The sequence below is a fragment of the Lissotriton helveticus genome, chromosome 8 (assembly GCF_964261635.1).
Source record: "Lissotriton helveticus chromosome 8, aLisHel1.1, whole genome shotgun sequence".
In the NCBI taxonomy this organism is placed as follows: Eukaryota; Metazoa; Chordata; class Amphibia; order Caudata; family Salamandridae; genus Lissotriton; species Lissotriton helveticus.
Genome location: NC_136069.1, coordinates 760,355,811 through 760,427,899, shown reverse-complemented (window position 1 = coordinate 760,427,899; position 72,089 = coordinate 760,355,811).

The window sequence follows — 72,089 nt, the reverse complement described above, 5'->3', positions numbered from 1 at the left end:
GCACTTCCTCAAACACCTGAAGTTGGCAGCTGGTTCCTGGCCCCCCTCGTTTTGGATTTACGATATACCGATCTCTTGCGCACCATTGGGCCACTCGATCAGCATAATCGTTTCCCAGTGATACCTTGTCCATGCTCTTCTTATGAGCAGCACATTTTACCACTGCCAGTTCCTTTGGTAACTGGATTGCCTCTAAAAGGTCTTGAATAACTTTTCCATTTCGAATAGGGGTACCCGATGAAGTCAGGAACTCCCTCTGTAGCCACAACTGGCCAAAGTCATGCACAACCCCATAACAGTACTGACTGTCAGTATACACTGTTATGCGTATGTTCTTCCCAATTTGGCAAGCTTTTATCATAGCAATCAATTCGGCTACTTGTGCAGACTTGATGTGATATAGATAACCTGCTTCCTCAATTTTCTCTAGGGACACTACTGCATAGGCAGCACTCAGGCCTCCTTGTTCATGCCTTAGACATGAACCATCTACAAATAATTCTTTGTCATGCTCAGGCAACGGCGTTTCTTTTATGTCTGGGCGTGGCTTGGTATTGAATTCAGTTAGATCAATACAATCGTGTTCATCATCCACCCCCCCTTCCATATCCTTTGGGTCGGGGAGTAAGGTGGCTGGGTTCAGAATACTGCACCTGACAATGTTTACATTTGCAGCACCCACAAGAATCCTCTCATATTTAGTCAGCCGACTAGGGGTGAGATACTGTGTTTTTGTTCTGGTCAACAAAATTACCACTCCATGCGGAACATACACAGTTACCGGATGTCCCATGACAATTGACTCACTCTGTTCTAAACTGGCACAGGTAGCAGCTACTGCTTTCAGACAACCTGGTAATCCAGCAGCCACTGGATCTAAGGTGGCAGAGAAATATGCCACAGGCCTTCTCGTCGTGCCATGGTCTTGAGTTAGGACTGACAATGCGCAATTATCGCGAGTGTCACAGAATAGGGCAAACTCTTTGGAATAGTCTGGCATCCCCAATGCAGGGGCTGTACACAGACAATTTCGCAGCTTGGTGAAGGCTGTTAAGCTTTCATCATCCCATTCTACAACATCGGGTGTCCCTCTCTTGGTCATTTTTATCAAGGGCCTGGCTAGGACTGCAAATCCCAGAATCCACTGCCTGCAGTATCCTATCACACCCAGGAACATTCTGATCTCTTTTTGAGTACGGGGTAACTGCATCTTTTGAATTATCCTCACTCTTTCCGATGTCACTTTTCTGACACCTTTTTCTATCTGGTGCCCCAGATATTTCACCGATTTTGCACACAACTGTAACTTGTCAGGGGACACTTTATGTCCCTTTTCACACAGATGATTCAGTAGGGCAATGGTGTCAATCACACAATCCTTATGACTTTTAGACGCCACCAAGAGGTCGTCTATGTATTGCACTAAGACAGAGTTCCCAGGTAAGACCAAAGTTTCCAAAAATTTTTTCAAGATCTGATTAAAGATAGAGGGGCTCTCTGTATACCCTTGAGGGACCCGGTTCCAGCAATACACGTGACCTTCGAAGGCAAATGAGAAAATAAATTTGCTATCTGGATGCAAAGGAATGGAAAAGAATGCATGACACAAGTCTATCACTGTGAACCATTCAGCATCCCAGGGAATCTGATACAGAATCACTGCTGGGTTCGGGACAATAGGGCAACAGGGAACTACTATTTTGTTGACTTTTCGTAGATCCTGTACTACTCTGTACTTGCCACTAGGCTTTTTGATACCCATAATCGGAGAGTTACATGGGCTACTCATCACCTCCTGTATGATGTTTCCTTCTAACAATTTCTTTATTTCCACAGCAACACCAGCTTTCACTTCTGCATTCATCCTGTAGGGTTTAGTATTGGGGTATACTGCATTGTCCTTTATTGCTATCTGTATGGGGTCCACATTTTTCATCAACCCTACATCTTTCCCAGTAAAGTCCCACACCTCTGGCTTCACGGCTTCTTGTAGTTCTTGGGGTAAATCCTGCATGGTCATTCGTTTAATTTCCGAGTCAGGGCGGACTAACATTAATTTATAAATGCCGTCTTCATCTGGGGTCTGAATTTCAACACCCTTTGGTGTGCAAAAGATGGTACAGTTCATTTTGCACAGCAAGTCACGTCCCAGTAAGTTTACTGGACTGGTGTCGCAAACGACAAATCTATGCATTTCCTTAAAGTTTCCAATTGAGATCTCCATGGGCTTGGTAACAGGAGTACTAATCAATTGATTAGATACACCCACTACTTGGATGGCTTCTCCCGAGAGGGGTAGGTTTGGAACGTCCACTGTTCTCACAGTAGAACGGGTAGCGCCAGTGTCCAACAGAAAGGTGACATCGTTTCCGTCAACCTTTCCTTCAATGTATGGTCCGGACTGGTCTACCGGCAAGGAGGCGCCAAGTACGCACTCCTCGTCCTCCCCTCTCAGGCCCCGTCAGTACTGGTCATCACAAAGGAAGGTATCATTTAGAAGATACTGCGAAGTTGCTGCATTTCTGTTCTCATTGCTTTCCCAGACTTCTATCTCATCTCCCTCTGCCTGTTTTCCCCTGTATACTTGCTTTGGTGCTCGGGGCACCTGAACTGTTTTTACCTGTGGTTGAGTCTTTCTTGGTCTCTCTTTCTGCGTCTGTGGAGTTAAATCAGGAGTTTTGGGGTTATCTTCGGGCAAGTAAGGACACTCGTTACGCCAGTGTCCAATTTCGCCGCACTGATGGCAGGGAAATTTCTTCATAGCCTCCTCCCTGCTCATTTTGGGCCGGGGCTTGCCTCCTCCCCCTCCCCCAGGGCCTTCATTCTTAGCATTTTTGACCATGTTACTCAACTGCTTTTCCTGCTGCTCTGCGAGCTTCACCTGAGCCCACATCACCTTTTCCTTGAGAGCCTTTTTCTTTTCTGCCATCTCGTCCTCGCAGTACTTTGCGTACCGCAGGACCTCATCTACCTTTTTGGAGTGCCAACATATTTTGATATCTTTTATCCACTGACAAATTTCAGGTCTTAAACCATTTACAAACCTGTAAATGAAGTGCGTCATGTCCTTCATCTCGATGTTATCTATACCGCTGTATGTTTTAAACACCTGTAACAGCCTTTCATAATAGGAGTGCACTGTCTCCTCTCTTTCCTGCGTTGTTCTGTCTATCCTGGTCCAATCAGTTTCCTTTGCTGGCACTTTTAGTTTCAGATGCTGAATTACTTGCTCATATTTTCTCATCACTTCTTTCGATGGTTCCCCGGTTTTTTCATCTCTCGGGTATTCCTCACTAGGCCAGGCTATGACTATTTTACACTCGGTCCATAGATCGACCGGGACCACAATGTCGAAAAACCCATCCAGGTCTTTCCACAGGCATTTCTGCACCTTTACAAACCTTTCTACTTGCCGGTACCATTCAACTGGCTTCTCCCGCAGTTTCGGGAAATCGTTAGTAAAGGACACAATATCCTGTCTGGACCACGGAACGTGCACATACCTCCCACCGGGTACTTCGCGCATGGGGCATAAAGTTTCAGGCTTGTCTACTTCTCTCAGAGGGAACTCAGGGGTAGCTTGTCTGGAGCGGGCCTCCTCTTTCTTATGTGCCCACCTCGTTTTCCATTTTTCCACGTCTCCCCATTTTTGCAAAACTGCAAGCAACTCTTTAATCTGCGACTTTCTTCCTGATACATTCAAATTCTCTAAGTCTTTGTCTGAGAACTCAGCTCGGTATGGTTTCTGCAAGGGCTTTGATCTGGATATATCTATTCCCATACTAGCTGCGGTGTCTGTCAGTTTTTCGTGGAGCACCCTAGTACTCCTAGTAAGTCTTTTACACATAAACAGCAACTCTTCTTCAGAATAGGTGTTCAGTCTGTCTAGCCCCACATTTCCTGCCATCAATTCCTCTATTTCTACTCTCAGTTTGTAGAGGTCTAAAGGTTTCGTTTGCGGAGCCTGTTTTTCTAATTCCCGACTCCAATTTTCAATTTCTTCCGGCGTTACCAAAGAGACACTCCTAGTCCCTGTTGCTGATTCTAATTTAATTTCTTTCGCATCAAAAGGATTATGCCTCTTCTGCACTCCCTTCCCTGCTTGTTTGTTTGGTAGATCCAAGAACACCACTTCGGACTCGCACTCACTGGACTGATCGTCTATCAGTAGGGGCTCTTGCCTCGGCGGGGCCATTATCGGGTTCATAACTGGAGGGTTCAGACCTCCTTGATTATTCCCGTACAACGGAACCACTGGTCCGATTGTTACCGGAATAGTCAAGGCTTCAGGACTGGTATTTAACTGGGAAATTTTCTGAATTATTTCTGACCTCTGTTTAGCTATGGCCTCTTGCTCCCTTTCATCTAACACTCTTCCTAATGTTCGGTCAGGTATCATCTGTGGGGTCAGTTGAGGCGTAAAACTCGGGGCAGTAGGATGCGTTTCACTTGGACCCCCACCATAATTTGGTTTCGGGAACAAAGTTCCTGTGCCAAATGACCTACGCTCTTCCCCATATGGAGGCTGCAAAAAGGGTACTCCTGAACCTACTGGTTTTTCTTCGTTTTCATAAAGAGGTCTGGGGTAAAAGAGCTTTTCACGGGAATATTTTTCCTCCTGGTTCACGGGCATACTGGGATATATATTTCGTACCTCTGGGGGCTCGGGCTTCTCAAAATAGGGCAATACCTGGCTCCCTCCCCCCCTACATAGGGATCTGTCCTCCTCCTTAATAGATGGACGCCGGTGGTTCTCTCCTGCACTGGAAGTTCGGGCTCCCTCATTATAAGGGGGCGGACTTCTCGTAAAAATGTCATCTAAAAATTCATCGTCTGACTCCCCAGGAGCTCCCCAATGCTTACTCTTTTCTGTCCTTTTCTCTCCCCCAGAAGGGTTACCTGCTGGCATCATGGGAAACAGACCTTCAACAATCATGCTCTGCCTCCACTGTTTCATCCTCTTATCCCTGGTCTCTTGTTTCAGCCTGGGGTACCATTTAGTCAGACCTTTGTCCATTCGCGGTTTCTCTCTTTCAAAAGCCTCAATCTCTCATTCCTCTAATGCCTCATACTGCGTTAGTCTCGGTCTGGGATGTAATTCATTCATGCGGGTTCTCAAATTGAATAAAATTCTACCATTAAAAGTACCGTCTAACGGAAAAGCCAATACTCCGTCATCTTTTGTGTACTTCACCCAATTCTCCAACCACACACAGGTGTTGTACCCTCGGTCAAACATCATGAATGAGGCAGGAGTATTCGGTGGCGGGACAACAACGCCTTCCCTAGATTTAATCGGTTTGTCCGTTTTGAAATAATTCTTTACCCTACTTACAAGGGACATCTTCCTCTTTCCTCCGTACATAATATCGTATCTATTGGCTTTCCACTGATCCCTTTCAAACCCTTGGTTTCTCGGATCGGGTCTAGTCTCTGGACAATACGAGTGCCACATACGATTTCTACGCTTAACTTTGTTTACAAAGCTACTTCCAATCAGAACGCGCCTTGCAATTGCGTGCAACCAATGAGGTGCGCGCGTTCAAATAATTTCGACCAATGGGTGCGCGGCCCCTTCGTGAGACAGTTCTCACTCCTCGGCGCTTCTCCCCTCCTTTACAATTCCAGCCTCGCTACCCGCCCGCTGTTTCTACCAATCCCAGCGCGGCACGGAGTGACGTCAGAGAAGCTTCGCGACTGACTCCCTCCCTTCACAAGGTAACGGAAACTTTCTTTCCTTTTAAAGTGCTCAGTGCTTGGTTATTTTACAACAAATACACATTCGCCACAGTGCTCAAGTGTCTAGACAGGATAGCTTTGTTTTACTGCAAGTAAACTACTTCCATTTACTTTTCACGCGCTGCGGGCAGATCTCTTCCGCCTACCCTTCACTCTAGCATCGGTGAACCTGTTATTCCCCTAAACTCATCCACTTCTTTCCGGGATATATTCCGAGTTTAAGGTTTCCCAGCGGACCCCTCTGCTTTCACCCTAGCTCCGAGGAACCTGCTACTTTTCCGATGTGACCCTTACTAGGTTACGCCACTATGGGAATTTTGCCAATGAACCTCGTTACTGACATTTATTCACTCATGTATTCAGAAAAACCCTAGTTAGTGCTTCCCGGTTATCCTAACCTGCACCTAACTTTCCTTAAGCCTGTGACCTCAGGACAATGGATTCTATTCACCACTTGCCCTTTCAATTCCCCGGGGAGTTCGGACAACAAGAAACTAAACGGTTGACAAACGCATGGATTAATACATATAACAATATAAGAACAAGAATAATAATGAAAAAACAGTTCATTGATTTCAGCAGCGTATTCACAAGAGAGTGATCAGTCCCCTCGGAACAGCCGCTCTTATAGCAGCATTAATGTACTAGCAGCTTCCGACTCAACTAGTCTAACTAGTTCTACCTAACCTTTAGCTAGTCCCTAACCATCCTCTGATCTACCAGACTTCTCAAATCCTCTTCTATTTCATTAAACAATTCTGACATGCAGTCTCCCAAGATGGCCACCAGAGACAAAAGAGCCAAAATGTATCCCAAATATCACCCAGATGTAGCCCAAGTATAGCCCAATGACAGAATGTCCCAGAGTGTTCTAAAGAACAGCTAGAGCGCTAACAGTCTTACTTATGACAAAAGTATGGCACACCAGAAGCCATCTTGATTGGAATGAAGTGGTAAGTCTGAAAACATTTAATTTAAAAAGTAACAAAATGAGGGGGTTCATTTTGCCATAGAAAGTATGATTAGTGCTTCAGAAAGAAAAATAAGGGCACATTTTGAGTGACTTCTCAAATCCTCTTCTATTTCATAAAAAAAATTCTGACATGCAGACTGAAACATGCACTTTGAATACCAGCAACAGACTTCCCTGGTGAGCAGTAGTTTTACTACAGTGATCTAATGAGCAACTAGAGTGCTAACATTCAGAATTTATGGCAAATGTGTGACACATCTGAATGCCTTCTTGATGGAACCAAAGTAAAAGAGCATTGAAAATGCAAAAGATCTCGCCCTCGTTTAAGTTAAAGCCATTCTGTTTGTAATGAGGTGGCTTTTTAGCTTTGCTTTTATTAGTGTTTTTCAAATGTTCATGTAAATAACATGCATATGTATGCATTTATATTTGTATTTATATAGATATGCAGATTATATTACCTACTGGCAGTCGCCAGTAGGTATATATAGTTAGGATTTTTTCTCTATGGGATTTTTGAAAATTCTATGTCTAATAACTTTGGCGTTTGTGGACGGAATTGGCTGAAATTTTCAGGAAAATGGCACATTTTGTTTCTGAGCAGCCCTTGAAAATTTGGGGGGGGGTTCACAAGGGGGGGCCGAGAAAAAAGGGGGGTCCCAAAACGTGTTTTTAACATTGAGTTTTCCATAGGGCGGTTGGCCTCACTTTTAGCCCGAACGGCTGAATGGATTTGCACGAAACTTGGCAAAATTGTAGGGACTGGTAGCCCGATGTGCCTTTTGTAGGTCTCAATATATGTGCTCCAGTGGATTTTGAGAAATTAACGTTTAAAAAAAGATATATATCTGTAACAGCGGACCGGGCAGCGCTCCAGTACGCGTACTTTTCGCGCAACGGAGCTTTGTGAAGCGAAGCTGATTGGTTCTCCGGCGTCTGTAAACATTCCAAACAGTCCGTAGCGGCCGCCATCTTGTCTCTCGGTAGGATCGAGAGACAAGAGGAGGCCAAAGCAAAGGGGCAAATGACCATAAGGGGGAATAGTAGATCCTCGCTGACCCCCTACGTTTGATGTGGAGGTTTTAAAAGGGCCCCGCGGGGCAAAAAAAATAAATAATAATAATAATCGAACGGCTGAATGGATTTGCACGAAACTTGGCAAAATATTAGGGACTGGTAGCCCGATGTGCCTTTGCTAGGTCTCAATATATGTGCTCCAGTGGATTTTGAGAAATTAACGTTCAAAAAAAGATATATATCTGTAACAGCGCTCCGCTTTGCGTACTTTTCGCGTTACGGAGCTTTGCGAAGCTGATTGGTTCTCCGGCGTCTGTCAACATTCCAAACAGTCCGTAGCGGCCGCCATCTTGTCTCTCGGTAGGATTGAGAGACAAGAGGAGGCCAAAGCGAAGGGGGAAATGACCATAAGGGGGCATAGTAGATCCTTCCTGACCTCTTAGGTTTGATGTACCATTTTGCCAAGTTTGGTGTAATTCCGTTCAGCCATTCAGGCTGTAGACGTATGTAAATGTCCTATGGAAAATTGCATGGGGAAAACACATTTGATAGTGTTGAAATTTAGAACCAATTAAAATGTTAGTTTGGTTTTGTATTTGTGTGTGATGAAAGTTAATTGGTTATGTATATATGTCAAATGAGAGGAAACCACAGCCATTTTGTGATACTACTGTCTGAGGTACATTTGTGAGGAATTTTTGGTGGTGAATTTCTGGTGTTTGATTTACACAGTACTAACACTTCTCCTACTTTTAAAAAGGTGAGTTGTTAATTTGTAAGGGGAACTATGTTGTACACTTGAAGATAATTTGAAAAATGTTTTCTGTTATTTATTTGCAGTCCTTCTGTTATACTAAATACTTGATAAAGTTAGTTTTATATTATGTATTACTAAAAACGATAAATGAAAGTGATTAATTTTTTTCTGCAATTTACAGCAAGCAATTTCAAAATAAAATGGCTCACAATGAAGAGACCGTGGCAATTTCTTTTGAATTGTCCACTACATTGATTGAAATTGAGAGCACCAATAATTAAATATTGTCACAAGGAGGAAATGACTTGTATGATTCCATTAGATTGATTGAAATGGACAGCACCAATAATGAAATATTGTCACAAGGAGATGACTTGAATGATTCCACTACATTGATTGAAATTGAGAGCACCAATAATGAAATATTGTCACAAGGAGGAGATGACTTGTATGATTCCATTAGATTGATTGAAATGGACAGCACCAATAATGAAATATTGTCACAAGGAGGAGATGACTTGAATGATTCCACTACATTGATTGAAATTGAGAGCACCAATAATGAAATATTGTCACGAGGAGATGACTTGAATGATTCCACTACATTGATTGAAATTGACAGCACCAATAATGAAATATTGTCACAAGGAGGAGATGACTTGAATGATTTTTTTGATCAATCTCTTGATGGTGAATTTATCGAATGTTTGGAGACCATAGAGTTACAAGAATCATCATTGCAGACTTTTCATGAGGACATTGCTGATGAGGACATGTTACTAGTTCTTTCAAATTTAGAAAATTCTGAAGAATAAATTTATATTTAGAAATCAAAAATTGTTTGAGACATTATTCATTTTTATTTTTAATTTATGAGGTTGTAGCGAAGTGATTGTAGTATAAAATGAGACTTATAGTATAGAGTGCAACATTTTTATGTTACATGGTAAGTTTACTCATATTTACTTCCCTTCTGCCACTATATTATCTCCAATGTGTATTTGACATCTCTTCTTCATCTCCGGCCTCCTTTCTCTCACTGTGTGTCTCCGATGCATCTTATCGCTGCTATTTTGTGTAATTACAGAAGAGAGTAAAATAAAATAGTTCGGAACGTGAAAAGGGGGCAAAGTAGAGTACTCCTCACCCCCTAGGCCTTTTTAGGCGGTCCCAAAAGGATCAGTTTCTGCTTTCCTGAGAGATTATGGTATGAGTTCCATATACCACAATAACTTGCATTACAACATGCAAGATATCTATCTCCTATTACCAACTTTTGGAGATATTCGCGCTAAGCGCGAATATCTCCAAAAAGTAACACCTGCCCTGAGCAGTTCTTAGCCATGTTATCCAATGGGAGGTGGATAACATGGCTAAGAGCATTAGCTCGGTAATGCATGAATATCGCTGAGTTTTTAGCGATAATCATGCATTGCGGCCGTTTATTATCGCATTTGCGATAAACCTTGATAATAGCAAGGTTTATCTTCGATAATTTCTGACGATGCTTAGCGGTAAAAAATTCGTTGGTAAGCATCGTTAGCGATAAATATCGCTTAACTTTGGTAATATGCCCCAACGTCTGTTAACGTTCGATTCGAAGGAAATGAGGAAGTGTTGAAAAACATTGTTTGCGCCATCTTGCCTTTTTTGAAATGCCACACTTTTGTGGTGCACGGCAGCCATTTTAGATGCCTTGACCAGACCCACTCTCTGCACGCTGTCGATTCGTAGCATGGCTCCTCACCCTCGCAAGCATCTTCCCCAGGCACTGGTCACCCCTGCTCTCTGTCTTATGCATGGGCAATAAACCTCCCCCCATCTGCGCTGCTCTTCCCTGAGAATCACACTCTGTGCCCGCCCGACACCTCCCTTTCGCCCTATTCACTACCGCACCCTCTGACACTCCTCTTCCTCTGTGTCCGATTGTCCAGGCTATCACCTAGCCCTGCAGATGTAGTTTATGGCCCCAGCTGTAAAGAATCACCCCTCTTCAAAGGAGTTATAGTAGATCAAGGCCCACACCCGATGAGATCCGTCACACCACACGTGTTCCTACTATCTGAAAACCATCCTGTATTGTGATTGGGGAGGGGACCGAGCCTGAAGCGGAAGATTCCAGGAATGACTCTTGGTACATCAAAATCTTTACAATTATGTGTCACATTAAAAATATATAGCACTCCAACAAAGTAGTAGGAATATAAAACTTTAATAACATATAAATATATACAACAAAACAAAAACAGTAAAAAGATTTCAACAACGAAGAGACCGTGGCAATTTCTTTTGAATTATCCAATAGATTTATTGAAATTGACAGCACCAATAATGAAATATTCTTGTCAGTAGCGGTCTGTTGTGCGAATAGTTCCAAGGCAGCAGAACGCGCTGAAATCTAGATGGCACGAAAGTGATGTCTAGTAAGTTGCCGCCCAGCAAATAACGGCGTGGGGCGCCGCGGGGGTGAGTGAGTCCAGTAGGCACCACAGCTATTCTTACCGGCATCGCAGAATTACTGCTGGGGACAATGCCTGTGCTGTAGCAGGGTCACAGCAGAAACAAAAAGGATTTTGTTGAAGATGTTGTTGGTTTTAAATTTGAAAACAGTTCTGGTGTCAACTGCTATGCTAATGTAGTGGTTAATGTTTTGTTTTCTCTAGAAAATGTAAAAGAGGGGGAGGCAGTCCAAAGTTCCGTTAAAAGGGCAAAGGAAAGGATCGGTGGTTTGAACTATCAGTGAAAAAGGGGAGGGGGTGCAACAATTTTTCCTACCGGGTCACACTGTGCTTTCACCGGAACTGAGGTCTGCAGGATTCTAGTAATTCAAAGTGAGGCTGGCGCCAGCATGGGAGCGCCGACGTCCCGCGGATACAGTTTTGTCACTCCACGGGCGATCATGGCAGTCATTCCCCATCGGGGGCCGGAGACTCCCGCGGCTCCTCTAGAATCTTCAAGGTCGTGGAGGACTACGGTGGTGGAGTCAACCAGTGACCGGGCCATTTCTTTATGCTGGGCCCGCTCTTGCCAGGTCGACCGCCATTTTGAGAGTTCGGTAGCTACTGGCGATCGCGGGGTCAAATGAGCGGACGGGCTCCACCCTGCCGGGCGAGACGTTGCAGCATGGCCACAGTGGAAGAACCCTTTTCCGGGCGCCTGGAGCGCTGAGGGTGCAGCTGGGAAGCCTCCACCTGGGGAGGCGGGAGAGGCCTGTTCGCACCGTCTCTCCCTCCCAGTGCACCCCACGGCGTCTCGCTTGAGATTTGTTATGGCCGGACCAGGCGATGAGGACGAGGGGGGGGGGGTCGGAGGCATGTGCAAGACATCCCCCCCCAGTGTTGTCGCAGCCATTATTCATGAAAGAAGAAGTGTCCCGTCCGTCTTCGGGCCGGGCTTCCGGTAGATGTCGGCCGGACGCCCCTGGCTCTGGCCCCATGAACGGGTTTCTTGGTTTATCGGCTGCAGCCGGATCCCGTCGTCCTCGGCCCCCCGACCGTTGGTGGCCGGACCGGAAGAGCATGTGGCGGGAGTACCTGCAACTCTCAAGGGCCACCGCGGCCGGACTGGGAGAGAGAGGGGAGGGTCGAGGAGACATTCCCCCCCCCTGCAACTGTTCAGCGTTGTAAAGGCAATCCCCTGGCCGGGTCCCGCTGGCCTCGGCCTCTCCTCCGGCTACACCCTACGTTAGGATCTCCTGGCCGAGGCGTGGCAGCAGGACCTGCCTTATATGGGCTGCTCCCGGCTGGGCGTAGCCGCAACCCTGCCCCACCTTGGAAGTTTCCAGAGTGGGGGCGGATGTTCTACTGACTTGCATTTTCCCTAGTCTATCGATTTTTTTGGCGTGGCAGGCGGTGGGACAGCGAGGGGTGATTTGGTTTCTCTTACTGTTTTTCTGGTCTCTCACCACTGGCATATTTTAACGTTTTCTTGTTTCTAGGACATTAATAGGTTTTATCATTACGTTATGTTATCGTTTCTTTGTTCGTTGTTTAATAAAAGTTCATGTTCATCAGTGGCCTACTGATTTTCGTTTTCCTATTCTTTTCTTTCCAGGTTGTTTCATGCTAAAGTTTCTGTTAACAGGATACAGTGATCACTTCGTTATTATTGCATATGTCCTTTTCACTAGGGGTGCTCTCTGGTCGGGCCAGATGACGTATCTCTAGTAAATGGTCCGGGTGAAACAGGTGCATCAATCAGTGGGGAGTAGATAGGCATGACAGATTACAACGGGGGAGAAAGGTCCGCATTACGTACCCTTTCACTACTTGCAAAGATTTTCCTACGTTTATTTGCAAACAGGGAATACCTCCAAAAAGAACTAATTCCCAAACAGTCAATGTTCGGACAATCAATCAATCAATGAGGAATGAAATAGGTACGACGTGTTAAAGGCTTGCGTTACCTACCCTTCACTATCTGCAAAGGGAGAGAGAATATTCCTATTCTTCCTCGTTTGCAGGCAGAGAAGATCCTTAAGAGAACCAACTTCGAACAATTCAATGCTCGATTGAAACAATCAACAAGGGGTACTGTGAACACAAATGAACGCCGCTTATGTACATACGCATTGCTATTTTCAACAGGATGTTCCTAATGTTTCTATTTTAGCGAGGTCAAAAAGAGATCCCATTAGTGGCCTACTGATTTTGCTCGATTCCTTTTGTTTTTTTACACGATTTTTCGCTATCTGCAAAGACTAAACAGAGTATTGCGACTCTGTGCTTGTTTGTAAATAGAGAATGAACCAAAGAGAACAATCAATCAAATGGAGAGAGAAGCAGGCACGACGGATTACAAAGGGGGCAAAGGGCTGCGTTAACTACCCTTCACTATCTGCAAAGAGAGAGTACTCCTAATAGAAATGAGGGGTGGGGGGCAGCATTCAAAGCAGATCAGTGTGCATAAACACGAAAATGTTTTTACTTACCACGTACTTGACATTCGACAGCTTATGATATTTGCTATTAAAAAACCATTGAAATTCACTGAAAAAACCATAGGTTATAGACCATATATAGTTAGGAATTAGCATTTACAAAACCTTGAAAATTCACTGAAAAAACCATAGGTTATAGACCATATATAGTTAGGAATTAGCATTTACAAAACCTTGAAAATTCACTGCAAAAACCATAGGTTAGAGACAATATATAGTTAGCTGGACATTTTATTGACATAAAACCAATGAAATTCCATATATAGTTAGTTGCACTAACTATATATCGCGCACCCGCAATCCACTGCTGATGATGTCACATATTACATCATTCATGACATGGTCAGTGACATCACTGATGACATCACTGATGACATCTCAAATGACATCACTGATGACATCACTGATGACATCTCATTTGACATCAATGACCACATCACTGATGATATCATTCATGTGACAATACAATGCATCTCCTCACATTTTAATATAACCTCTGTTTCACCCAGTGTTAAAAAGAGAGTATAATTTTTGAAACCATTGACACACCAATACTAGTTACTACATACGCACTCACTGATTGCTACGTCTACACACACCTTCACTCATTCACCCATACAATCATTCATACATACAATCACTCATCTTTACAACACTATCATATGCACTCATACACCTATACAGACACTCACAGTCTGCCACTCATCCATGGAGTTACTCACACACCTAGTCAGTCCTGTAAAGAATCAATGACACTTCCATTTTCTTGTCTATACAGTTAAACATAGAGCACCTTACATTTTCAAACATATACTAACACATACTTACCTTCTTATACAATCATTGATACAAGTACAGATTGATCTGCACAGAGTCACACACCTCCCAGCTAGCCACACACACACTCAGTCTCCCATACAAATACTTGGGCAATCAATCAATAACCCATATAGTTACTCATATAGCTACTGATCAACACATGCAGCAGTTTACAGAACAACAGACATAATGATGCACAAATTAAGACAGTTTAGTCACTAACCCATGCACTAAGTGAGACACATTTAATCACTCACTCATACAGTCAGTCATGCACCTACTAAATTCTTCGTCCAGACACTTACACATCCACTCATTCTTCAATATGTAAGACATATTTAAACTTTATAGAAACAAAAAATCACTGGATGTTGTTATCAGTGATGTCATCAGTGATGTCATTTGAGATGTCATCAGTGATGTCATCAGTGATGTCACTGACAATGTCATGAATGATGTAATATGTGACATCATCAGCAGTGGATTGCGGGTGCGCGATATATAGTTAGTGCAACTAACTATATATGGAATTTCATTGGTTTTATGTCAATAAAATGTCCAGCTAACTATATATGGTCTCTAACCTATGGTTTTTGCAGTGAATTTTCAAGGTTTTGTAAATGCTAATTCCTAACTATATATGGTCTATAACCTATGGTTTTTTCAGTGAATTTTCAAGGTTTTGTAAATGCTAATTCCTAACTATATATGGTCTATAACCTATGGTTTTTTCAGTGAATATGTTTATATATGTATGTATACATATATACACATACATATATATAAATGCATATATATGCATATATATATATATATATGTGTATATGTGTGCGTGTAGAGAGAGGTAGAGAGGTAGAGGTAGAGAGGTAGAGGTAGAGATGTAGAGGTAGAGAGGTAGAGACTAGTAGAGAGAGGTAGAGAGTAGAGAGTGAGTAATAGAGAGTAGAGAGTGAGTAGTAGAGAGTAGTAGAGAGCAGTAGAGAGAGTAGCAGAGAGTGAGTAGTAGAGAGTAGTAGAGCGAGTAGTAGAGAGTAGTACAGAGTGAGTAGTAGAGAGTGAGTAGTAGAGAGTAGTAGAGAGTAAGTAGTAGAGAGCAGTAGAGAGTGAATAGTAGAGAGTAGTAAAGAGTGAGTAGTAGAGAGTGGTAGAGAGTGAGTAGTAGAGAGTGAGTAGTAGAGAGTAGTAGAGAGTGAGTAGTAGAGAGTGAGTAGCATAGAGAGAGAACAGTAGAGAGTAGTAGAGAGTGAGTAGTAGAGTGTAGTGGAGAGAGAGTAGTAGAGAGTAGTAGATAGTGAGTAGTAGAAATTGAGTAGTAGTGAGTAGTAGAGAGTGAGTAGTAGAGTGAGTAGTAGAGAGTGAGTAGTAGAGAGAGAGTAGTAGAGAGTAGTAGATAGTGAGTAGTAGGGAGTGAGTAGTAGAGAGAGAGTAGTAGAGAGTAGTAGAGTAGTAGAGAATGAGTAGTAGCGAGTGAGTATTAGAGAGTAGTGGAGTCGTAGAGAGTGAGTAGTACAGAGTAGTGGAGAATATTCCAAAGTTTGGCACAGCACCACTTGCACAACAAGTCCAATCTAATCATATCACTTAGAGTCCTCATTGAAGCACTGAATCTTGGTGTATATTCAAATGCTTTTATTTTCCTTGAGTTTATGTACCACAGCCAGCCGACGTGTTTCGTTCTGTACAACAGAACTTTTTCAGGGCGTTCTTATTTCCTTCAAGTTATGTCGGTATCCTGTTGTCATATAACTAGATATTTCTTCCAAATGTTAGACGAGACGTAAGTACATTCTTATTCAAAGTGACTAGGTATAAATTTTACCCACACAATTCGGGCAGACTTGAGTAATTTATAGCATCCTCAAAGTCAGTCTTTCAAAAATTCCAAAGTATAGGACATGATAATCCAAATCCAAATGTTTCTCAAGAAAAGTCAACGTGTAGAACACAAAAAGGGGGCAGGTTAGATACACCCTGACACCCTAGGCTTGCCCAGGTGGTCCCACAAGGACAAAAAAGGGCCACATTTTTTTTTTTAAAACCTGGTCTGTTTTTTAAAAAATTACCCCACGGGGGGACCAAATCGCGGGGGCATAGTGATAGAGAAGTGTGGGGGGTCCACAATCCCCCCCACACTTCCCCAGGGACTGCCGCCCCCGGGGCAAAGCAACGCAGCCCCTTGGTGCATACTGGAGGCTCCTGGTGGGCTAGTTGGCCCCCAGGGACCCCCAGTATGCAAGGGGGGTTAGTTCCTACTCTGCAAACACGGCAGGGGTTGCGCTGCAGAGAGGTGTAAAAAGAGTGTGGCCTCATTACACCTCTCTGCAATGCAGCCCCCTGGCGCATACTGCAGGTTCCAGGTGTGCTAGTCGGCCCCCAGGGACCCCCAGTATGCAATGGGAATTAGTTCCCCCTCTGCAAACACGCCCGGGGGCTGCGTTGCAGAGGTGTAAAAAAGGGTGTGGCCTCATTACACCTCTCTGCAATGCAGCCCCCTGGCTTATACTGGAGGCTCCTGGTGGCCTAGTTGCCCCTCGGGGACCCCCAGTATGCAAGGGGAATTAGTTCCTTCTCTGCAAACGAGCCAGGGGTTGCGCTGCAGAGAGTTGTAAAAAGGGGGAGTGCCCTCTGAACACCTGCCTGCAAAAATATAGTAAATCAGTATAAAAATTGATGTCATTTGAGATGTCATCAGTGATGTCACTGACCCTGTCATGAATGATGTAATATGTGACATCATCAGCAGTGGATTGCGGGTGCGCGAAATATAGTTAGTACAACTAACTATATAGGAGCAATTTCAATGGTTTTGAATGAGTTAAATGTCCAGCTAACTATAACACCCCTAAAACTTATAGTTTTTTGAGTGAATTTCAAAGGTTTTTTAAAAGCTAATTCCGAACTATATAAGGCCTGAAACCTATGTTTTTTTCAGTGAATATATATATATATATATATATATATATATATATATATATATATATATATATATATATATATATATATTTATATATATATGTATAATTATATTTGTAATGGCCGGTCCCGGTCGTGGAAAGAGACCCACTGCTAATGCAGGTCCAGGCTGACACCAATCTGGTTAAACTATAGAACGAACGAGTTTGGACCCTGCAGGGGGGCCCCAGTGAAACTTCATCAGCAACTACTGCCCCTTATGTACTTCATCCCCACTTGGATTTGATATGGTTTTAATTTGAACAAAGAGACGCATCCACTTGGAATTTATTTGGCACTACGGATCCCATAAAGCCACAGTGAGGGACACGCCCAGTGGGGCGGGAACTGTTCAAATATGTGCATTAGAGAAGGCGTCCCTTTGCTACTACAAACCTATGCCATTGAAGAAGAGAGTTTTGTCTCTCGAAAAGCATCTGGCAACGCTATTTGTGTGAGGACATTTGTGACTGGGAGCCTGCTGGCAAGCTGCCGGTATTAAAATGAAGTTTTGGATCCATTTCATGTGGTCTTTTCCAAATGGTATATATATATATATTCACTGAAAAAACCATAGGTTATAGACCATATATAGTTAGGGATTAGCATTTAAAAAACCTTATTTTACTCACACAAAACCATTGAAATTCCATATATAGTTAGTTGTACTAACTATATATCACGCACCCGCAATCCACTGCTGATGATGTCACATATTACATCATTCATGACATGGTCAGTGACATCACTGATGACATCACTGATGACATCTCAAATGACATCACTGATGACATCACTGATGACATCATCCAGTGACTGTGTGTTTCTGTAAAGTTTAAATATGTTTTACATATTGAAGAATGAGTAGATGTAGAAGTGTCTGGATGAAGGATTTAGTAGGTGCGTGACTGACTGTATGAGTGAGTGATTAAATGTGTCTCACTGAGTGCATGGGTTAGTGACTAAACTGTCTTAATTTGTGCATCATTATGTCTGTTGTTCTGTAAACTGCTGCATGTGTTGATCAGTAGCTATATGAGTAACTATATAGGTTATTGATTGGTTGCCCAAGCATTTGTATGGGAGACTGAGTGTGTGTGTGAGTGGCTGGGAAGTGTATGACTCTGTGCATAGATGTATGGGTTCAAAAGTGCATGTTGGAAACAGCTGTATGGGCGGTTGACTGTGTGCATGACTGTATTGGTGAGTGAATAGATATCTCAGTGCTACATGTCAAATTAAGTACATATGTAAAATACAGTACATGTGAGAGTTGACATATATAAATAACTGTGCATAAGAGCCAGTGAATGTGTGAGTGGCTGTATGGATCATTGTGAACTTGTATCCAGGATTGTATAAGTGAGTAAATATGTTTTAGTATTTGTTTGAATAAGTAAGTAAGGTGTGTTTAACTGTATAGTTAAGGAAATGGAGGTGTGATTGATTGTTTGCATGACTGTCTAGGTGTGTGTGTAACTTCATGGATGAGTGACAATCTGTGAGTCTGTGTTTACACTGAGTGTATCTAAGGTTATATTAGAGTCTGAAGAGGTTCATCGTATTATCACAACAGTGATGTCATCAGTAATGTCATTTGAGATGTCATCAGTGATGTCATCAGTGATGTCATTTGAGATGTCATCAGTGATGTCATCAGTGATGTCATTTGAGATGTCATCAGTGATGTCATCAGTGATGTCACTGACCATGTCATGAATGATGTAATATGTGACATCATCAGCAGTGGATTGCGGGTGCGTGATATATAGTTAGTACAACTAACTATATATGGAATTTCAATGGTTTTGTGTGAGTAAAATAAGGTTTTTTAAATGCTAATCCCTAACTATATATGGTCTATAACCTATGGTTTTTTCAGTGAATTTTTAAGGTTTTGTAAATGCTAATTCCTAACTATATATGGTCTATAACCTATGGTTTTTTCAGTGAATTTCATTGGTTTTTTAATAGCTAATATCAAAACCTTTACAATGTATTATTCTTTAAAAAGAAAAATATTTTTTACATGTTTTTTATACAATTTTTTTTGTATTTTTTTTTGTTTCGCTCCCAGTACGCGTACCGGTTAGCTTCCCGTTAGCTCAATCCGGAGGCGCGACCCGGTACGCGAACTGGTAAACGTTCCTTTTGCGCACCTCTCGCGTTACAAAACAACATCGCGACGCTTCGCGTCAGCATGACGTTTCGCGTTCTCGCGTAATACGTCATATTACGTGCTACGTTCGCGTACCCGGAAGCGCAGCGGTACGCGAACCGGAAGCGATGCGCGGCGCCGACCGCGTAATGTAAACATAGCAGGTCATGTGACTCGGTAATAACACTTTTCATTGGTTCATTTCACTTTTGGTTTCCTAATGATGTAATACAAGGTCATGTGATCTAAAATGGACACTTTTCATTGGTTTAGAACTTTTGTTTTTCCCAAATGATGAAAACCCCTCCTTCTTTCATCACTCTGACTTTCATCTTGGTGAGAGAAAGACCCTTTATTGAGACTTTGTGATGGCTTCATTAGTAGCTTCAGCTGGTGCTAGCCCACCACCTCCACCAAATCCAAGAAAGAGAGGACCACCTGCAGAAGTAATTCTGCAAGAAGAGGAAGAACAGGAAGAGGAGGAAGAGGAGGAAGAGCATGAGTTTTTGCCAGAGGAGCCCAGGAGGTACAATCGACAGGAGAATTATATCTGGCAATTCTACAGAATTCCTGAGGGGCAAAAGAAAGTGAATGCTCGTTACGTGTTTTGCCGCATATGCGGTGATAGATTGTCAAGGGGCACTGATAAAAAATATAGTTATGGCAATCATACTATGCATCGGCATATGAGTAGGTGGCACCCAAATAATTATAGTGCTGCCCAGCTACGTGACCAACAACAAAATCCCCTACAAATGGCAAGAAGATCGGTGGTTCCAGAGGTGTCGGGACCAGAGGCGAGGGAGGTGATTGCAAACATCCAAATGTTGTTTGGGCACGTAAAACAAGTGTGCGTGGAATGTGGCGCTTTCATCTGCTACAGAGAAAGTAGCATCACTTTGATTTTGCGAGCAATTCAAAATCATATTAATGTTTGCACAAGACGCACCAAAAAATAAATTCTTTTTTTTTTTTTGCTCCTGTTGAGCCCTTTATAATGGATCGTTTTTGTTTCCCCCCCCCCCCAAAAAAACCAAACATTTTTTAAAAACGTTCAGAAAATACAAAAAAAGTAAAAAAATGTTCAAAAAATACTAAAAAAAATATAAAACAACAAAAACATAAAAAAAAAGTTCTTTTCAGAACTAACTCCCCATTATAAAAAAATTGGTAGAATATTTGGAACTCTGCCAACCTCTATTTCTCTTAGTTCGCTCCCGGAGCGCTACCCGGTACGCGTACCGGAAGCTAACCAAAAAAATATTTTTTAAAAAAGAACAGTAACTATAAGGGAAGGAAATACACAGTTATGTTAAAAGAAAGACAGCTCTAGGGAGTAAACTAAGGATACTGTTACCTACAATCCACTGTTGATGATGTCACATATTACATCATTCATGACATGGTCAGTAACATCAACAGCAGAGGATTGTAGGTAACAGTATCGTTAGTTTACTCCCTATAGCTGTCTTTCTTTTAACATAACTGTCTATTTCCTTCCCTTATAGTTACTGTTCTTTTTTAAAAAAAAATTTTTTGATCAGTCATAAACAGTGACATTAATAGAAACAGAGAGAGTGAACAAGAGTGAAGAAATATGGTCCTCCTCAGCCACCCTCAGAAAACCAAGGGGGTCAAGATACATCTACCGTGCCCCCTTCTACCCATTCTGAACATTATTTGCCCTCCATCTTGTATCTTGATTCGAACGAAACACAAAATGGTGGACTGCCATAACGCTGCTGGTTTGCGAACCGGGCAACTTCCCAGGAAGCGGTCCAAAAAAAAAAAAAGTTGGGAAAGTAATTCACAGACACTAAGAGTAATAGAGATGGAGTGAGTGAACAAGACTGAGGAACTATGAGAACAGAGGGACTGAGAAAAAGAGTGGAAGGAGTTGAGTAAATAGGTAATAGAGAAAGGAATGAGGAAAGTAGCAAAGGCAGGAAACTGAGGATTAAAGAAGTGAAGCAGTGGATCTAATAGTAGGTGAATGTGATAGAAATGTAACGAAAAGAGTACAACTATTTACCTTGTAATTGCCGTTAAATTAATCACATTTTATTTCTATACTTTCAATCTGTGAAAGAGAGAACCAACATTTGAAAAAAATTAAAATATGTATTTAAAAATTACAAAAGACAAGGGAAAATATTGAAAGACAAATAGTTTTTCAACAACTTTGACACTGACAGAAGCTTCTGCTTCTCCAGGTCCTCTACACAATCCTAAAGATATACATTTTAAACTAACAGTATCTTGATGCAGATGAAGTGAGGCCTATCTTAAAACATGGTGCATCTTTTGCATTTTTCTTGTTTCAGAAAAGTGTCGCTTCAGTATGCCAATAACATGTCTCCTATCCAGAGATTTGTTTGAGGTGAGGCCTACTCAGAGTTCAAGATGAGATTTACACTTGTTGAAGTGTACAGAGGAGATAATATCTGTGAAAGTCTACTAATGAAGTGAGTCATGTCCACTGCACTCTTCAACAAAGTAGAAACCTCCTATGTTTCCCTGGACAGACCTAAACTTGATCTGCACAATGTGATTCGTAATGATAGGAAACTCAGGTGATGTAATTGAAATATGTGCAATTTATTTTGCTCATTTCACAATCACATCACTTGTGTTTCCTTTGCTTAGGTATCTCATTGTGCAGATGTAGTCCAGCATATGAAAGAATACGTAGAAGTGCAGCACTGCATACAATAAATTTAACACTTACAGAAAACTCACCTTCTCCATGCCTCCTACACAGTTCTACATATACATCATAAATGCAAACAGTACAGAATTAATTATACATGTTAAATGGTTTATTTTTGCTGTTCTCAGAATGTATCAAAATTCACTAAAAACAGTGACTTGAAGGTATTCATCATGTAACAGCGGGGAAAAAAAAACACAATCAAAATGATTGTGTTTAAAAAACCCATACAACATCAGAAAATAAAATTCAGAACTCCTTAAAGTTAACTTACTTTCCATGACGTCCAAGGATGTCCTATGAACAGCTTACACTCTTTTGTGCTGTTATTACTTTCAGCCCGCCACTTTCTGAAAGAAAACCTCCATCGTTTTTAAAAACACGTTACATGCAATAAATGACTTCTTGCTCTCTACCACTATTTTCCACAAGGCCAAATCTAGTCAGAGATATTTATAACTCTTGGATTTCTTGTAAGCCAATCCCATCATTTGGCATTTCCGCAACTTTCAGAATTAAAATGTTGAAGATCATTTTCACAATCCTGGAATAGTAATATCTTCCCCTTCTTGCTCAGTCATGTTCTACATTTCCTATGACACTGATACTGCTTAATATGAAGCAGACTTACACTACCTCTATGAGTACTACAATTATTTAATTCTCTACATCACTTTTAATCACAAAGCAATGTAAAACAGTAGACAGCATTGCAGACTTACATTCCCTCTACTCCATGTTTTGATTGGCTGCTTCAATTAGCTTATGAAAAGAAACAGTTTTTCTGAACTCATTTAAAGTGCACATACATCTCCATGATGTCCAATCCTATGATTAGAAGTTATGTCTCTGAACTACACTTATCCTCAAGGCCAAATTGTGTAGGAGCCATTAGAACTTCTTGAAATTCCACAGATCATATCCCGAGATTATTTTCCTAAAATTTTGGTTTTAAAAACACCAGGTAAGAGTTTTTAAGGTCATACGGCAATTTTTTTTTGAAAATTAAAACAGAATCATTGCAGAATGACCAGCCATTTCTAGACTTTAAATAAGCTGTGTAATGTCCTGATGATATTGAAGGGCCGTCATGATATATAATTGCTGTAGTTACAAAAGTCCTTCCTGATATTGACAACTGCGAAGCTACAAAATTTTTTATTAAAGTTGTCAATTTTGTTCCATCAGGCCTACATCGTTGGAACATTAAAATGACGTACTGGCCATATGTTCGTATAAATAATGTGGACATCATTTCAGATTTACATTGGCTACACTCCATGTTGTGATTAGCAGCTTTTACTAGCTTATTAAAGGAGACTGATTTACTGTCTGGCAAAGTTAAATATATAAATCTTTCTGAGTCTACACTAGTAGTACTTGATACCATACAGTTCTCGCAGTCATGCTGCCATTGATAAGAAAGCCCAAACAGCTGATCTACATCTACACCTTCAGCATGTAATACATCAAGCATATACATTAAAAACTCCTGACAATCTTGCTGAATATTTTGAGAGAATTGTGTTTGCCCTGAACATCTGTCTAACAGATTTCGAATTTCAGACACACTTTCTATTTTTGTTCTATCTGTGCTACATTTCTCTAACACAGAATTCAACAAACTGCAAAATCTTTGATCAGAATTGACCACAATCTCTTCTTTTACATTTTTTAGAGAAAACAAAACATTAATTACTACATTAGCATAGCAGTTGACACCAGAACTGTTTTCAAACTGAAAACCAACAACATCTTCAACAGAATCCTCTTTGTTTCTGCTTGTAATTTTAGGTTCATTCACTTTTTGTCTTTTTGCTACAACCTCCCCAGTATTGTTCTCATTTCTTCGTTTCCGGCCTACCAGACGTTTCTCAAACAAAGGAAACTGAGGCAAATGTGGCGCATACTCTCTTCTTAACCTATTGTATTCCTTAACACAATCTAGATCTGCACAAATGTTTCTGACATCACACTCAATCAAGTACAATCCCGATAAAGTTCTAACTCGTGACAATGCCACATATGCCATACCCTCCTTGAACACAGAACTGCCAATATTCACCAATGCAGTGTCTACACTTAAACCTTGCGATTTATGAATTGTCACCGCATATGCCAAGCAAACAGGGAACTGCTTACGGCGAACATATAAGTCTTTTACAAGCAAAAATCTAGCAGAACAACGAGCAATTAGCTGTACTTCCTCAATGCCATCAAATTTAATTTTTAAAAATTCTATTCCATCTCTATTTCTGTATTTCACAAAATCAACAACATTACCCATTGATCCATTTACCAGACCTCTTTCAACATGTAAATTCCTTCTTAAAATTATACGGCAGTTCAAGCACACATTCAGAGTCTTTTCAAAACCTGCAGTTTTAGATATACTCTTCTCTAATGAATCCAATTTTGTTTTCAGATTCTCAGACAAAATAATTGTTGATCCCATATGCTCTACTCTATCAATAGCTTCCACTTTCACAATCTCTTGCTTTTCTAAATGCAACATTTTGTTGTTAAATTTGGCACATTCTGCAAGAGTTGGCATCAAACATATTCCAGATTTCTTATCAGTAATTTTCTGAAAAATATTCTCAGGCACAACATCTTGTTCTGGATATAAATTTGACAGTAATCGTGCATGTAAAGCTTCTTTCCCATGCTCGGTCACTTTTCCAATTCTAACATCTTGTAGAATAGTCTTGTAAACTTCATCCTTTGCCTGACGCATATTTTCATGCAGTTCAGCATAATTGAAGTTTAACCATATATTGACGTTGCCAATGCTGCCTAGGCACTTCCTGGTATCTTCATGCGTGAGCATTTTGAACACAGGTTGCCCTTTCACTGGTGTCAGCTGCAGAAGATCTCCGAAAACAATGATGTGTTTGCCACCAAATAACACATCATACTCTGTTTTGAGAACTTCTTGCATCCTCAAATGCACAAAGGCAAGCATGACATTGGAAACCATGCTTACTTCGTCAATGATAAGAAGTTTCATTTTCCTCAAGATTCTTGAAACTTCAAAACAAGCATCTCCAGATAGCTTGTGATATTCTAATTTGTTGTCATGCTCCACTGGCAGCATCAGTAAACGATGTAAAGTAATCCCTTTAATATTATGTGCTGCCAGTCCAGTTGGAGCAGTGACAACACAAGACAGCGATGACTCTGTCCTTTCCTGCAAATAGCATGAAATTGCTTTAATGAGGAAACTTTTTCCAGTTCCCGCTTCTCCACTCACGTACAGTCGGACAGGCTTCAACGACGTACATGAGCACTCTTTCTTATCATGACTTAATCCATGATCAATTTGCATGGTAACTTCGTCATATATTTTCCTCTGCTCAACGTTGAGTTGCCTTTCCAACTCTTCTAAGTTAACCGCATCCTCTTGAGCATGTGCCATGGCTCTTTCCACCTCATTCATAGCAGTGGCAGCTTCATTTTCAATAAGAGGTCCTCCTAGTGGATCCTGACTCAATGAAGCAGAACTCTGACTGTCCTGAGAACTGTCTCTGGCAATCTCGGCTGCAATCGTTGCTTCCTGCTCAATTTCCGCATTCAACATTTCTACATATTTGGGAAAAGCAGGACATTCTATGGTCTCCTTGGCGGCATTGAAAGAGTCTTCATAACAGAGGAAATCTCCAAGCAGTTCCTCTTCTGCACGCCAAGGCTTGAAAAGTTGCAAAAGTGCTAAATAGAAAAACTCCTTTTTTTCAGGAGATTCGCCACTCAATTTTCGATGGTTTATCAAGTGGCATTTTCTTTGCTTGACCAGACATCCCTCACTTCCTATTACAGCATACACTCCTTTCTCAGTATCTTCTTTGATGTTCCTCTTGAACATGTAATTTTGCAGAACCTCATACAGACAAACATTCTCTAGGTGACTGCTTCGATTTGGATAATATGTATCCAACATGTTTGTCTTCAAAATGTCGGTACTGTTTGGCTCCTTTTCCGCCAAATACTCAATTTCCCGCACAGGTTTCAGAACTCGATTACGCGTTGCAGCAAGACCAAGACTCGCCCAAACGATACTCCTGGACTTGGCATAGAGACTTGCTGAAGACAACCGGTCAGAACATTCGTACGCTCCGATTTCTCGATGCGACAACATCTTCAGACTGAAACTGTACAACTTCTTGCTGAGGCTCTTTTCATGGGAAATGTCCTCCCACATATCCTTCAATTCTGTCTTCTCTTTTTTGGTGATGTAAGACGTCACATACCGAGCCACAGCCATACAGTTATCAGCCACAAACTGTATATCCATGTTAGCATTCCACATGGACAAAATCACCGGGTTGTAGTCGTTGATGTACTTGGACTCTTCGTTCCTCTTCAAATTGTAAGTGTTTTTAGGTGATTTCTTCATCACATTGTGTCGCAGCGAAGACATCAAACTGTTTACTCTTCCTTTAGAAATCACCGGTCGTGGAAAGCCGAAACGACATTTGGTGTAGAACTTGTCTTTCTTTCGGAATTTACGACGGCAGTACTTTCCACATCGATGGCTTTGGAAACGCAGAACTTTTTCTCTTAGGCTTTTCTTCTCCTTTGCGTTTGGAACAGCACACGTAGAATACTGTTGGATGAAACTCATCACTGAGTCTTCTGGATCCGTTCCAAATTTAGGTGCATCCTTGATCCACAGCAACATATGTATATGAGGAGCACCTCTTGCTTGGTACTCCTTTCTCCAGAAGAAATCCAACACCTCTCCAAGAGGTGGATTCTTCTTATTCATGATGAAAGACATCATAGCTTCAAATCTATGATTGAAGTACCTACATACATTGACTGGATCCAAAGAGCACAGTTCTCCGGGTGTCTTGAATTCGATGTTTTCTACGTTAGCATTTGCCTCTCGTAGAAATTCAAGTAAGTCTTCCCAGCCATACTCGGCACAGCTCAGAGTGAGGAACCATGTGGGAGTACCTAAGTTCCTCAGCATACATTTTAAATCACCATGACGACGGTACCAGTACTCATTAGTACCACGCTGACACGCCATGAGATTAATCAGGTGAGAATCCAAAATACTATCTTGGACATTCACTTTATCCATAAAATCACTTGCCGAGATGTTTTGCATGTGTATACCACTTTTCAAGATGTGGTTCACTGCATATGACAGTCCAGACAGATCGCTTTCAAACAGGAGATGAAACAAATAAGGAATGCATTGTCGAAACCTAGCATCTCCTGCATACAATCGCAAAGTCCGGTATTCAGAAGCAGGAATTTGATGAGGTCGCTCATCATATCTTCCTCCCTGACCTGTTGGAAAAAGCTGTGGGAAACACCGAGCTTCCAAACTTTCCTCCCAAACACTAATGGGACTCCCTTTGGCTTGTTTCATTTGAAACAACTCAATAGCATTCCCCATGACTTCCTTTGAATGCAAAGGATGAACACTATAATGTTCATATATTTCCTCACTAGTAGAGGGTTCTACTTTCTCAATTTGACCAGCACACAAATCGCTATCCTCTTCCTCACTTACTTCCTCTTCTGCAACATATACATTCTTATAGTATTTATTATTTTTTTTCAAATACAATGTTGCCTTTTTAACTTTCCTAACATCTACTAAATCTTGCCATATTTTCTTATTCTTTGTCGGAACCCCATTAACTAAGATAACCAGAGGTTCCTCTTCCACTTTTTCTACTCCAATTGTGTTAATGTTTTTCTTGAAATCTAGAGGCAAATAAACAACTCTTCCCTTTAATCCTCTCTGTAAATCTGATGGAGGCAATTTCCCTGTCTTTGGCTCCATTCTTACAATAGCCTGAAAGGGATGGATACTTTGAATCAAAATAGATTCATAAGTATTTAAGTCCTTCAATTCAGAAGGAATCTCAACCAATTCCAGATTATTATGAACTGCTCTAGCAGGCATCTGGTTTTGTTTTAATTTGTTACAACAATAAGTACACACACGTTGATCCAATCCCAAATCAAAACAATTTTCTACCATCAAGTATGTTGCAAAATCCTTCCATTCACTATTATTTTCCCTTTCACTTTTTGCATATAAATCCACTAACTTAGTCTGATTCTTATAATAAGTGCGTCTACAACACACACAAGTGAAATTAGGCCTCTCACTTGATTTCATGTCAAACGTCGCAATTTCCCTCTGGAAATTATCTGTACTGGAAACCTGTACACTATCTTCCAAATGACCCTCTACTTCTTGCTCAATTTCAACATTCTCCTCTTTACTTCCAAAGTAACAAAACTCAATTTCTTCACATATATTCTTCACATCTATTTCAGAACCATGCAAAAGAGCAGCGCATAATTGTTTCAGCATAATTGCTGGACTCTTAGCATAATACAACAGTCTAACTAACTTCCTCACTTTGTTATGATGCACTGCTAGCATCCTGAAATGATGAAAAACACTCTGGCATACTCTCCTGGAAAGACAAGCCAGTGAATGACCATGCAAACCTGTCACTTCTCTCACTCTGCAAGGATCTAATTCTTGCAACAACCTTATTTTCTGCTTCAAACTTTTCTTGTTAAATGTCCGTACAAAATCACAAAGCAAATTGATGGAATCCTGTCGCACACTGCAAATACTACTACACTTCCAGGTGTACACAGGACCCTTAGCACGTCTTCCTAAAACCTCATTACCTAACAACTCTTCTGCCTCTGTTGTCACAAGTTTTTCTTTTTCAACTGGACAACCATCTTTCACTTCATAAGCACGACCACTGATGTCAACTGCATGCACCAAATCATTATCCTGGAAATAACTCTCTTCATTAAAAAATGCCTCACAGCTTGAACTATGTATCCATTCTCCAGAAAAAACTTCACAAAAATTACTACGATTAACTATTCTCTTCCATCTACTATTTCTTTTGAAATCAAAAATTGCCTTGTTTAGCTTCCTAATTCTATTGATTATCAAAATAAATAACTTACGTTTAATTTCAAAAGCCTGATCAATAACTTTCTCAACTTTTTTTTTCTCCTATAAAAAACTAATTTCTGTTGACCTTTCTTAATATTTTTTAACAAATTGCCAATTATCCTGTTACGGAACATTCGTTTACGAATCTCCGTAAACTGTTGTTTCCTTCTACTATCATGCACAGATTTATCTCTTGCTCTAGCAGTAACATTTTCATTTGTCCTTTTCTTTCCATTTGATTTACTTGTCATTTTATGGATTGAAACATTTTCTGTACTAATATTTTTTTTATTAGAAATATTTCTTATGAAATATTTAGAGCTCTTACCCGGTGCTTTCTTCATGGCTTGAGAAATCTTTTTGTTAGAGGACTGCTGCATTTTTTTTTTCTCCTGCTGTCTTTGACGTTTTGCAGCCTTCATCTCTCTTATTTTTGTAGGCATAGTTGAATCTGAGGAAAAATATAATAAAAATGTTATTAAACATTATTATCAAACAGTAAATCAGTAATAGTGATCAAAAACTTAACACACTACTTGACATTTTAAATAGAAGATTTTTTAGTCCTTGCAAATTTACAATACAGAAATAGCAGAAAAGAAATGAGATTTATATTTATGTTACCTATGCTATTTTATATGTGAATCTGATCTAATTTTATGAGCATATTTTAATATTTTATTGAAGACACTACACATAACCTGTTTTTGAAGGTGTCTTTATTTTTAAATTAAACGGTTTACCTTTTTACTTTTTATTGATTATAAAATTTAAAAATAAATGTTTATAATTCCAAAGGCTCAAGCAGGTCAGCTTCCCATCCTATATCATATAATTCGGACAAATCTGCATCCTCATCACGCTCTTCTTCATCCTCAGGATTTAAATCATCCAATGGATCAACATCCACTGATGTTTCAATTACAAGTTCAATGATGAGGTCAAAATCAACTGATTGCAGATTGTCGCTCATGTTGAGGTTGTCTTTATCTTTAAAGAAAGACAACAACAATGAGATGTTGCAGAGTAAGAGACAAATCTCACAGATTATAATAGTAAAATTATTTAACAGGAGTAACATTTTGCAGCTATTATTTAGCCATGTCCAGCGATGCTGAGCAGGTGAAGCCTATGTCTAATTTTTCACTGAACAGGACTCATCTGTTCTTAACCTTGGATAAGCCTCAACGACTCTGTGTCCCCTGCACATACTCAAATGTTAAAGTGCAGATTTATATTAAATGGCACATCCCCAGGCATGCACCAGTTAATGTGCACCACTGCTTTACCACCCATGGTGTGCCGCATTTACAATCAGATAGGAGAAAGCTGCTTCAAAACCCTGCGCCTGCTTGAAGCTGGCATAGGTCTTGACGCAGCATTGTATAGATGGGGCACCCCTGATCCTTGCTGGAGCTGCATCGCACTTACGATACAACTCCAGCAATGCGCCACCTTTACGGCACAGATGCGTCACGCATCTGTGCCTTTTTTGCCCCATGCTGCGCCGCATTGTAAATGCAGCACACCATGGGTGGCGGAACAGTGGCGCAGGATGACTGTCACATCCCTGGGGATGCGCCACTCATCATAAATCTATCCCTAAGCTTCTTATCTTGTTACAGATGAACTGCCATATGTATCATCAAAATATTTTACATATTATAAATAGCAAATTTTAAGGAATAAATAGCGATTCTTTACTATTCCTAATTTGCAATGAGCAAATTGCTAATTGCAAATTACCCATTCATTTCCATAGGCTAGGAGGCTCATAGGAATTAATGTTGCAAGTTGTGATTAGCAATTAGCTCATCACAAAATAGGATTTTTTTCAAGCGTGCAGGGGTATCTCAAGAACACCCTGCTGCACCCCTGAAAAAGAAATTTGGGAGCACATGGCACACCTACATGCCCTAATGGCATGTATGGGCGTCATATGGGACCTTTTTTTTTTTTAAAAAAAAAATGCTTTTTGAAAAGAATTCGCAAATTACCACAAACTAGAAGTTGGTGGTAGTTTCCAAATCCTTAATATCATTTTTTACATATTTTTTTTTGATACATTGCATTTAAGGAATCACAAATTTTGAATTATTGACATTTTAAGTAATTTCCACATGTGCACTGTTTTCTAAATATAATTTGAAAATCGTTTTTGGGGAAAAGTAATGGTTTGCAAATTTATGACAAGGACATAATGGTGTATGCTTCTCTATAAGGCATTTCAGTATCTCTAATGTCATTTTTCCCATATTACATTATAAGACCTTTCCCCATGAAGCACATTCCTTGTAAATATGCTCCCACCAGTGCATTGCAAATTTAGATTTTGACTGTTTCAGACACATAGCCATGTTGAAAGTGACCCAAAAAAATTGCAAACGTTTTAAAAAAAAACATTCATGTGTCTTAATGACATTTTAAGTCATTTCCCCATGGACAATGTTTTCTAAGTGGCACAAAAGAGGTATACACCTATCATAAATCTGTCCCTAGCATTATAAATGATTAAATCAGGATGACAATAAGATGTGGCCTATCCAGAGGTTTGTTTAAGGTGAGGCCTACTCAGGATTGCAGATTAAAGTTATGCTTGATGAAGAATACAGAGGAGATAATTTATTGTAAAGGCCTACCAATGAAGTAAGTGATTTCTACTTCATTGCACCAGTCATCATAAATGTATCCGTAAGCTTCTTATCTTGTTAGACATCAACCGCCATATGTATCATATAACTATTTTGCATTTCCAAAAAAGCGAATTTTAAGGAATAAATAGCGATTCTTTACCATTCCAAATTTGTTTGAGAAAATTGCTAATTGCAAATTACCCATTCATTTCCATGGGCTAGGAGGCTCATATAAATGAAGGTGCAATTTGCGATTAACAATTTGCTCATCACAAATTAGGAATTTATTCCAAAAGTGCAGGGGTGTCTCAAGAACACCCTGCTGCAACCCTGAAAAAGAAATTTGGGGGCATATGGCGAACATAAATTTTAACAACATTCCTTTACCTCAAAAACGATTTTCAAATCATAACTTCAAAACACTACACATGGGAAAATTACTTAAATTGTCCTTAAGACACATAAAAGCGTTTTTTGATTGGCTTTCCTGCATGGTAGGGTCACTTTTAACATGGCTATGTAACATAAACATTCAAAATCAAAATTTTCAATGTACAGGTGGGAGCATATTTACAAGCAATTTGCGCCACAAAGAAAGGTCTGACATTAAAATGGGAAAAATAACATCAGGGACAGTCAATTGCCTTATAAAGAACCATACACCATTATGTCCTTCTCATGAATTTAAAAACAATTCCTTTTTCCCAAAAACGATTTTCAAATCATAATTTCAAAAAACTGCACATGAGAAAATGACTTAAAATGTCAATGAAACACATGAAAGCGTTTTTTTATTGGCTTTCCTGCATGGTTGGTTCACTTTTATCATGGCTATGTAACACAAACATTGATAATTAAAATTTTCATGCACATGTAAGAGCATATTTACAAGCAATTTGCGCCACAGAGAAAGGTCTTACACTAAAATGAGAAAAATAACATCAAGGACAGTCAATTGCCTTATAAAGAACCATACACCATTATATCCTTGTCATGAATTTAAAAACAATTCCTTTTCCACAAAAACGATTTTCAAATCATAATTTCTAAACACTGCACATCAGAAAATGACTTAAAATGTCATTAAAACACATGAAATCATTTTTTGATTGGCTTTCCAGCATGGTTGCGTCACTTTTAACATGGCTATATAACAAAAACATTCAAAATCAAAATTTTCCATGCACATGTGAGAGCATATTTACAAGCAAATTGCGCCACATAAATCATAATTTTCTCCTTAAAGCACACTATTCTCTATCTAAAGTAAAGAAATATTTTCTCACCTTAGCAAATACTTTGAGTTTGAAAACAGTCTAAGAAACACACCAATTTGTCTTCAGCAGAGCAAAAGGTATGCACTCCAGAGTCTGCAGCTATCAAAAGCACAGAAATGGTGTAATTCTTCACACATATTTCTCATGTCACCCAATCAAAACTCTCCCCTCACTTTTTTTCAAATGAAAACCCTTCCCCCTCTGCCCTTTCTGCCTATTTTCCATAGCAACCAGCTCTTGGAGAAACTCTGGTGTTTGCAAATTCACACAACAATGTTGCAATTGAACTCTGAACTCTCAGTGCACCAGCATATCCAGTGCTTTCTTTCATTTAATGATTTTTTATTGACCACTCAAAATACATCTTTCAAACAACACATCTGTACACCCTAACTTTCTGTTTTCATCAATCAAAATCCACCAATCACTGTTACTACTTCATGAACACAGAAACTCCACAGTTTTTTTCATTTCAAACTCACATTTTTTCAACTACCATTTCATTGCCACACTTCATCTGACTGCAGGAGAACCTTCTCTCACCATGTTTTCTGTCTGGATTGTTGGTCATAGTTATATTCACTGGGCTCAAAGGTACGTTGAAAGCAGGAATTTACCTAACCTCAATTTACAAGATGTGGAAATTAAGTGGTTTGGCCACAGAGGATTAAAATGTCACCAATTGATACCATTGGTGAAAACCTTTATGCATTTGCCAAAACCTGACCTGTTAATTGTGCACTGTGGAGGTAATGACTTGGGCACTTTGACTGGTGTAGGTCTGGAAATGCTTTTAAAGGACACCTTTGAGCAATTAATGGCACTTTTTCCTCAGACTGCCTTGGTATATTCAAATATATGCCAAAGACAGAAATGGAGGTGGTCAAACCAATTTTGTCCACAAATTGAGAAGTCGAGGAAGCATGTAAACAAATCTGTTTCAGCTTACATGAGAGACCATGGAATGGGCTCCCTGTACAACAATAACTTGCGTTACTACATGCAAGATATCTACAGAGGAGATGGAGTTCACTTCTCAGATGAGGGCAACAGAATTTTCACTCTGAATTTAAGAATGTGCATTGGTACCTACTTATAAGTACCTAAATGTACCATAAACCCAAAAGCTCTTCTCAGAGCTACCCTACATCTAATCACTCACAATTATTATTTTACTCTAACTTTTTTCACTAATTTTCAACAAAGTACACTCCCTGGGGCGCTACCCGGTACGCGTACCGGGAGCTAACCTCGCGAAATTTTAAAAAAAAATGTTATTTTTTCGCACATATGGGCCTCATCAGCCACCCTCACAAAACCTAGGGGGTCAAGATAAGTCTACCGTGCCCCCTTCTACCTATTCTGAACATTATTTGCCCTCCATCTTGTATCATAATTCGACCGAAACACAAAATGGTGGACTCCCGTTACGCTTAAGGTTCGCGTACCAGGGCGCTCACCGGTTCGCGTACCGGGTCGCTTCCTGGGAAGCGCACCATCAAAAAAGGTGGGAAAGTAGTTCACACAAAAGCCACTTGAGACAATTTCACCAAATATAGATTAGCTCATACTACATACCAATCCCTACCATTTTCACAAATTTGATTGGAATTCCATTTAGCCATTTAGCCTGTAGACCTCTCTAAATACCGTGAGGTAAATTACTTCACAAAACACATCTGAAGTGTTGGAATTGACAACCAATTAAAATGTTACTTTCATTTTCTACTTTTTTTACCTGACATTTGATTGGTTATGTACCCGAATATATATAAAGGAAGAGAAGGAAACACAGCCATTTTGACTACTACTTCCTGGTGTACATTTCTATTAGAATTTTCATTAATAACTTCAACTTCTTTTTAAAGGTAAGTTGTTATTTTTAAAACTGAAGTATATTGTGCACTTTAAGTTAATATGGCAAACTTTTTCTGTTAGTTATATACTATCCCTCTGTAGTACTTATAAATTTAGATACACTTTTTTATATTCCTACTTCCACTCTGATACTATACACTGCCCAAAGATAAATTCTCTGTTAAAAACTGCCTATCTAAAATTAATCCCAACAGTGCCCTACCTCTACTAATATATATTTTTTTTATGCAAATTTCAGGAAAAATGGAAAGTGAACAAAACATTTCATTTGAAATTGTCCTTCCAGAGTCCAACACAGAAATCATTGATCCAAATGAGATTGAATTTATGGATGAAACATGGGACCAAGAACTACTGCAATGTGTGCAAGCAGTAGATAACCTCCTTGCAAATGAGGACATTTTACAACCTCAGAGACTACAATCTATATTCCATGATTATGAAATTTCTGACAATGAAATGTTAGAAAGTTTAATAAATTATGAAACACAATAAAAAAAGTTAAAAAAAAAAAAAAATAATCAACAAAACCAACAATCAATTAACATACAGCATTTGAAAAGTCTATCATTCATTTTTTATTGTGATACGCTCCCCAGTACGCTTCCCGGTTCGCGTACCGGGCGCTAACCACGAAAAAAAACAAAAAAAAAATTATTTTTTTTTGCTTAGCGGGGCCCCTTTAAAGCCTCCATATCAAACCTAGGGGGTCAGGGAGTATCTACTATGCCCCCTTATGGTCATTTGCCCCTTCGCTTTTGCCTCCTCTTGTCTCTCGATCCTACCGAGAGACAAGATGGCGGCCGCTCCGGACTGTTTAGAATGTTGACAGACACCGGAGAGCCAATCAACTTCGCTACGCGAAGTTCCGTTACGCGTCAAGTACGCGTACCGGGGCGCTGCCTGGTCCGCGCTTACAGATATATATCTTTTTTTGAACGTTATTTTCTCAAAATCCACTGCAGCACATATATTGAGACCTACAAAAGGCACATCGGGCTACCAGTCCCTACAATTTTGCCAAGTTTCGTGCAAATCCATTCAGCCGTTCGGGCTAAAAATGAGGCTAACCGCCCTATGGAAAACTCAATGTTAAAAACACGTTTTGGGACCCCCCTTTTTTCTCGGCCCCCCCTGGACCAACTCCCCCCAAATTTCCAGTGGCTGCTCAGAAACAAAATGTTCCATTTTGCTGAAAATTTCAGCCAATTCCGTCCACAAACGCCAAAGTTATTAGACATAGAATTTTCAAAAAACCCATAGGGAAAAAATCCTAACTATATATACCTACTGGCGACCGCCAGTAGGTAATATATATATATATATATATATATATATATATATATATATATATATATATATATATATATATATATATATATATATATATATATATATATATATATATATATATTCACAGAAAAAACCATAGGTTATAGACCATATATAGTTAGGAATTAGCATTTACAAAACCTTGAAAATTCACTGAAAAAACCATAGGTTATAGACCATATATAGTTAGGAAATAGCATTTAGAAAACCTTATTTTACTCACACAAAACCATTGAAATTCCATATATAGTTAGTTGCACTAACTATATATCGCGCACCTGCAATCCACTGCTGATGATGTCACATATTACATCATTCATGACATGGTCAGTGACATCACTGATGACATCACTGATGACATCTCAAATGACATCACTGATGACATCACTGATGACATCTCATTTGACATTACTGATCACATCACTGATGACATCATTCATGTGATGATACAATGAACCTCTTCAGACTCTAATATAACCTTAGATACACTCAGTGTAAACAGACACTCACAGACTGTCACTCATCCATGGAGTTACTCACACACCTAGTCAGTCTTGCAAAGAATCAATCACACCTCGATTTCCTCAACTATATAGTTATACACACCTTACTTATTGGAACATATAATAACACATATTTACTCTGTTATACAATCCCTGATACAAGTTCACAATAATCCATACAGCCACTCACACATTCACTGGCTCTTATGCACAGTTATTTATATATGTCAACTATCACATGTACTGTGTTTTACATATGTACTTACTTTGACATGTAGCACTGAGATATCCATTCACTCACCAATACACTCATGCACACAGTCAACCGCCCATACAGATGTTTCCACATGCACTTTTGAACCCATACATCTAGTGAATCAACTGCTCACACATCTATGCACAGAGTCATACACCTCCCAGACACCCACACACACACTCAGTCTCCCATACAAATACTTGGGCAACTAATCAATAACCCATATAGTTAGTCATATAGCTAATGATCAACACATGCATCAGATTACAAAACAACAGACACAATGATGCACAATTTAAAACAGTTTAGTCACTAACCCATGCACTCAGTGAGACACATTTAATCACTCACTTATACAGTCAGTCATGCACCTACTAAATCCTTCATCCAGACACTTATACATCCACTCATTCTTCAATATGTAAGACATATTTTAACTTTACAGAAGCATACAGTCACTGGATGTTGTCATCAGTGATGTCATCAGTGATGTCATTTGAGATGTCATCAGTGATGTCATCAGTGATGTCACTGACCATGTCATGAATGATGTAATATGTGACATCATCAGCAGTGGATTGCAGGTGCGCGATATATAGTTAGTGCAACTAACTATATATGGAATTTCAATGGTTTTGTGTGAGTAAAATAAGGTTTTCTAAATGCTATTTCCTAACTATATATGGTCTATAACCTATGGTTTTTTCAGTGAATTTTCAAGGTTTTGTAAATGCTAATTCCTAACTATATATGGTCTATAACCTATGGTTTTTTCTGTGAATTTCATTGGTTTTTTAACAGCTAATATCTGTAGCTGTAAAATGTATTCTTCTTTAAATCCAAAAATATATTTTATATGTTTATGAATAATTTTTTTTTAAAATATTTTTTTTTCTTCGTTCCCGCTTCGCGAATCGGGAAGCTTCCCGTTAGCTGACCTTGATGCCGCGAAATAGACCGCGAGCCGGTAAACGTTTCTTTACCGCAAGTGCCGCGTTAGAAAACAACATCGTGACGCCTCCCGTCCGCATGACGTTCCACGTTGTCGCTTGATACGTCATATGACGTGCTACGTTAGCAAACTGGTACGCGAAGCGAGTGCCAAAGCGCAGGTTTCTGGAAGCAAACCGGGAGGCCCTGCAAAGCGCTTAACGTAAACACAGCAAGTCATGTGACTTGGTAATAACACTTTTCATTGGTTCATTTCACTTTTGGTTTCCTAATGATGTAAGACTAGGTCATATAATCTAAAATGAACACTTTTGATTGGTTGAGAACTCTTGTTTTTCCCAAATGATGAAAATCCCTCCTTCTTTCCTCACTCTGACTTTCATCATTGTGAGAGAAAGTCCCTTTGTGATCACTGAGCAATGGCTTCTTTAGTAGCTTCAGCTGGTGCTTCCCCACCACCTCCACCACATCCAAGGAAGAGTGGACCACCTGCTCAAGTTGTAATTCAACAAGAAGAAGAAGAAGAGGAACAGGAGGACGAGCACGAAGAGAGGCAGTTTTTGCCTGAGCAGCCCAAGACGTCTCACCGGAAAGAAAACTTCATTTGGCAATTTTTTAAAATTCCCAAAGGTCAGAAAAAAGTAAATGCAAGATACGTAACTTGCCTTATATGTCAAGATAGACTGTCCAGAGGGACCGACAAAAAATACAGTTTCGGAAACTACACAATGCATCGCCATATGACTAGGTGGCATCCTAACAACTACAGTGCTGCACAGTTTCGGAACGACCTAGATAATCTCCCTATTATGGCCAGAAGATCTGTTGTACCGGAAGTAACGGGACCAGAGGGCAGGGAGATGGTGCCAAATATACAAATGAGATTTGGTGAAGTAAAACACACCTGCGTATTTTGCGATGGATTCATTTCCTACGGAGAAAGAAGCATCACTCTGATCAACAGAGCTATTGACTATCATATGCAAGTTTGTCCGAAACGCCCAAAATAATAAATACTTCTTTTTTTTGTTTTGTTGCTCCTGTTGAGCCCTTTACAATGAATCGTTTTCATTGCCCCCTCCAAGAAAAACCCCAAAAAATATAAAACTGTTCCGAAAAATTCAAAAACAGTAAAAAAATGTTCAGAAAAATAAAAAAAAAAGTTCTTTTCAGAACTACCTCCCCGTTATTAAAAAATTGGTACAATATTTGGAACTGTGCCAACCTCTATTTCTCTTAGTTCGCTTCCTAGTTCGCTCGCTGGTACGCGAACTGGAAGCGAACCAAAAACAGTAAGTATAAGGGAAGGAAACACACACTTATGTTAAAAGAAAGACAGCTATAGGGGAGTAAACTAGAGATACTATTACCCATAATCCACTACTGATGATGTCACATATTACATCATTCATGACATGCTCAGTGACATCATCAGCAGAGGATTGCGGGTTTTTTGGCAACATGCCTTATCCACGGTTTAATAACGCTGCCTTTTGCTTTATATAAGTTTTCAAATTGTATGAAATATATACCAATAGGTCTTTATGAACCTTTAGGTAGTGCTTTTGTTCATGAGGTCTGGTCGCTTCCATACACATACAGATGTTTCAAAGATGATCAAGAAGTTTATCTGAATGGAGAGGAATGCACTGAGACGCCAGATCATTCACTAATGTGTAGGCACATACAGTTACACGATTCATGCAACAAACACCGACCAAATATGGCTTGCGTGTTGCAAGGCACGCCAGTTCCTGCTATCATCCCCACGTTCAAGTTGTTGGAAAATGGTAGTTATTTGATGCTCAATAATGAAGATTGTTCTGAGTTAATTAAAAAGTATTCCTTTTATCGTAACAGTAAGTGAACGGGTTATTTGCTGCAGAAATGTTCTATTTCCTCCCACACATGAACATAGGGAGTTTTCAATCTGGCCACAAATACCAACCTTGGGACACGTTTCAACGGCATGACAAGAATAAGAGCTCTTTTGTCTCAGAGAGAGGTGGCCTTGAGTTCGGCCCGTGAAACTTTCGTACTTCACATAGCGAACACCCGTACACAGGTTTGCCTTTCAATTTCAGCAACATGTTTCCGACTATCTTTAACGCATCCTCCACAAAATCCCTGGCACACTTTTTTAAAGTTGTTACCAGTGGTCTCGTGACTTCATTTGAGAAAATCTTTGGAGTCATCCCTGCTCCCTTTCATTCCATTTTCTCCACTCTGGTTCGTGGATTGCATTTTTACTTGCATTACCAGCGGACGCTCTTGTGCTTTTTTACATTTTTAAATATGGATGTCCCTCCTATGCAACCTCCGACCCTGCAGCTGCTGACACTGTTCCGCAATCGCATGCTAGAATATTATGGCACAATGCCGTTGGCGATATTAAGCACGGCATATGGATTATCTTTTCGGTTCTCCTACTTCACCTGTGTCCAGCCTGTATTTCACTGCCTGACCTGTGATTTCGATTGGGCCATTGATTTGTGTCTCTGCGGACCGGTTTCTCCTGACGTCGACTTTAATCAGCTGATGACTCCTATCATTACTCACGAGTTGATTTGTCCTGGCGAAAGGATTATGGCTGTGGCATTGATGCATGGACTACTTGGTCCCTGGAATTTACTGGCGGCAGCACAGTCTTTCTTGGAACACAGCTTTCTTGAAAACCCACCGAGCTGTCCTCTGATGGTGATAGAGGATCCGGTGCTGGGAGAGCACGTATGTTCTTTTCCGCTTTTAAATTGGATGGCTGAACTGTTTTCGGATGAAGACGGTGACTTCCTATTGGAGGCTGTTGCAGCTTATTTTGCATACACAGTTATGTCATAGACCTTTTTCATGTTTGATATGCTGAGTACTAGCATTTCATTGACAATTCATTGACTTATTTGTCAAGTTTTTATTATTTACCTTGCCTATTGGCTTAAGACTCGATAAAGTACTTGGCTGTTTTATTTTTCTTTAGCATTGAATTTTCCTAGTTTTTAATGCTTTACCTTGCGGACCGTCCACATATAAACTTGCAATCTGCTCTCATGAGATGGCACTTCTATTATCTTATTCAGTTCGTTTCCGGATCATGAGGAGGTGTCATCTAGGTCCTGGATATCTTTACACCGTGTTAAGTTAGCATGGGCTCATTACCGGTTTAAACGCCATTTTTCCTTTTTTGCAACTTCTGCACACGACACTTAGTTGTTGCTTTAGCTTTCCACCTAGTAGTTCATCGTGGTTTACATGAGAATAATATGTTATTGGTCTACTATCTGCTTTACTTGTTAAACTATATCTGTACAGCGAGTGCTAAAGTTTCAAGAACAACACGATACAGAATTGTTATGAGGTCTGATCTCCACGACTTCATACTCATAACATAAGTGCAACTTCTGCCAATTCTGGGCATGAGGCGGGTTTTATATTGCTTTGCCGAACACACATACACAACAGTTGATGCGGTTCACATGAAGAGAGAGCTGGTGTATGCTGATGTGATTCCTTCAAATCTAAGACACTAAAGTATGGACACGCCCTAAACCAACACAAAGAGACCTTCTTAGCAAATAATATAATATGTGTATTAGGGAGGGTGAGATATAAGCAGCCGCGGGCCGTGGAGGGAGTTACGATGGGGCAGGGAGGCGGGGAGGGGGAGAAGCAGGGTGGAGCCCTCTCTACCTTGCCCCTCCCCCTCCCCGCCTCCCTGCCCCACCGTAACTCCCTCCACGGCCCGCGGCTGCTTATAAGTGTTGCTAACTCTTATTCATTTACAGCATGTTAACATACTGTCACCATTCGCTTTTTATGTACTAGTAACTATGCTGGTAATTTTGCTACTGATAATATGTGTACTTGTATTCTCCACCCTGCTTCTCCCCCTCCCCGCCTCCCTGCCTCACCGTAACTCCCTCCACGGCCCGCGGCTGCTTATAAGTGTTGCTAACTCTTATTCATTTACAGAATGTTAACATACTATCACCATTCACTTTTTATGTACTAGTAACTATGCTGGTAATTTTGCTACTGATAATATGTGTACTTTTATTATCTAAGGTACTACGCCTGAGAAGACGGCATTAGTAAATAAACATTTCAAATACACATGTGTTCTTCTTAACTCCATGTTCTGGTTTCTAAGAAATATATAACGACCGACTGTTCATGAGTTCCACGTATCCTGAGGTACTATAAGTTCATATTCTGGATTGTCTAAACATTGAGAGTTTGTTATATCCAATGTGACACTGTACCTAGCTTGCTAAATAGTTTTTGATTACTAACGTGAGTTTTGGGACACCCTAATTCGCCGAGGTTCCAATCCTCTGTCCACAGTTCTGTGTGAGAACAGAAACCCTGCGACAGGGGCACCCCCGACCCTTGCTGGAGCTTCATCACACTTGCGATACAACTCCAGCAATGCGCCACCTTTACGGCACAGATACATCACGCATCTGTGCTGTTTTTGCCCCATGATGCGCCGCATTGTAAATGCAGCACACCATAGGTGACGGAACAGCGGCACAGAATGACTAACACATCCCTGGTGATGCGCCAGTCATCATAAATCTATCCCTATGCTTCTTATCTTGTTAGAGATGAACCGCCATATGTATCATAAAAGTTATTTGCATTTCCTAAATAGCGAACTTTAAGGAATAAATAGCGATTCTTTACCATTCCTAGTTTGCGATGAGCTATTTGCTAATTAGCCGAATGTAGCCCAATGAAGCCCAATGTAGCCCAATGTAGCCCAAAGATGGCCGCCAGACACACAAAAAAACAAATGTAGCCCAAATATCAGCCAGATGTAGCCCAACTATAGCCCAGTGACAGAATGACCAATCAGCTTCGCAAACCTCCGTTACGCGAAGCGGAGCGCTGTTACAGATATATATCTTTTTTTGAACGTTAATTTCTCAAAATCCACTGGAGCACATATATTGAGACCTAGCAAAGGCACATCGGGCTACCAGTCCCTAATATTTTGCCAAGTTTCGTGCAAATCCATTCAGCCGTTCAATTATTATTTTTATTTTTTTTTTTTGCCCCGCGGGGCCCTTTTAAAACCTCCACATCAAACCTAGGGGGTCAGCGAGGATCTACTATGCCCCCTTATAGTTATTTCCCCCTTTGTTTTGACCTCCTCTTGTCTCTCGATCCTACCGAGAGACAAGATGGCGGCCGCTACGGACTGTTTGGAATGTTGACAGACGCCGGAGAACCAATCAGCTTCGCTTCACAAAGCTCCGTTGCGCGAAAAGTCCGCGAACCAGAGCGCTAACCGGTCCGCTGTTACAGATATATATCTTTTTTTAAACGTTATTTTCTCAAAATCCACTGGAGCACATATATTGAGACCTACAAAAGGCACATCGGGCTACCAGTCCCTACAATTTTGCCAAGTTTCGTGCAAATCCATTCAGCCGTTCGGGCTAAAAGTGAGGCCAACCGCCCTATGGAAAACTCAATGTTAAAAACACGTTTTGGGACCCCCCTTTTTTCTCGGCCCCCACTGGACGAACCCCCCCCAAATTTTCAAGGGCTGCTCAGAAACAAAATGTGCCATTTTCCTGAAAATTTCAGCCGATTCCGTCCACAAACGCCAAAGTTATTAGACATAGAATTTTCAAAAAACCTATAGAGAAAAAATCCTAACTATATATACCTACTGGCGACCGCCAGTAGGTAATATATATATATATATATATATATATATACATACATATATATATATATATCCAAGCAAACTCCTAACAAGAAAGAGCAGAGGCCAATGTTAGGGGAACTCATGGAGGCAACCTTTATTCAAACAAATGGCGAATGCATTTCGGCTTGTGTGCCTTCTTCAGCGCCAGGTAAGATCACGAGGTGCAGGCGCGAACGTGGATTTTAAATGCCCTGCATGCTTCTGATTGGTTGCAAATCAATCCACCCCTTTGCAAGTGCTCAGGCTCACCTACCACAGGAGCTCCGAGGCAGGCGAACTCCCAGTCCCAGATTGCTGCGTTTAGACCAGGTGGGTGAAACGGAGTAAACAGAATGTTTGTTGCTGCATGCAGGGTATCACGTTGTTGCTTAAGCAATGTTCCTCCTTGAATGTTGAAATTCAGTGCCCTCTCGAGTCCCCAGACTGCAACAGCCGCCGATGATCAGGAGTCCATTATGCGGGGGCAGAGTCAGGCAATGCAACTAAGCCCAGCGAGGAGTTAATAACTCCTACACCGCTGCATCTCTTCCTGATCACGGAGGTGGGCCACGACGCATCCAGTTCCCTGGAACGTCCAAATATGCGCCGAAAAAGCAGATACCAGTGATGTCGAGGCCACTTGATGTTGCAGGGGCCCCTGTAGCGCGCCTCTGGTAAACGCGCGAAGTAATCCAAGCAAACTCTTTACAAGAAAGAGCAGAGGCCAACGTTAGGGGAACTCATGGAGGCAACCTTTATTCAAACAAATGGCGAATGCATTTCGGCTTGTGTGCCTTCTTCAGCGCCAGGTAAGATCACGAGGTGCAGGCGCGAACGTGGATTTTAAATGCCCTGCATGCTTCTGATTGGTTGCAAATCAATCCACCCCTTTGCAAGTGCTGAGGCTCACCTACCACAGGAGCTCCGAGGCAGGTGAACTCCCAGTCCCAGAATGCTGCGTTTAGACCAGGTGGGTGAAACGGAGTAAACCGAATGTTTGTTGCTGCATGCAGGGTATCACGTTGTTGCTTAAGCAATGTTCCTCCTTGAATATTGAAATTCAGTGCCCTCTCGAGTCCCCAGACTGCAACAGCCGCCGATGCTCAGGAGTCCATTATGCGGGGGCAGAGTCAGGCAATCCAACTAAGCCCAGCAAGGTGTTAATAACTCCTACACCGCTGCATCTCTTCCTGATCACGGAGGTGGGCCATGACACATCCAGTTCCCTATATATATATATATATATAAATTCACTGAAAAAAACCATAGGTTATAGACCATATATAGTTAGGAATTAGCATTTAAAAAACCTTATTTTACTCACACAAAACCATTGAAATTCCATATATAGTTAGTTGCACTAACTATATATCGCGCACCCGCAATCCACTGCTGATGATGTCACATATTACATCATTCATGACATGGTCAGTGACATCACTGATGACATCACTGATGACATCTCAAATGACATCACTGATGACATGACTGATAACAACATCCAGTGATTTTTTGTTTCTGTAAAGTTTAAATATGTCTTACATATTGAAGAATGAGTGGATGTGTAAGTGTCTGGACGAAGGATTTAGTAGGTGCATGACTGACTGTATGACTGAGTGATTAAATGTGTCTCACTGAGTGCAGGGGTTAGTGACTAAACTGTCTTAATTTGTGCATCATTATGTCTGTTGTTCTGTAAACTGCTGCATGTGTTGATCAGTAGCTATATGAGTAACTATATGGGTTATTGATTGATTGTCCAAGTATTTGTATGGGAGACTGAGTGTGTGTGTGGCTGGCTGGGAGGTGTGTGACTCTGTGCAGATCAATGTGTACTTATATCAATGATTGTATAACAAGGTAAGTATGTGTTAGTATATGTTTGAAAACATAAGGTGCTCTATGTTTAACTGTATAGACAAGAAAATGGAAGTGTGATTGATTCTTTACAGGACTGACTAGGTGTGTGAGTAATTCCATGGATGAGTGGCAGAGTGTGAGTGTCTGTATAGGTGTATGAGTGCATATGATAGTGTTGTAAAGATGAGTGATTGTATGTATGAATGATTGTATGGGTGAATGAGTGAATGTGTGTGTAGACGTAGGAATCAGTGAGTACATATGTAGTAACTAGTATTGGTGTGTCAATGGTTTCAAAAATTATACTCTGTATTTAACACTGGGTGAAACAGAGGTTATATTAAAATATGAGGAGATGCATTGTATTGTCACATGAATGATATCATCAGTGATGTGGTCATTGATGTCAAATGAGATGTCATCAGTGATGTCATCAGTGATGTCACTGACCATGTCATGAATGATGTAATATGTGACATCATCAGCAGTGGATTGCGGGTGCGCGATATATAGTTAGTGCAACTAACTATATATGGAATTTCAATGGTTTTGTGTGAGTAAAATAAGGTTTTTTAAGTGCTAATTCCTAACTATATATGGTCTATAACCTATGGTTTTTTCAGTGAATTTTCAAGGTTTTGTAAATGCTAATTCCTAACTATATATGATCTATAACCTATGGTTTTTTCAGTGAATTTCAATGGTTTTTTAATAGCAAATATCATAAGCTGTCGAATGTCAAGTACGTGGTAAGTGAAAACATTTTCGTGTTTATGCACACTGATCTGCTTTGAATGGTGCCCCCCCCCCTCATTTCTATTAGGAGTACTCTCTCTTTGCACATAGTGAAGGGTAGTTAACGCAGGCCTTTGCCCCCGTTGTAATACGTCGTGCCTGCTTCTCTCTCCATTTGATTGATTGTTATCCAAGTATTTACTGTTTTAGAATTGGTTCTCTTTGGTTCATTCTCTATTTACAAACAAACACAGAGTCGCAATACTCTGTTTAGTCTTTGCAGATAACGAAAAATCGTGTAAAAAAAAAAAGAAAAGGAATCGGGCAAAATCAGTAGGCCACTAACGGGATCTCTTTTTGACCTCGCTAAAATAGAAACATTAGGAACAACCCCTCATGACAAATACAAAACTAGTGAAATGAACTGAACTCCACACAATGATGGCTGCAAAACAGCTCGGCTCCGCCACCCACCCCGCCCAAAATAACGATAAAGAGCGGCTGCCATGATTGGTTGCGGAATGGCCACGACGGAGCTACGAAATGGTACTGCTCTCATGCTAACCCCAGCTTCAGTCTGAAACATCCAGAAACACTGTAGACTACCAATTCGATCAGTTCCGGTAGCGCCCCAATGTAACCCGGTAGAGAAGAACTAGCCCTCCTCTCTTTGACTGATGGTTCTTGTTGCCTGTCCCTTCTGTTGTCATTTAACAGAACTATTTAGCCTGCTGAAAGGGGTTGTGTTCCGACCGCTGGTTGGTGGAGACATTTTGACTATATTCTGGACCTGCGTTGTCGCGTAATGCGTCATATGACGCGCCGCGTTAGCGCATCCGGAAGTCATCCGGGGCGCGCAGCGCGTAACGTAAGCATAACAAGTCATGTGACTTGTTAATAAAACTTTTCATTGGTTCATTTTACTTTTCTTATTCTAATGATGAAAGGCTTGGTCATATGACCTAAAAATTACGCTTTTATTACTTCCGAACATTATTTTTTCTTAAATATATGTTATAATGTTCCAGGCTAATGTACTTTCCCGGAAAATTTACAACTGTCCTGCAAGTAAAATATATTCTTTTTTCGAGAAAAAGAGCGTTTCTTCGTCCCATGACGGAGCCGTTGAGCAAAAGAGGGTCGACCTGCTGTCTTAGTCGCCGATACGCCTGAATATGAGATTCTTATCGATCACTTTATGTTGCAGGAATAGAAAACACAACAGCCCTTGACCATTTATCTTTACTGCGTTCCTTCGTATTATACCTTTTACCCTTCATGTAATTGGTCTGCTTTATTTCACTTGCCTTTTAATGATTCTAAAACAGTGACTATTATTAAAAACTTTACCAATGTATATACTACTACCATGTTTTCTTTTAAAAACCTTTATTGTGAAAATTTCATTATACAAATACGAGCCTATAACCACGTGGGCCTGCCACGGAGCAAACTGTAATCGTATATGATGAGTAGACATTTACACTGTAGAGGAACGTAACGGGCGGGCCATTAGGTTGCAAGAACTAAGGTGTCTAACAGTTACGGAATCGGTGGACGTACATTTTATAATTAAAATACGACAGGGCCAGTTACAATAAAATTATCTAGATATACATTTGCGGGCAAGTACCATGGGTGAAGTTAATTCGAACTTTCAATAGTACAGTAATCAATAACACATCAGAACTTAATATCAATAGGGATGTCGAAATATTCAATCAATTCTCGTCCCCGCCCGCCATGTGCTTCAAAACTGCATACGTATCTCGTGATTTCAAGGTTCTGCAACCAGTACACAACAAGGAGTTACGAGTCCCATTTATTCCGGCGCCATTTTGGGCGAGGACGGGCAGGTCCAGGATATAGTCAAAATGTCTCTACCAACCATCGACTATGATGATGTTCATATGCTGTATTTATTAGAGTAACACTCATCTGTCCACATGAAATTAATTTGCCACAATCTAAACATGTCATTTTAATCTTTCCAAAGTTCTTCTAAATATTTGGGACCGTTTCCCTTGCCTCTGATGCTGTCAGTGCCACTTCTTTGATGAATGTACTAGCAGGTCAGGGGTTCTCCTCCAAATCTCTCTTTTATGCAGCACTATAATTAATTGGTGCCACCTCTCCATATGACGATGCATGGTATAGTTACCATAACTATATTTTTTTTCGGTTCCTCTGGAGAGTTCATCGTGGCAGATGAAGCGTGTAACGTACCGGGCATTTACCTTTTTTTGCATGTACAGGAAAGGAAAAAAAAATCGAGCGTCCGAGTTCTAAGGTGTCCCAGGGCCATTTTAGTGGACCAGGCCCAAATCCAAAGAACAGGCCGCCATTTTGAGAGTCCTGTTGCAGCCGCCTGTCGCTGTAGCATCAAGAGCAGCCAAAACTCAGCTGAATGGCAACTGAAACGGTAAAGGGGCGCCCCACTACAGCAGACGAGCCTCCACCTAGGAAGGCCCGTTCACGCCGCCTCCCCCCCACCCCCTTCGGGCACCCCACGCCGTTATTCGGAGCAGTATTGTAGGATGGCCACACCAGTGCGGCAACTTGCTAGACATCACCTCGGTGGTAACCGAATATCAACGCCTTGTGGTGTCTTCTATTCAGAAAACATTGTTATGCTGCCTTCGACCTATTCGCCGCAAGTGCGCACACAACTCAACTGCATAGCTTGCTAGACACCACCTCGGTGCCATCCGGATATTGGAATCTCAGCGCCTTTTGGTGTCTTCTCTTCCGAAAATATTGTTGCGCTGCCTTTGGCCCCATTCGCACATCGGTCCGCTACTGACGCCATCTCACAGGCTAATGGGGCGCCCCACGCCGACTTTCAGCATTATAGGATGACCACACCAGTACAGCAACTTGCTAGACATCACCTCGGTGCCATCCGGATCTCGGCGCCCCACTGCAGATGAAGTGCCTCTCAACTATAAAACCACCACGGTGACATCCGGATCTTGGCGCGTTGTGCTGCCTTCGGCCTATTCCCACATCGGTCCGCTACTGACGCCATCTCACAGGCTAATGGGGCACCCCACGCCGAGTTTCAGCATTGTAGGATGACCACACCAGTACAGCAACTTGCTAGACATCACCTCGGTGCCATCCGGATCTCGGCGCCCCACTGCAGATGAAGTGCCTCTCAACTATGAAACCACCACGGTGACATCCGGATCTTGGCGCGTTGTGCTGCCTTCGGCCTATTCGCACATCGGTCCGCTACTGACGCCATCTCACAGGCTAATGGGGCGCCCCACGCCGAGTTTCAGCATTGTAGGATGACCACACCAGTACAGCAACTTGCTAGACATCACCTCGGTGCCATCCGGATCTCGGCGCCCCACTGCAGATGAAGTGCCTCTCAACTATGAAACCACCACGGTGACATCCGGATCTTGGCGCGTTGTGCTGCCTTTGGCCTATTCGCACATCGGTCCGCTACTGACGCCATCTCACAGACTAATGGGGCGCCCCACGCCGAGTTTCAGCATTGTAGGATGACCACACCAGTGCACCTTACTAGACACCACCTCGGTGCCATCCGGATCTTGGCATCTCAGCGCCTTGTGGTGTCTTCTATTCAGAAAATATTCTTGCGCTACCTTTGCCCTATTCACACATCGGTCCGCTACTGACGCCATCTCACAGGCTAATAGGGCGCCCCACGCCGAGTTTCAGCATTGTAGGATGACCACACCAGTACAGCAACTTGCTAGACATCACCTCGGTGCCATCCGGATCTTGGCATCTCAACGCCTAGTGGTATCTTCCATACAGAAAATATTGTTGCGCTGCCTTTGGCCCCATTCGCACATCGGTCCGCAACTTAGACATCACCTCGGTGCCATCCGGATCTTGGCATCTCAGCGCCTTGTGGTGTCAGTCAGAAAATATTGTTGCGCTGCCTTTGGCCCCATTCGCACATCAGTCCGCTACTGACACCATCTCACAGGCCAACAGGGCGCCCCACGCCGACTTTTACCATTGTAGGATGGCCACACCAGTGCCACAACTTGCTAGACACCACCTCGGTGCCATCCGGATCTTGGCATCTCAGCGCCTTGTGGTGTCTTCTATTCCGAAAATATTGTTGCGCTGCCTTTGGCCGCATTCGCACATCGGTCCGCTACTGACGCAAACTCACAGGCCAACGGGGCGCCCCACGCCGACTTTCAGCATTGTAGGATGGCCACACCAGTGCTGCAACTTGCTGGACACCACCTCGGTGCCATCCGGATCTTGGCGCGTTGTATTGCCTTCGGCCTATTCGCACATCGGTCCGCTACTGACGCCGCCTCACGTGCCAACGTATTTTCTCCGCATTTTATACCCTATGCCGCATAACAGGTCATGTGACTTGTTTATAAAACTTTTCATTGGTTCATTTTACTTTTGGTTTCCTAATGATGGAAGGCTTGATCATATGACCTAAAAACAACACTTTTCATTGGATGAAAACTTTTTTTTTTCCCAAACGATGAAAGCCCCACCTTGTTTCTGGATGTTTCAGACTGAAGCTGGCGTCAGCATGAGAGCACCACCATCTCGTAGCTCCGTCGTGGTCATTCCGCGAGCAATCATGGCAACCGCTCCCCACCAGAAGCCTACAGGAGTCGGGGGCCCCCAAAACTTTTGATGAATCCTCAAGGCGGAGGGGACGCTTTCGAGAATGGGGTCCAAGACCTAGCAGACAAGCGTCCGATTTCCAAGGTGTCCCAGGGCCATTTCAGTGGACCAGGCCCAAAAAGGAAAGAGCCTGCCGCCATTTTGAGAGTCCTGTGACAGCCGCCTATCGCTGCACCGCAAGAGTGGGCGCAACTCAGCTGAATTGCGGCTTTTGACACAGTGGACCAAAAACGGACGGAATGGCAACTGAAACGGTAAAGGGGCGCCCCACTACAACAGATGACACTCCACCTGGAGAGGCCCGTTCACGCCGCCTCCCCCGGGGCGCCCCACGCCGTTATTCGGAGCAGCATTGTAGGATACCCAAACCAGTGCGGCAACTTACTGGACATCACCTTGGTGCCATCGTTCTGCTGCCTTGGAACTATTCGCACAACAGTTTGCTACTGATGACCCACCCCCCGCGACGCCCCACGCCGGAAATCTGGACGTTGTGCTGCGTTGGGACTATTCGCACAGCCGACCGCTACTTCGTTGTTTTTCCCTAAAAATGTTTATATGTTATTACTATTTTTGTTTTCTTGTATATATTTATAAGTTATTAAAGTTTTATAATCTTACTACTTTGTCGGAGTGCTATATATTTTTAATGTGACACATAATTGTAAAAACTTTGATGTACAAAGAGTCATCCCTGGAATCTTCCGCTTCAGGCTCGGTCCCCTCCCCAATCACAATACAGGATGGTTTTCAGATAATAGGAACGCGTCTGCTGTGACGGATCTCATCGAGTGTGGGCCTTGATCTACTATAACTCCTTTGAAGAGGGGTGATTCTTTACAGCTGGGGCCATAAACTACATCTGCAGGGCTAGCTGATACCCTAGGACCAGCCTGGACAATCGGACACAGAGGAAAAGGAGTGTCAGAGGGTGCGGTAGTGAATAGGGCGAAAGGGAGGTGTCGGGCGGGCACAGGGTGTGATTCTCAGGGAAGAGCAGCGCAGATGGGGGGAGGTTTATTACCCATGCATAAGACAGAGAGCGGGGGTGACCACTGCCTGGGGGAGATGCTTGCGAGGGTGGGGAGCCATGCTAAGGATCGACAGCGTGCACAGAGTGGGTCTGGTCAAGGCATCTAAAATGGCTGCCGTGCACGACAAAAGTGTGGCATTTGAAAAAAGACAAGATGGCGCAGACAATGTTTTTCAACACTTCCTGATTTCCTTCGAATCGAACGTTAACAGACGTTGGGGCATATTACCAAAGTTAAGCGATATTTATCCCTAACGATTTTTTTACCGCTAAGCATCGTCAGAAATTATCGCAGATAAACCTTGCTATTATCAAGGTTTATCGCAAATACGATAATAAACGACCGCAATGCATTAATATCGCTGAAAACTCAGCGATATTCATGCATTACCGAGCTAATGCTCTTAGCCATGTTATCCACCTCCCATTGGATAACATGGCTAAGAACTGCTCAGGGCAGGTGCTAGCTTTTGGAGATATTCGCGCTTATCTCGAATATTTCCAAAAGTTGATAATAGGAGATAGCGATGTTAGCGACTGTTTCCAGTCGCTAACATCTTGGCATGCCCACTTTGCATGTCATTAGTGATAAATATCACTCACATGCAAAGTGGGGCCCAAGATGGTCGCTATCTCCTACTAGCCGTCGCTAACTGGTGTTAGCAACAGCTAGGTAATACAGATATAATTTTATCTCCGCGAAGCGGAGCGCTGTTACAGATATATATCTTGTTTTTGAACGTTAATTTCTCAAAATCCACTGAAGCACATATATTGAGACCTAGCAAAGGCACATCGAGCTACCAGTCCCTACAATTTTGCCAAGTTTCGTGCAAATCCATTCAGCCGTTCGATTAATATTTTTTTTTTTTTTTTGCCCCGCGGGGCCCTTTTAAAACCTCCACATCAAACCTAAGAGGTCAAGGAGGATCTACTATGCCCCCTTATGGTCATTTGCCCCTTCGCTTTGGCCTCCTCTTGTCTCTCGATCCTACCGAGAGACAAGATGGCGGCCGCTACGGACTGTTTGCAATGTTTACAGACGCCGGAGAACCAATCAGCTTCGCAAACCTCCGTTACGCGAAGCGGAGCGCTGTTACAGATGTATATATCTTTTTTTGAACGTTAATTTCTCAAAATCCACTGGAGCACATATATTGAGACCTAGCAAAGGCACATTGGGCTACCAGTCCCTAATATTTTACCAAGTTTCGTGCAAATCCATTCAGCCGTTCGATTATTAATATTATTATTTTTTTTTGCCCTGCGGGACCCTTTTAAAACCTCCACATCAAACCTAGGGGGTCAGCGAGGATCTACTATGCCCCCTTATGGTCATTTGCCCCTTCGCTTTGGCCTCCTCTTGTCTCTCGATCCTACCGAGAGACAAGATGGCGGCCGCTACGGACTGTTTGGAATGTTCACAGACGCCGGAGAGCCAATCAGCTTCGCTACGCGAAGTTCCGTTACGCGTAAAGTCCGCGAACCGGAGCGCTGCCCGGTCCGCTGTTACAGATATATATCTTTTTTTGAACGTTAATTTCTCAAAATCCACTGGAGCACATATATTGAGACCTAGCAAAGGCACATCGGGCTACCAGTCCCTACAATTTTGCCAAGTTTCGTGCAAATCCATTCAGCCGTTCGGGCTAAAAGTGAGGCCAACCGCCCTATGGAAAACTCAATGTTAAAAACACGTTTTGGGACCCCCCTTTTTTCTCGGCCCCCCCTTGACGAACACCCCCCCAAATTTTCAAGGGCTGCTCAGAAACAAAATGTGCCATTTTCCTGAACATTTCAGCCAATTCCGTCCACAAACGCCAAAGTTATTAGACATAGAATTTTCAAAAATCCCATAGAGAAAAAATCCTAACTATATATACCTACTGGCGACCGCCAGTAGGTAATATATATATATATATGTGTGTATATATTAAAAAATATATGATACCCACAGTTTTAGGCTCATGTTGGGATCCGTCTCGTCATCGGGTGGTGCATGTCCGGATAGAACCAAACGCCGGAAAATTTCCTGACGTTTTCTTTCCCAATAATAATGCACACTCGGAGGTAGAGTAATTATCACCAATGATTTATTACTGCAAAACCCCTACGCGTTTCGACACCGAGGTGTCTTGATCACGCAATATACTGCAGTAAACAACCGTGCCTAAATACATGAGTCAACAACAGTAAATATAGAAAGAGGATTTCATCCAAAGCCTCAATTCATCAAGGTCATTTCGCCGCCATTTTGTAAAGGTGAAATTCTTATACAAGTTCACTTACTCTAGTATGTACAATAATTACATTTCGTACACCTTCCGACGAAGCGGTCCATTGTCATTTTAACGTAAAACATATATCAAAACAACATTTCTTGACCACAGTGGTGCCTTAGCCTTAACTAACGTGCAAACGCTTGTTAGGCAATAAAGTTTCCGGAGACAATTCAAAACTCCTTCTACCCATAACGCACGTATAGCATCAATTGCTGCTATAACCGCAAATTAGCAATGCTTTTGCTAATCACGGCTGATATGACCACCTTTATACGTAAGTCACATTGCTGATAAAGTTACACAGCAATGTGCCCTGGTACCAAAAAAAATAAATATATATATGTATTCGGACTAGTGGCAAAATTGATCACAGGCGGAGAGATACAGAGGACTCGTCTTAATTCGCCAAGTGGCTCAATGGGACCTCATCCTATTGGTTAACTTAAAGTTTATCAAAAAAAGTGCATTCTTTATACGACCAGCTTCTAAAAGATAAAAGTGCTCCAATAACTTTTATCCTTACAAAAAGGAAGAAGTGCAGGTGATCACATCGGAGAAAAGAGGAAGAAATAGGACCCGTGTGATGATCAAAAGTGAGAGTGAATGGTCTCCTTCTTTACTCCTGTGAAAATAAACACAACAAAAACAATATCTGTAAAAACATACTATTAAAACATTCCAATCTTATTTACACGAATTGCATCATACTAACTGCTTTCTTTATAAACAGATTAACTTTCTAGGACATGTTGCTATATATCTTAGTGATTGTCAACCTTTCTGAGGACTGTCTGGAAAACTACTTTATTTGGAATTAGTCTTCATACAGGTGAGTTGCTAGTTCCTCATCAAGGTTGTGTCCTCCCGGGAATCTTGTCTCTAATTTATTTATCCATTTCGATTCCCTCTTTCTAAGGGTAAGCTCCCTGTTTCCACCTCTTTTATTAGGAACGATATGCTCAACTGCAAAAAAACTGAGTAAGGAGTTGTCTGAACCGTGTTTGTCTTGAAAATGTCTAGCCATAGGATAGTGTGGATCATGGTTTGTGATGGCTCGCAGATGTTCCTGTAGGCGTTTTTTGACCATGCACGTTGTGCTCCCTACGTACCTTAATTTGCAGGGGCACTCGGGGACGTACACTGCAAAGGTGGTACTACAGGTCAAGGACTGTCCAATGGTTCTGTTCTTATTAGTCCCTGGTATCTTGAATTCTTTAACCATTTTGCTGGATTTTTAGGCCCTGCAGTGTCCGCAAGGATAAAATCCTTTAAGATTATGTATATTCATGGTCCTATTTTCTGATATGTCACCTCTGACTAAAAGATCTGGCAAGCTTCTACCCCTGCGATATGTTATGGACGGTCTCTCACCTATCATTTGTCCTATGACATCGTCTGTTTGTAAGATTCCCCAGTTTTTATTGAGAATCTTTTGTACTTTGCCAGAGTCATGATTATATGTGGTGATGAGTCTAGTAATCAACTCCTTTCCCGTCTCCTTATTTTTGTCCTCAAGTGTTACACTTCTCGATGTCTCTGTGACCTTTTGGGTCGCTTTTTTAAGTACCCATTCTGGGTACCCTCTCTCCCTGAACCTTTCCATCATCCGGGCATGTTCTAATTCATAGAGTTCCTCTGTACTGCAATTTCTTTCTGCCCTCAGTAACTCCCCATATGGAATGCTCCATTTGAGCACATCTGGGTGAGCACTGAGGGCATGTAAGAGGCTATTGCCTGAAGTTTCCTTCCTGTGGAGACTAGTCACTAAGCATCCATTCTGCACCATCACTACTGTATCTAGAAATTCTACTTGGCTTTTGCTCATGGTGGAAGTGAGTTTGATGTTGTACATATTGATATTAAGTTTCTCTATAAACTGTGTTGCTTCCAACTCAGACCCGCTCCATACGACGAACATGTCGTCGATGTATCTTAACCAGACCTTGACATGGTCGAAGCCGGATCCAATATTGACATTGTTTCTTATTTCTTCCTCCCATTTGCCCAAGAAAAGATTAGCAACACTTGGTGCAAAAGATGAACCCATTACGGTCCCCCGCACCTGCCTGTACAAATCCCCATCAAACATAAAGATGTTATTAGTAAGGCATGTCTTGCTCATCTCTATGATCATGCTGGTATGTTGCAAGAAACACATGTGACGTGATTCTAGGTAATGCAGGCATGCTCGGATTCCCTGATCGTGATTAATGATAGTATATAATGAACTTACATCAAGTGTTATTAAAGTAAATTCTTCTGACCATTGTATACTATCTATTTTGTTTAAAAAATCTTTTGTATCCTTGATGTAGGATGGCAGCAGTGTTACATATTCCTTTAAAAAGTGGTCTATGTATTTAGACATATTCTCATTAACACTTCCCATTGATGACACTTTGGGTCTGCCTGGTGGGTTAATGGGATCCTTATGTATCTTCAGTAAAAGATAAAATATGGCCAATTTCGAATAATCTTTTTTAAGAAAACAAAATTCGGGCCAGGTGAGAAGGCCCTCCTCCTGCCAGAATGCCAATTTTTCCCATGTACTTGTCACACTGTGGTTGTACTCAACTGTATTGCTTTTGCAGTAAAAGTTGTTGTCACTACGCTGCTGTAATACCTCACTGATGTATAGACTCCTTACCCACAGTACAACGCTGCCCCCTTTGTCGGATGGTCTAATGATCACATTTCTGTCTTCGGCTAGGGGAATGATGAAATCCCTTTGAGGTTTCGTGAGATTAAAGTTAACTTTGTTGTTCGTGTAAGTTCTATGTTTATGTTTTTTGAGTTCTTTAACCACCACTTCCTGAAAGGTATCTAGAGAATCATGTGGAAGTATAGGGTAGAAGATAGACTGAGGTTTGAATGGTGTACAAGCCGCCCGTCCTGTGTTTAGCCCTGCATGAATAGTGTACCTATCTGTATCTTGTGTATCAGGAGGTATCCCTCCTAGGAACCTGCCCCTTATGTACTTCATTCCCACTTGGATTTTATATGGTTTTAATTTGAACAAAGAGACGCATCCACTTGGAATTTATTTGGAACTACGGATCCCATAAAGCCACAGTAGGGGACACGCCCAGTGGGGCGGGAACTGTTCAAATATGTGCATTAGAGAAGGCGTTCCTTTGCTACTACAAACCTATGCCATTGAAGAAGAGAGTTTTGTCTCTCGAAACGCGTCTGGCAAAGCTATGTGTGTGAGGACATTTGTGACTGGGAGCCTGCTGGCAAGCTGGCAGTATTAAAATGAAGTGTTGGATCCATTTCGTGTTGTCTTTTCCAAATGGGTTTCCTGCATTGTTGGATAATTATATATATATATATATATATATATATATATATATATATATTTTTTTTTTTTTGAACAGGGTATATTTGACCAACCTGTTTAATCAAGCAGTGAAAAATGCGTCTATTGTAAATAGGAGGGATCTCCTGGTGGCCAAAGAAAAGCCGAAAGATGATGACCATGTAAGAATGATCACAACTTTTAATAACAAATCTGGTGATCTGGTCCGCAGTTTTCAAAAGAATTGGCACATCTTAACGACTGATAACGTCTTAAGAAAGCATCTGACAGACAAGCCTTTAATAACTTACCGCCACTGTCAATCGTTATCAGATCATCTGGTCCGCAGCCATTTTTCGTCCAAACCCCAACCTACATCTTTAACCAATACAAAGGGGTTCTTTCCCTGTTTAAGATGCAAGGCCTGTAAAAACAGCAAAAAAGTTTCAGAGTTCCCAGGTAGAACAGGGGAAGACAGACCAAATAGAAAAATAAAACATCTCCTCAATTGCAACTCTGACTATAATATTTACTGTCTAGAGTGCCCATGCAAGAAAAGATACATTGGTAGCACTATAAATGCTACAAAGCTGAGGATCCTAGAACATATGAGAGCGATCACAAATAAGGACAAAAACTACCCGGTCGCTCGACACTTTGCCAAATACCATCAGAGCAATAGAGATTACCTCAGTTTTTATTGCATGGACCAAGTATCCAGAGTAGAACGAGGAGGGGACAGAGAGAAGTGACTCCGAATCTGAGAGTCAAAATACATCATTGACCTAAAGACCATGACACCTTGGGGTCTGAATAATGATGAGGAGATGTGGGTCCATTTATAAACTGACACATGGGATCATGCGTACCTTGGTTCTGTCGCTGTTGCAGATATATCAAACATGTTTTAAGAAATAAAAACAGACAATGAAAGTCTATCAACCCCCATGTCCAAAGTTATGCTGCAGCTCTTTAGCATTTCAAATAAATAGTAAAATTCGCCCATACAGGGCTACACAACAAAAAAACAAATTAAAAAGTCAGGAAGAGAACAGTTGACGTCACTTAAAAGGGGATTCACCCCTGGATATAATACTACAATATTAAATAGATGAAAATAGATGAAAATAAGTGCTGAATCAGTCACTGCAAAAAATGAAGTTCTGACTTAGATAATAATAGTATGTACATAAATGATAAATGTGTGTTGTTGTCAATGAGTTTTAAATTATGCACTTTAAGCACTTTATCGAACTGCCATTCAAAGGTTTCGGGAATGTATGTGGACATATGCACTCCAAGATGGCCACCGCCTTTTTAATGTATGAACCTTCTTTTATGTTGATGAATTAATGTAGGTCAGGTGGGCTTTGAAATGGCACCTATTCACAAACACAAACTGACACTGATGAAGCTTTTGTAGCGAAACGCGTTTGTCTGGGGTGAGGGGGTTTGCAATAAAGACATTTTGAACATCAGATTGCCTGTGTGCTTGCCGTTTTCTGACGACACAAAGTCGGATTGTGTTGCAATATATATATATATATACATATATATATATATATTCACTTTAAAAAACCATAGGTTTCACAATCGTTATAGTTAGGAATTAGCATTTAAAAAACCTTTGAAATTCATTAAAAAAAAACATAGGTTTCACAATCGTTGTAGTTAGGAATTAGCATTTAAAAAACCTTTGAAACTCACTGAAAAAACCATAGGTTTCACACCAGTTATAGTTAGCTGAACATTCTACTCATACAAAACCATTGAAATTCCCACGTTATAGTTAGTTGGACTCACTATAACTCGCACGCCCGCAATCCACTGCTGATGATGTCACATATTACATCATTCATGACATGGTCAGTGACATCACTGATGACATCACTGATGACATCTCAAATGACATCACTGATGACATCACTGATGACATCTCAAATGACATCACTGATGACATCATCCAGTATCTGTGTGTTTCTGTAAAGTTTAAATAAGTTTTACATATTGAAGAATGAGTGGATGTATAAGTGTCTGGATGAAGGATTTAGTAGGTGTGTGACTGACTGGATGAGTGGGAGATTAAATGTGTCTTACTGAATGCATGGGTTAGTGACTAAACTGTTAGAATGTGTGCATCATTATGTCTGTTGTTGTGTAAGGTGCTGCATGTATTGATTAGTAGCTATATGACTGGCTATATGGGTTAATGATTGGTAACCCAAGTATTTTTATGTGAGGGTGAGTGTGAGTGGAGGTGGCTGGGAGGTGTGTGACTCTGTGCATAGATGTGTGAGCAGTTGATTCACTTAGTGTATGGGTTCAAGAGTGCATGAGTAAACAGCTGTATAGGCGGTTTACTGTGTGCATGGGTGTGTTGGTGACTGAATGGATATCTCAGTGCTACATGTCCAAGTAAGTACATATGTAAAACACAGTGCATGTGAGAGTTGTCATATATACATGACTATATATAACAGCCTGTGATTGCATAAGTGACTGTATCTATCAATATGTACTTGTATCAGTGATTGTAAATGATAGTAAGTATGTGTTAGTCTATGTTTAAATAAGCAAGGTTTTGTGTGTATAACTGTATAGTTGTGGAAATGGGAGTGTGATTGATTCTTTACATGACTGACTAGGTGTGTGAGTAACTCCATGGATGAGTGGCAGTGTGTGAGTCTCTGTATAGGTGTATGAGTGCATATGTTGGTCTTGTATTGATGAGTGACTGCATGTATGAAAGATTGTATGGGTGAATGAGTTGATGTGTGTGTAGACCTAGAAATCAGTGAGTGCGTATGTGGTAAGTGGTTTTACTGTGTCAATGGTTTCAGGAATGGCAGTTTGTATTTAACACTGGATGTATTGTAGGTTAGATTAGAGTGTGAGGAAGTGTATTGTATTATCACATGGATGATGTCATCAGTGATGTCATCAGTGATGTCATTTGAGATGTCATCAGTGATGTCATCAGTGATGTCATTTGAGATGTCATCAGTAATGTCATCAGTGATGTCAATCACCATGTCATGAATGATGTAATATGTGACATCATCAGCAGTGGATTGCGGGCGCGCGAGTTATAGTGAGTCCAATTAACTATAACGTGGCAATTTCAATGGTTTTGTATGAGTAAAATGTTCAGCTAACTATAACTGGTGTGAAACCTATGGTTTTTTCAGTGAATTTCAAAGGTTTTTTAAATGCTAATTCCTAACTATAACAATGGTGAAACCTATGTTTTTTTTAGTGAATTTCAAAGGTTTTTTAAATGCTAATTCCTAACTATAACAATTGTTAAACCTATGGTTTTTTAAGTGAATTTCGAAGGTTTTTTAAATGCTAATTCCTAACTATAACGATTGTGAAACCTATGGTTTTTTCAGTGAAATTCATCGTTTTTTTAAAAGCTAATTCCTTTATATATCGAGTTTGTAACCTACGATTTTTAAACTGTTTTTTTTATTAGCTGTTTTTTATAACTATTATTTTTTTTCTTTTTTTACAAAATATTTTTTTTACAATCTATTTTTCATGTTTTTTTTTTTTTATCATTTTGTCTTGGAGCGCTCAGGTTGCGGGCACCGGTAAGCTCACCCGAGAGCGCAGCGAGAGCGCTATTTCCGCGTGCGTAAAAAAAAGCTAGCAAAACATCATTTAGACGTGCCGCGTAAGCGCCCCCGGAAGCGCCTACGTTCGTGCTGCGTAAGCGCCCCCGGAAGCGCTCCAGTGCGCGCAGCGTAAGCACGTCAAGTAATGTGACCTTAAAATAACTCTTTTAATTGGTTGTTAACAGTTTTTTTTTACAACTAATGAAAACCCCACCCATTTCCTTCACTTCTTCTTTCACTTTGGAGACAGCAAGACCTGTTCTTTACTGTTGTTCCATTTTGTGTAAAGAATGGCTGCCAGAGCACCCAGCAACAGTGAGGAGTCAGATGACTTCATTCAGGAAGAGCCTCCTCAGCCCAAGGTCAAGGAGCATTTTATTTGGAAGTTTTTTTCAATACCTGAAGGATTAAAAAGGTGAATGCTCCCAAAGTGGAATGCAAAATCTGCAAAACTGTGCTTTCCCGAGGAGACCCAAGAAGGAACTCCACAATGATTTGCCACGTCCAACGGAGGCACCCCCAGAACTATGCCCGGGAGAGTGTCCGAGACCTGGCACGTAATCCGCCAAGGGATGGTGCCTCTACATCGACTTTAGGAGCCACAACATCAGGGAGAGGACGTGCCGCGGAATTGGAGATGATTCCGAACATTCAACCTGTTTTTAGTGACATTACTATAAAGTGCAAGCAATGCGATGACATGCTTTGCTATGGTGAGCAGAGCATCAAGCTCATTACACGAAAGAGGCAAGAACACCGCTGCCCTCCCCAGCCCTAATGTTTCCCCTTTTTTTTCTCCTGTTGAGCAGTTTTGCATTCCCTGTTTTTGTTTTTGTTCAGAAAAAACCTAAAAAAGAAGAAAAAAAACAGCTCTTTTTAGAACTACCTCCAATTCTCAAAAAAGAGCTGTATTTTAACAAATTCAAAAGGAGTAACTGAAGTGGAGTGCAGTGAAAGAGGAAAGGAAAATGAGTGAGAAAGCAAAGAAAGGGACGAGAGGGGAAGGGAAGTTAAGTAGGGGGACTGAAAGAAGGTGAGTGTGGGAGGTGAGTGAGGAGAAGGGTGAACAAGGGGAATAAGGATAAGTGAAGAAAATGTAGTAAAGGAACAGGGGTGTGGAAGGGTAAGAAAAGAGCAGTGATGTTGAGGAAAGAGTGGTGATAGAGACTGGATAAAGGCGAGTGAGTGTGAGACAAGGGGAATAAGGGAGTGAAGAGACAGAGAAAGTGAAGGAAAAAGTGAGAGTAGAGGACTGAGTGAGGGAGGAAAGAAACATAAGTGAGGGAGTGTGGCTGAGTTATAGGGAGTGAGCGTGATAGAAGAGGAGTGACAGAGTAAGGGGTCGGAGAGAATGAGGCTAACAGAGAAAGAATGAGGGAAGGGGAGTGTAGAAGTAAGAGGACAGAGGGAGTAAGAGAAGGAGTTAGTGAAGTGGAGTAAGGAGAGTAAGGGAAGAGAAAAGAGTGAAGGAGCAAAAGAAGGAAAGAGACAGGAAGGAAAGTAAAGGAGAAGGTTTGAAAAAAGGTGAGTGTAGGAGTATGGCTGAGTTAAACGGAGTGAGCGTGATAGAAGAGGAGTGAGAGACTAATGGGACGGAGAGAATGAGGCTAACAGAGAGAGAATGCGGCAAGAGGAGTGTAGAAGTAAGAGGACAGAGGGAGTAAGAGAAGGAGTTAATGAAGTGGAGTAAGCAGAGTAAGGGAAAGGAAAAGAGTGAAGGAGCAAAAGAAGGGAAGAGACAGGAAGGAAAATAAAGGAGAAGGTTTGAAAGAAGGTGAGTGTGGAAGTAGGGCTATGTTATAGGGAGTGAACGTGATAGAAGAGGAGTGAGAGACTAAAGGGACGGAGAGAATGAGGCTAACAGGGAGAGAATGAGGGAAGGAAAGTGTAGAACTAACAGGACAGAGGGAGTAAGAGAAGGAGTTAGTGAGGTGGAGTAAAGAGAGTAAGGGAAGGGAAAAGTGTGAAGGAGTGAAAGAAGGGAAGAGGCAGGAAGGAAAGTAAAGGAGAAGGTTTAAAAGAAGGTGAGTGTTGGATTGTAGCTGAGTTATAGGGAGTGAGTGTGACAGAAGAGGTGTGAGAGAGTAAGGGAATGGAGAGAATGAGGCTAACAGAGAGAGAATGAGGGAAGAGGAGTGTAGAACTAAGAGGACAGAGGGAGTAAGAGAAGGAGTTAGTAAAGTGGAGTAAGGAGAGTAAGGAAAGGGAAAAGAGTGAAAGAGCAAAACAAGGGAAGAGAGAGGAAGGGAAGTGAAGGAGAAGGTCTGTAAGAAGGTGAGTGTGGGAGTATGGCTGAGTTATAGGGAGTGAGCGTGACAGAAGAGGAGTGAGAGACTAAGGGGACGGAGAGAATGAGGCTAACAGAGATAGAATGAGGGAAGGGGAGTGTAGAAGTAAGAGGACAGAGGGAGTAAGAGAAGGAGTTAGTGAAGTGGAGTAAGGAGAGTAAGGGAAGGGAAAAGAGTAAAGGAGCGAAGGAAGGGAAGAGAGAGGAAGGAAAGTAAAGAAGAAGGTCTGAAAGAAGGTGAGTGTGGGAGTGTGGTTGAGTTATAGGGAGTGAGCGTGACAGAAGAGGAGTGAGAGACTAAGGGGACGGAGAGAATGAGGCTAACAGAGAGAGAATGAGGGAAGGGAAGTGTAGAAGTAAGCGGACAGAGGGAGTAAGAGAAGGAGTATGTGAAGTGGAGTAAGGAGAGTAAGGGAAGGGAAAAGAGTGAAGGAGTGAAGGAAGGGAAGAGAGCGGAAGGAAAGTAAAGAAGATGGTCTGAAAGAAGGTGAGTGTGAGAGTGTGGCTGAGTTATAGGGAGTGAGCGTGACAGAAGAGGAGTGAGAGACTAAGGGGCTGGAGAGAATGAGGCTAACAAAGAGAGAATGAGGGAAGGGAAGTGTAGAACTAAGAGAACAGAGGGACTATGAGAAGGAGTTAGTGAAGTGGAGTAAAGAGAGTAAGGGAAGGGAATAGAGTGAAGGAGCGAAGGAAAGGAAGAGAGAGGAAGGAAAGTAAAGGAGAAGGTCTGAAAGAAGGTTAGTGTGAGAGAAGAGTGAAGAAAAGGGGAGTAAACATGGGGATTCAGAATAAGTGAGGCAAGCGCAATAAGGGAACAGGGGTGTGGCAGCATGAGAAAAGAGTAGTGTGGTTAAGGAAAAGAGTATAGAGAAAGTTAATTTTGTACATCAGACTTACCTTATAAGTAATATAATCTTAATGACATATTTTCAGTAAATTTAAGATCTGTGAAACAGAAAAATAAAAGTTGGAATATTTATAATATATATTTTACAATACAAGAGACAAAGTAGCAGATTAAAAGTCATAAAAGGTTAGTAAGAGATAAAGTAGAAGTGAAGGACTCGGAAAGGAGCACAAAGGAATGGTGAAGGTCAGAGAGAGTGAAAAAGAAATAGAGGGAGAGCAAATTACTAAAAGGATAATAACATGGATACATTCAGTGACAGTGAACAATAGCAGGAGAGAGAAATGAAGTGAATGTGAGTAAGATACTAAAGAAATGTGCATTAGGAAAACTAAAGGAAGAAAGGGGAGTAAAGAAAGGGGAGTGAGTGACAGAGAAGCAGGAGTGAATAATGGTGGATTATTGACAATGAGGCATGGAAGGTGACTGAGGGTGAATGTAGGGTCGTAAGACAATGAGGACAGAATGGGAGTGAAGGTAACAGAGAGGGAGTGAGGGAAGACACATGAGAATATGAGAGAACAGAGGGAGTAAGAGAAAGAGTGAGTAGAGGGCAGTAAGGTAATTTAGGGAAGGAGAATGACCGAGACAGCAAAGGAAGGGAAGAAAGGGAAGAAAAGTGAAGCAAAGGGACTGGGAAAAGGTGAGTGTGTAAGGAGAGAAAGAGGAAGGGGAGTTAAAGAAGATGAATATGAATAACTGAGGGAACTGGAGTAAGGGAGCAAGGGTGAGGGAGGGTGAGTGAAGGGCATTGAGATTGAGGAAAAAGGAAAGATAGAGAGAGGATAAACGCAAGTGAGCATGAGACAAAGGAAGTGAAGGAGTGAGAACATAGAGGTAGTGAAGGAAAGAGTGTCAGAAAGGAACTGAGTGAGAGAGCAAAGAAAGGTTAGTAAGGGAGAGTGGATGAGTTTTAGGGAGTAAGAGTGATGGAAGAGGAGTGAGAGAGTGAGAGGATCGAGAGAGTGAGGCTAAGAGAGATGGAGTGTGGAAAGGGGAGTGAGGATGTGAGAGGACAGAGGAAGTGAGAGAAGGAGTGAGTGAAGTGGAGTAAGGTGTGTGAGAAAAGGGGAATTATTGAGGGAATAAAGAAAGGAAAGAAGAGTAAGGTAAGTGAATTAGAGTGACTGACAGCTGGAAAGTGGTAGATGGGAGAGAGGGAAAGGGTTGTGAAGGAGTGGAGAATGAGGATAAGTGAGTAAAGTGGAATAAGAGAAGGGAGGTGAAGGAGAGTGAGAAAAGGCCAGTGAGGGTGAGTTAAGAGGAGTGATAGAGAGTGGAAATAGGAGAGTGAGCATAAGAGAAGGGGAAAATAATATATATTAAATAATACAAAATACAAAATAATTTGTATAACATGTTATATAGTTTATTTTTGCTGTTCTCAGAATATATTGAATTTCACTTTAAACAGTGACTTCAATATTACTCATCATATAACAGCGGGCAAAAAAAACCACAATCAAAATGGTTGTGTTTAAAAAACCCATAGAACGTTTGAATAAATAATATAACATTTTGAAAAAACATATCTTAACTCACTTTTGATCCATCTACTTTTCCACGAGGCCAAATAGTATATGAAAAGTCCTTTTCTTTGGAAATTAGTCAAGAGTATTCTTTATCTCAGATTTACCCGAGTTTCTGAAAGAAAAGCCCCAACATCTTTTACATTATGAAACAATAATTTTATTTCCACCTCTAGCTGAATTTTGAGTAAGATTTTCTATAATACTCACAGCACACACTATGTGAAATTCATATACTACCTTTATCAGAACTACATGTTTTTGATTATCTTCATCACTATCACTCAGAAAGTAATTTTGAACAGCAAACTAAATTTTAATAACTGCTGCAATCTTCATAGGCCAATTACCTTCCCTTAAATTTCGATTGTAAGAATACTAGGTAAGAATTTTGTAAGTCAGAAGGCAAACGTTGTTTGAAAGTCAATTGAGTATCATTACAGTGATTCCATCCTTTATGACATTTTAAATAAGCTGTGTAATGTCCTGATGTTGTTGAAGGACCATCATGGTAAATAATTGCTGCAGTTGTAAAGGTTCTTCCTGAAATTGATAATTGAGAAGCCACCACATTTTTAATTAATGTTGTCAATTTAGTTCCATTAGGTCTACATCGTTGGAACATTAAAATTATATACTGTCCATATCTTTGAATAAATAATGTTGATAGCATTGCAGATTTACATTGAGTACATACCATGCTTTGATTTGCTTGTCTAACTAGATTATTAAAAGACACTGATGACTAACGTGGAGTGTACTTAATTGGGAGCAGTTTTTAAAAATGAACCTGTTTGCACTATCGTTTTTTATCTAAATTTTTGCACTTACCACTTTAACTGCTAACTCGGTGGCCCGGGCATTCTCCCTGCCTGTGCACTGTCTCCCGACCCACGTGCAGCCGAGTAGGTACTGTCACGGAAGGAGGCACAGGGACCCGCCATCTTGGAGGGAGGGGAAGGTCTGCGGACTAGTTGTCGCAGCCTCCCGCCCTCCTTCCGCCCCTATAAAAACATCATGGGGACCCGTCCGCGCAGCGGGCGGGCGCAGCGGGCACGCCGGCGGCGCCCCAAAGGCAAGCCCGTCTGCGCCCGTCCGCGCCGGGCCCGCGCACAGCGCCACTACCCCTTGTTGGACCTCCCCAGATCCTATCACTTACAATCGAGCACAGTTACTAAGACTGCGGGGGGTAGGTAATAACCACAGCTGCATCATGATGGCACCAGATAGCGAGCGTCAGGAAGCCACGCAATGCTGTCCTGTTTGCAAAGTTATTCTCCCACAGATTATCGGGGCTAGAACTAGGGCTTTTACCATTTCTCACATGTCCAATGAAAGTCGAGGAGATCAAATTACTAACTGTCTCCTTATTAACGCCAGATCCCTGGTAAAGCACAGCGATGAGTGTGCTGAGCTTATCTTGGACAGAAATATTCAATTAGCCTTTATCACCGAAACGTGGACGGATGCAGCGTCCGGCCCCGATCTGGTCAAGGCTATTCCTCCGAATTACCGTAACTTTGTCCTGGACAGACCTCGCAAAAAGGGGGGGGGGGTCTGGCCATCATCTATCAAGCATCCCTTCAGGGAACCTTTTTCCCAGTGAGCTCTGGGGCGTGTGAAGCCCTGGGATTCAAGTTGGCGCTTTCCAGCCATCATTCCTTTAAGGGGTGTCTCTTGTACAGACCACCAGGGACGAAGTCTACCTTCCTGGAAGCTGTCGGTAGTATCCTGGAGGAAGCCATGTGCACCAATTATTTCACAGTTTTGGGCGACTTCAATTTCCACTTAGAAAGAAACACTGATACGGACACTATTGCCCTAATGGAATTGATGACCACAATGGGTCTGACCCAGCGAGTCGTCGGGGCAACGCACATGGCTGGCCATACATTAGATGGGATTTTTTCAAATAATCCCAATTTGATATTTAGTAAGGCTGAACCTATGCCCTGGTCAGACCATGGAGTTGTGCTATTTACCATCCTTAGTCCATTGGTTACAAAGAAGATGAGAGAGGGGCAATTATCCAGGATGTGTAGGGCGTGGAAAAATACTGATGGGACAGCCCTGGAGGGCTTGCTGATAGCGTCCAGGCCACTCTCACAAACCAATGTGAGTAAAGCTTCCATTGAATACACTGAATGGCTTGATAAAGCCTGTCACAGGTTAGTCCCACCCAAAAAATGTCGACCTACTAGGCCGGTACCCTCGGCCCCATGGTACTCAGCAGAGCTTAGAGAAAAGAAAACAATATGCAAAAAGCTAGAAAGGATTTGGCGAGTGAATTATCACAAACTGGACAAAGAGATATTAAAAAACAGCCTTAGGTCATATAAAGAGCACATCAGGAAAGCCAAGAGCGATTTTTACACTGAGAAAATCGAGAAGGCTAAGAACTCAGCAAAGGAACTTTTCGACACGGTGGTCAGTTTAACTTCCCCGAAATTGGTGGCTGTACCTCCCAAGATCGAATTTGTTCAATCACTGGCTGACTTCTTTTTAAATAAAGTTCAAGTAATTTTTTCCACACTTGAACAGCAAGTGACTTTGAGCAGGGCAGAGGATCTACAAGGTGCCCTCCCGGCCGGGACATTAGAGGAAACTTTTGTGGCCTTCAACCCAGTAAACTCAGAGGAGGTCTTAAAACTTTTGATGGAAACCAAGTCCGGCTCACCTCAAGATCCTTGCCCTACGTCAATTGCAAAGCTGGCAGCCGGCACTATTGCAGACTCTCTAACCGGTATTTTTAATTTAATGTTTGAAAAAGGTGACTTTTCCTCAGTATGGAAGCGGGCATCCATCAGTCCACTACTTAAAAAACCCTCACTGGACGCTATGGACCCGAACTGTTACAGACCAATTGCCAGACTACCCCTTCCCGCAAAACTGGTTGAGAAAATCATGAACTCCCAGCTCTGCTCCTTTCTGCGTCACACAAAGGGTTTGGACCCGGCTCAACACGGGTTTAGAGAGGGACACAGCACTGAGACCGCCCTGATTAAATCTACAGAGGAGATCCGGAAGGTGCTTGATGATGGGGGCCAAGCAGTGCTGATCCTCTTGGATTTGACGGCGACCTTCGATACGGTTCACCATGCTTTGCTGGTGGACCGGCTGGAGGGCTGCGGGATCCAGGGGCAAGCACTTAACATCTTGAAGGCGTTCCTGAAAGACCGGGTACAAGTGGTGGCTATGGGGGACGTCGAATCAAGACCTTTCGAACTCCCCGGGGGGTCCCTCAGGGATCCTCCCTTAGCCCCACTTTGTTTAATATCTATGTATCCTCCCTTGCTCCGGTGATTAGAGCCTTCGGGTTCGAGTTAACCTCGTACGCAGACGATACCCAGATCGTGGTCTCGGTGCATCCGGAGAAAGAGCTGGGGGTGGCAGCCAGGTTTCCGGAATGTATGTCTGCTGTCAGTTCTTGGATGGCAAAAAGTTGTTTAAAACTAAATTCCTCCAAGACTGAGGTGATCGTCTTTGGGTCCAACTCAAATCTCTGGAGTCCAATATGGTGGCCAACAGATATGGGAGACCCGCCCGCTCCAGCTCAAAAGGTAAAAAATCTGGGAGTCATCATAGACAGCCAACTCTCTTTCAAACTCCAAGTTATGGCGTTGACCTCGTCCATATTTTGGCTCTTGAAAACCATTAGGAAAGTGCTCTCCTTTTTACCTGAGGGAAGCAAAAAGACGGTAGTGACGGCACTTGTTCTCTCGCGCCTTGACTATTGTAATAGTCTTTTTCTCGAGGCCCAACAGGGAGTGTTGAACAAGCTGCAGGTCCTTCAAAACGCGGCAGCCCGCCTTATTGGAGGTCTGCCCAAATTTGCCTCAGCTACCAAGGAACTGGAGAAATTGCATTGGCTCCCGATGCGAAAGAGGATCATGTTTAAAGCCCTCTGCATTGTCTTTAAGGCACTGCACGGATTGGGTCCAGTGTCTCTTCAGGATCAATTCCAATGGTACAGACCAGAGAGACAGCTGAGGTCTGCCAGTATGGGACTGATAAAACCAGCTCGGATCAGGAAGGCACGCTGGGGGGGCAGGAGCTTTGTCCGAGGAGCGGCAAAGGCTTGGAACTCCCTCCCCCTGACCCTTAAATCAATCACCAATCTGTTAGCGTTCAGAAAACATCTCAAAACATGGCTTTTCCCCCTTTAGCCGGGGAATCTTAATCTCAGGGAGTTACCACTTCAGTGCCAGGACACCGGTTGGTATTAGTGCGCTTTATAAGTGTTAAAATAAATAAATAAATAAATTTGCAGTCTGGTAAAGTCAAATATATAAATCTTTCAGTGTCTATTGTAGTACTACTTGAAAAGGAGCAATTGTCGCAGTCATGCTGCCATTTATAAGAAAGGCCAAAAAGATTTTCTACATCAACACCTTCATCTTGTAAAACAACAAGCATATACATTAGAAATTCCTGACAATCTTGCTGAATATTCTGAGAAAATTGTTTTTGACCAGAACATATGTCTAAAACATTTCGAATTTCAGAAACACTTTGTATTTTTGTTCTATCACTGCTACATTTGTCAAACACAGAATTTAATAAACAACAAAATGTTTGATCACGATTTTCAGCAATCTGTTCTTGTACAGTTTTGAGAAAAAAACCAACGTTAACCACTACATTAGAATAGCAGTTGACACCAGAACTGTTTTCAAACTGAAATCCAACAACATCTTTACCTGAATCCTTTTCGTTTCTGCTTACAATTACTGGTTCATCTACTTTTTTTCTTTTTGCTACAACTTCACTACAATTTTTCTCATTTCTTCTTTTTCGGCCTACCACACGCTTTTCAAATAGAGGATATTGAGGTAAATTTGGAGCATACTCTCGTCTTAATGTATTATATTCTTTTACCCAATTTAGATCTGCATTTATCTTTGTCTCATCAAAATCAATCAAGTACAATCCAGATAAAGTTCTGACTCGAGATAAAGCAACATATGCCTTACCCTCCTTGAACATAGAACTTCCAATATTCACCAAAGCAGTGTCCACACTTAAACCTTGAGATTTATGAATAGTCACTGCGTATGCCAAAGAAACAGGAAACTGTTTTCGGCGGACATATAAATCTTTCACAAGCAAAAATCGGGCAGAACAACGACTGATTTGTTGTACTTCTTCAATATCATCAAATTTAATATTTATAAATTCAATTCCATCTCTATTTCGGTAATTCACAAAATCAACAACATGACCCATTGCTCCATTTACTAAACCTCTTTCCACATGTAAATTCCGTCGTAAAATTATACGACAATTTAAAGATGCATACAGAGTCTTTTCCAAACCAGCAGTTTTAGATATTGTCTTCTCTAAAGAATCCAATTTTGATTTCAACTTTTCAGACAAAACAATAGTTGCTCCTTCATGTTCTATTTTATCAATAGCTTCCAGTTTCACAATCTCTTGGTTTTCCAACTTTAACATTTTGTTGTTGAAGATTGAACATTCTTTAAGAGTTGGCATCAAGCATATAACAGATTTGTTTTCAGGAATTTTCATAAAAATATTCTCTGGGAGAATGTTTTCATTTGGAAACGAATTGGAAATTAATCGTCCATGTAAAGCTTCTTTGCCATGCTCAGTTAGTTTTCCAATTCTAACATCTTGTAGAATATTTTTATAATCTTCATCCTTTGCCTGTCGCATATTTTGAAGCAGTTCTGCATATTTGAAATTTAACCATATGTTAACATTTCCAATGCTTCCTAGGCACTTCCTGGTATCTTCATGTGTAAGCATTTTAAACACTGGCTGTCCTTTCACTGGAGTTAGTTGCAGTAGATCTCCACAAACGATGATGTGTTTGCCTCCAAATAACACATCATACTCTGTTTTAAGAATTTCTTGCATTCTTAAATGCACAAAAGCAAGCATTACATTTGATAGCATGCTTACTTCATCAATGATAAGAAGTTTCATTTTTTTTTGGACTCTTGAAACTTCCCAACAAGCTTCTCCAGATAGCTTGTGGTATTGTAATTTATTATCATGCTCTACTAGCAGCATCAATAAGCGATGTAAAGTAATCCCTTTAATGTTATGTGCTGCCAACCCAGTTGGAGAGGTAACAACACAAGACAGCGATGACTCCGTTCTTTTCTGCAGATACGTTGCAATTGCTTTAATCAGGAAACTTTTTCCAGTTCCTGCTTCTCCACTCACGTACAGTCGGACAGGTATAAATGATGTACATGAGCACTCTTTTTTCTCATGAGATAAACCATGTTCAAAGTGTTCTGTGACTTCGTCATATATTTGCCTCTGCTCAACGTTCAGTTCTTTTTCCAAATCTTCTAAGTTAACTACATCCTCCTGAGGTTGTTCCATGGCTC